This window comes from Lucilia sericata, unplaced genomic scaffold (assembly GCF_015586225.1).
Source record: "Lucilia sericata isolate MDLA Ls3-8-SP2 unplaced genomic scaffold, ASM1558622v1 Contig001363F_arrow, whole genome shotgun sequence".
NCBI classification, from domain to species: Eukaryota; Metazoa; Arthropoda; class Insecta; order Diptera; family Calliphoridae; genus Lucilia; species Lucilia sericata.
In genome coordinates this window covers 5933-62944 of record NW_023995307.1, presented here as the reverse complement: position 1 = coordinate 62944, position 57012 = coordinate 5933, and the positions used below count along the sequence as shown (strand labels likewise).

Genomic DNA, 57012 nt, shown 5'->3' with positions numbered 1-57012 from the left:
AAACGGATGGACGGACGTTTGTTGTAATATAAAAACTTAAATATTATTAATAATTTTAAAGAATTAAATAAAATAAATTTATTACAAAAAACACTAAATAAATTTTAGATAAAATACTAACTCAATGATCGATGACATGCCTTTCAAAGCCATCAATAGATAGAGACAGATTGATAAAACTGACCATAAATAAAGAATGAGGGAAAATTCTAAACAAAAAATGATTTATAGAATTTAAAAAAACACATACAGAAACTTTAAATGCACTGAACTGAAATATAACAGATCTAGAAAAGAACTATAACAGAACTAGAACGGAACTACAACAGAACTAGAAAAAAACTAGAATAAAACTAGAAAAAAATAGAACAAAACTGGAACAAAACTAGAACAGAACTAGAACAGAACTAGAACAGAATTAGAACAGAACTAGAACAGAACTAGAACAGAACTAGAACAGAACTAGAACAGAACTAGAACAGAACTAGAACAGAACTAGAACAGAACTGGAACAGAACTAGAACAGAACTAGAACAGAACTAGAACAGAACTAGAACAGAACTAGAACAGAACTAGAACAGAACTAGAACAGAACTAGACAGAACTAGAACAGAACTAGAACAGAACTAGAACAGAACTAGAACAGAACTAGAACAGAACTAGAACAGAACTAGAACAGAACTAGAACAGAACTAGAACAGAACTAGAACAGAACTAGAACAGAACTAGAACAGAACTAGAACAGAACTAGAACAGAACTAGAACAGAACTAGAACAGAACTAGAACAGAACTAGAACAGAACTAGAACAGAACTAGAACAGAACTAGAACAGAACTAGAACAGAACTAGAACAGAACTAGAACAGAACTAGAACAGAACTAGAACAGAACTAGAACAGAACTAGAACATAACTAGAACAGAACTAGAACAGAACTAGAACAGAACTAGAACAGAACTAGAACAGAACTAGAACAGAACTAGAACAGAACTAGAACAGAACTAGAACAGAACTAGAACCGAACTAGAACAGAACTAGAACAGAACTAGAACAGAACTAGAACAGAACTAGAACAGAACTAGAACAGAACTAGAACAGAACTAGAACAGAACTAGAACAGAACTAGAACAGAACTAGAACAGAACTAGAACAGAACTAGAACAGAACTAGAACAGAACTAGAACCGGACTATAACAGAACTGGAACAGAACTAGAACCGGACTATAACAGAACTAGAACTGATCTACAAGAGATCTAAAACAGAACTGGAATTGTATCCAGAAGGTATCTAAAACTTATCAATAACTGAACAAGGTCTGACTTAAGAACAAAATGAACTCAATTTGGAGTAACTCTTAAGTTTATTACTTTAATAAATTTGACCTACTTACATGTCTCCTTCTGTCAATAATCTCGTGTTTACTTTTCAGCTTGACCATGCTCTGCAACCGTTCATCCAACCATCGAACGATCCCTCCTTTATTTTTAATCAGTCATCAAGCAATCATACATAACATGTTGTTGTTGTCCCCTTATCGGCTGACAACATGTACAGGTAACACAACATGCTGCACACAACACGATTATTAATAATAAAAATTAAAGACTGGTAGCTGCCATACAACAACTGCAATATAAAAAAATTTAAAAATATAAATAAAAAATCATATTTTATTATTTTTTTTAATAAAAAATACCCGTAGCAAGTGACGTATTTACCAAAAAGTTTATTCATAATCTGTGATGTACGATTACGATTGACAAAATACTAAAATTCCAACAACAATAACAAGGTATTATAGTATTTATATTAAGTAGAAATATAATGTTAATATGATCAGGCTAATACCAGTATTAAAAAAGGTGTTGACAAATGCAAAGGCATGAAAAAATGCTAAAATAACAAAATATGTAGCTCAGAAAATGGAAAGAAACTGGATCGGAAGTTCTAGTTCAGTAAAACTAAACTAATACTGAACTAGAACTGAACTAGAACTGTGGTAGAACTGAACTAGAACTGAACTAGAACTGAACTAGAACTGAACTAGAACTGAACTAGAACTGAACTAGAACTGAACTAGAACTGAACTAGAACTGAACTAGAACTGAACTAGAACTGAACTAGAACTGAACTAGAACTGAACTAGAACTGAACTAATACTGAACTAGAACTGAACTAGAACTGTAGTAGAACTGAACTAGAACTGAACTAGAACTGAACTAGAACTGAACTAAAACTGAACTAGAACAGAACTAGAACAGAACTAGAACAGAACTAGAACAGAACTAGAACAGAACTAGAACAGAACTAGAACAGAACTAGAACAGAACTAGAACAGAACTAGAACAGAACTAGAACAGAACTAGAACAGAACTAGAACAGAACTAGAACAGAACTAGAACAGACAACTAGAACAGAACTAGAACAGAACTAGAACAGAACTAGAACAGAACTAGAACAGAACTAGAACAGAACTAGAACAGAACTAGAACAGAACTAGAACGAACTAGAACAGAACTAGAACAGAACTAGAACAACTAGAACAGAACTAGAACAGAACTAGAACAGAACTAGAACAGAACTAGAACAGAACTAGAACAGAACTACAAACTAGAACAGAACTAGAAATAGAACAGAACTAGAACAGAACAGAACTAGAACAGAACTAGAACAGAACTAGAACAGAACTAGAACAGAACTAGAACAGAACTAGAACAGAACTAGAACAGAACTAGAACAGAACTAGAACAGAACTAGAACAGAACTAGAACAGAACTAGAACAGAACTAGAACAGAACTAGAACAGAACTAGAACAGAACTAGAACAGAACTAGAACAGAAACTAGAACAGAACTAGAACCAGAACTAGAATAGAACTAGAACAGAACTAGAACAGAACTAGAACAGAACTAGAACAGAACTAGAACAGAACTAGAATAGAACTAGAATAGAACTAGAACAGAACTAGAACAGAACTAGAACAGAACTAGAACAGAACTAGAACAGACCTAGAAACAGAACTAGAACTAGCACAGGCATTTAAAACCGCTACAATGTCTTTACTTCTTTTAATATTTAGTTGACGTTTAACATTATTATTATTAATATAGTTGTTGTTGCTGTTATACAAACATATGATGTTATCAGGTTTATATATATATATTTTTTTTTGTGCTAAAATGTATAATATTCCTACTAAAACAAAACGCTTATCTGAAAATAAATTCTGAATCAAAGATTAAATTGGTTGGTTATTGTTCTACTAAGAATTTCTTTATATATTTATTTAACGTTTTTTTACCAGAGTGAGATAGCGTTAGGGTCGAGGTGTACTGCTGTTTAGAGTATTTATGATTTATTTGAATACGATTCGAAGAGGGAGGCCCTCTCGAATACTTTCATTTGAGGTTTTTTTATGATTGTTTTTGTTTAATATTTATTTTTTTGTATTTGTTTACCTGTCAAATTGTTTGAACTACTACTGTATTTATGTTGGGGTCTGTTTTATGATATTTAAGGGCAAGAGATATCAATTGGTTTGTTTGGAATTATGATATGTTTTGATAATGTTGTTTGTTTGGTGTAACTGCTACTGGGTAATTTTCTAATATTGTAGACCAAATGGCTCTACTTTCTATTGGGAAACTAAATTCTTAATAATATCTACTTTGACGCTTAAATATATGGAATATGATGCAAATTCTGAATGATTTTTTTTTTACAAAATTCAATATTTTCCTTAAATAGGTCATCGAAAATAACTTTTATTTACAAAACTTGCATGTTTTCCCCATTACTAACTTCTTAATAACTTTAATAAACATTGAGCTCTTAAAAAAGGATTAATGGATTCGATTTCAACTACACGTACTTTAAATTTACAACCCATGATCATAAATTCTTCAAATACACTCGCTGACAATCAATCCATTCGTCGTTAGTCCCTTTCTCTGCTCCAAATGATAATTTCAATATAATAATAAAAATAACAGAAGAATAAAATATAAAAAAAAAACAAAATGCTACCAATACTAACTGAAACTTTTGGTTTAAGTAATACAACTACAATATACTTATTAATATTACAACAATTGCAACACCAACACTCTGCTGTAAAGGAAACAAACAACGACAATAACACACATAAACAAATGTAAATATTAGTAAAAAAAAAAAAAGTTTGCTATCTCTGAAAATGACAGAGATATCGATAAATATTGAAAATATACACTCGACACAAACCTACACTGAACAGAAATACAACAACACTAACATGCAGATATGTGAGACATATATAGAGAAATATTGGGGAAAGGCAAGAGTTAAAGTGGTTTTCAAATCCACTCTATTTCATAAGATTTTTATCATATCTGCTCTAAATTACTATTCTGTCTCAACCTTCTCTACTCCTAACTAGCGCAACCTTCTTTATTATCCACAGCAACATCCTTTGCTCCACTGCAATCTACTCAACTTGGATGAAGTCTATTCCAACTTCAACCTTTCCTGCTTCGTTCTTCTTCACATCACTCAACTTTTATTTACTTCAACCACCAACCTCCTCTACTATGATCTTCCCTAGATACAACTTCTTTACTACGATCAAATCTACCTTTAGCACCTTTAATCAGATCTACTTTAATATATGTAATTTACTCTTCTCATACCGAATCCGCTCGAATATACTCTACTGCAATCCAACATCAACTTGTTCTACTACGATCTTATGCAAACAATCTTCTGTGCTCAGATCTTCCGATAAAATCCACTTCAATCTAATCTTAACCGATTTACTCAACTCACCGATTTACTCAACTCTCCATCTTTACTCAACATCAGCCTTTTCTACTTCGATCTACTCCAACCGAATCTAATTCGAAATAATCGAATATTCTCCAACCAGGGCAACTCGGCTCCAAATACTGTCACCTTCTTTACTCAATTTTAAACTTCTCTCCTTCGACCTAATCTAATCCCATCAGCAACATCCTCTATTTAACTTTAACCCTCGCCACTCTGATCTGTTCTAGTTGTGTCATAGCTGTTTTCTAGTTCTGCTGTTCTAGTTCTGCTGTTCTAGTTGTGCTGTTCTAGTTCTGTTGTTCTAGATTTGCTATTCTAGTTTTGCTGTTCTAGTTCTGCTGCTCTAGTTCTGCTGTTCTAGTTCTGCTGTTCTAGTTCTGCTGTTCTAGTTCAGCTGTTCTAGTTCTGCTGTTCTAGTTCAGCTGTTCTAGTTCTGCTGTTCTAGTTCTGCTGTTCTAGTTCTGCTGTTCTAGTTCTGCTGTTCTAGTCCTTCTGTTCTAGTCCTGCTGTTCTAGTTCTGCTGTTCTAGTTCTGCTGTTCTAGTTCTGCTGTTCTAGTTCTGCTGTTCTAGTTCTGCTGTTCTAGTCCTGCTGTTCTAGTTCTGCTGTTCTAGTTCTGCTGTTCTAGTTCTGCTGTTCTAGTTCTGCTGTTCTAGTTCTGCTGTTCTAGTTCTGCTGTTCTAGTTCTGCTGTTCTAGTTCTGCTGTTCCAGTTCTGCTGTTCTAGTTCTGCTGTTCTAGTTCTGCTGTTCTGGTTCTGCTGTTCTAGTTCTGCTGTTCTAGTTCTGCTGATCTAGTTCTGCTGTTCTAGTTCTGCTGTTCTAGTTCTGTTCTAGTTCTGTTCTAGTTCTGTTCTAGTTCTGTTCTAGTTCTGTTCTAGTTCTGTTCTAGTTCTGTTCTAGTTCTGTTCTAGTTCCGTTCTAGTTCTGTTCTAGTTCTGTTCTAGTTCTGTTCTAGTTCTGTTCTAGTTCTGTTCTAGTTCTGTTCTAGTTCAGTTCTAGTTCTGTTCTAGTTCTGTCCTAGTTCTGTTCTAGTTCTGTTCTAGTTCTATTCTAGTTCTGTTCTAGTTCTGTTCTAGTTCTGTTCTAGTTCTGTTCTAGTTCTGTTCTAGTTCTGTTCTAGTTCTGTTCTAGTTCAGTTCTAGTTCAGTTCTAGTTCTGTTCTAGTTCTGTTCTAGTTCTGTTCTAGTTCTGTTCTAGTTCTGTTCTAGTTCTGTTCTAGTGCTGTTCTAGTTCTGTTCTAGTTCTGTTCTAGTTCTGTTCTAGTTCTGTTCTAGTTCTGTTCTAGTTCTGTTCTAGTTCTGTTCTAGTTCTGTTCTAGTTCTGTTCTAGTTCTGTTCTAGTTCTGTTCTAGTTCTTTTCTAGTTCTGTTCTAGTTCTGTTCTAGTTCTGTTCTAGTTCTTTTCTAGTTCTTTTCTAGTTTTCTTTCTAGTTCTATTCTAGTTATGTTCAAGTTCTGTTCTAGTTCTGTTCTAGTTCTGTTCTAGTTCTGTTCTAGTTATGTTCTAGTTCTGTTCTAGTTCTGTTCTAGTTCTGTTCTAGTTCTGTTCTAGTTCTGTTCTAGTTCTGTTCTAGTTCTGTTCTAGTTCTGTTCTAGTTCTGTTCTAGTTCTGTTCTAGTTCCGTTCTAGTTCTGTTCTAGTTCTGTTCTAGTTCTGTTTTAGTTCTGTTCTAGTTCTGTTCTAGTTCTGTTCTAGTTTTTTCTAGTTCTGTTCTAGTTCTGTTTTTGTTATGTTCTAGTTATGTTCAAGTTCTGTTTGTTTGATCTTAACAGCTTCATGCAATCAGAAAATACTTTTCCCCTTATCTAACAATTTTGATATAACCACTGTTTTGGGGAGGGAGCACTCTAGCAATAAATACACCAACTATATCAGTAGTTGTTCAATATATTTTTTTTTATAAAAAACAGTACTCGTAGCTCAAATAAAAAAATAAAAACAAATAAAATAAAATATATGATTTCTGTTCACACTTTTAATACCTTTTTGACTTTAATAAGTGATTGCAGGCTTTTAAAGTAAAAATTCGTAGCGCCCACTTTAGACGTGTCAACGGTTAAACCACAAAAAAAATCGCACCAATTTTGGTTTACGCGATCTAAATCAAAATCAAACGGGATTTACGCATCTACTTGAAAAGAAAAAAAAAATATTAATCAAATGTTTAGTGTTTCTAACACTAACTGAAGAGCAATTGGAAATTGTATATAGTACGAAGTGATTAACAGTAATTTAGATTCAAGTGTCTTAATTTTGAAAAAATATAAAAGAAATCAAAGAAAAAAAAAATCATTCAATTTTTTTATGGAATTTATTGGAGTTATTGAAAATTTTTATGACCACCACTCAGCAGAGTCTTCAGCAACATTGCAAAAGTGTTTTACGAAAAAAAAAAATAATAATAATAACATACATACTTCAATTCATTTAATAAAATAATAAACAAATAATTAAGTTTCGAAAAAAAAATCGAAATCATTAATGTGTTTATAATTTAAAAATAAAGGATTAAAAATCAATTTTCTTTCGATTGCAAAGAAAAGTAAAGATCAAAAAGCTATTAAATATTAAATTTTTTTATAAAGAAAAAAAAAAGTAAATAATTTGGAAATTATTATTTAATAAAAATAATTTCTTTTAAATTTATTTCAATTTAAAAAAAAAAATTAAAAGCAAAAGTGTGTTATTAGTTAATAGTAAGAAAATAGAAAATATGACCAATTATAATCCAAATTGTGGTTATTATGAGGATTATGGTTCCGGCTATTATGCCACCACAAACCCCTCAGCCATGACTGCCTCAACCAATAATATTTATCAACAGGATTATTATATGCAACAGGATTATGAATATAAACATGGTTATGAGTAAGTAGACCAAAACAAAAATCCCTTTCATTAATGTCCTTTTTTTACAACAAAAATTTCGAAACAATAATAACGCGGTTTTGTAACTTTCTTTATTCGAAAAGTAATATTTTTGTTATGACATTTTTAAATCAGAAGAAAAAATAATAATAATTTCTTGTTTTGTTATTGTGAACAATAGAAATTATGTAGTTAAATTTTTTTTATAAACAGCTGTAATATTTTAACCCTTTTTCTATTGAGTGTCATAATTTGAACACAAATAAATAAAGGATTACAAATGTTTTTTGGTTTAATAAATATGAAACAATAAATTTGTAACAGCCCGACGGAAAAAACTTTTTTATTTCGCTTATCAAATTGAAAATGTTTCCACAAATCCATTTAAATTCAGTTCTATTTCAATAATAAATCAGTTGTGGATGAGTTATAGATCAGTTGTATATTAGTTGATGTTTAGTTCTGGTTCTGATATAGTTAAGCTCTGCTACAGTGCTAGTCCAGATGTAGATCAGCTGCAAAACAGTTACAGTTCTAGTTCAAGTCTAGTTTAGTACTACGTACTTCTGTTGTAGATCAGTTTAAGATCAATTGCAAATCAGCTTTAGACCAGTAGAAGCATATACATCAGTTCTAGTTCTGTTCTAGTCCTGTTCTAGTTCTGTTCTGTTCTAGTTCTGTTCTAGTTCTGTTCTAGTTCTGTTCTAGTCTGTTCTAGTTTGTTCTAGTTCTGTTCTAGTTCTGTTCTAGTTCTGTTCTAGTTCTGTTCTAGTTCTGTTCTAGTTCTGTTCTAGTTCTGTTCTAGTTCTGTTCTAGTTCTGTTCTAGTTCTGTTCTAGTTCTGTTCTAGTTCTGTTCTAGTTCTGTTCTAGTTCTGTTCTAGTTCTGTTCTAGTTCTGTTCTAGTTCTGTTCTAGTTCTGTTCTAGTTCTGTTCTAGTTCTGTTCTAGTACTGTTCTAGTTTGGTTCTGTTCTAGTTCTGTTTAGTTTGATCTAGTTCTGTTCTATTCTGTTCTAGTTCTGTTCTAGTCTGTTCTAGTTCTGTGTAGTCTGTTCTAGTTCTGTTCTAGTTCTGTTCTAGTTCTGTTCTAGTTCTGTTCTAGTTCTGTTCTAGTTCTGTTCTAGTTGTGTTCTAGTTGTTCTAGTTGTGTTCTAGTTGTGTTCTAGTTCTGTTCTAGTTCTGTTCTAGTTCTGTTCTAGTTCTGTTCTAGTTCTGTTCTAGTTCTGTTCTAGTTCTGTTCTAGTTCTGTTCTAGTTCTGTTCTAGTTCTGTTTAGTTCTGTTCTAGTTCTGCTAGTTCTGTTCTAGTTTGTTCTAGTTCTGTTCTAGTTCTGTTCTAGTTCTGTTCTAGTTCTGTTCTAGTTCTGTTCTAGTTCTGTTCTAGTTCTGTTCTAGTTCGTTTGTCTAGTTCTGTTCTAGTTCTGTTCTAGTTCTGTTCTAGTTCTGTTCTAGTTCTGTTCTAGTTCTGTTCTAGTTCTGTTCTAGTTCTGTTCTAGTTCTGTTCTAGTTCTGTTCTAGTTTGTTCTAGTTCTGTTCTAGTTCTGTTCTAGTTCTGTTCTAGTTCTGTTCTAGTTCTGTTCTAGTTCTGTTCTAGTTCTGTTCTAGTTCTGTTCTAGTTCGTTCTGTTCTGTTCTAGTTCTGTTCTAGTTCTGTTCTAGTTCTGTTCTAGTTCTGTTCTAGTTCTGTTCTAGTTCTGTTCTAGTTCTGTTCTAGTTCTGTTCTAGTTCTGTTCTAGTTCTGTTCTAGTTCTGTTCTAGTTCTGTTCTAGTTCTGTTCTAGTTCTGTTCTAGTTCTGTTCTAGTTCTGTTCTAGTTCTGTTCTAGTTCTGTTCTAGTTCTGTTCTAGTTCTGTTCTAGTTCTGTTCTAGACTGTTCTAGTTCTGGTTCTGTTCTAGTTCTGTTTAGTTTGATCTAGTTCTGTTCTAATGTTCTAGTTCTGTTCTAGTCCTGTTCTAGTTCTGTTGTAGTCCTGTTCTAGTTCTAGTTCTGTTCTAGTTCTAGTTCTAGTTCTAGTGTTCTAGTTCAGTTCTAGTTCTGTTCTAGTTCTGTTCTAGTTCTGTTCTAGTTCTGTTCTAGTTCTGTTCTAGTTCTGTTCTAGTTCTGTTCTAGTTCTGTTCTAGTTCTGTTCTAGTTCTGTTTAGTTCTGTTCTGTTCTAGTCTGTTCTAGTTCTGTTCTAGTTCTGTTCTAGTTCTGTTCTAGTTCTGTTCTAGTTCTGTTCTAGTTCTGTTCTAGTTCTGTTCTAGTTCTGTTCTAGTAGTTCTGTTCTAGTTCTGTTCTAGTTCTGTTCTAGTTCTGTTCTAGTTCTGTTCTAGTTCTGTTCTAGTTCTGTTCTAGTTCTGTTCTAGTTCTGTTCTAGTTCTGTTCTAGTTTTGTTCTAGTTCTGTTCTAGTCTAGTTCTGTTCTAGTTCTGTTCTAGTTCTGTTCTATTTCTGTTCTAGTTCTGTTCTAGTTCTGTTCTAGTTCTGTTCTAGTTCTGTTCTAGTTCTGTTCTAGTTCTAGTTCTGTTCTAGTTCTGTTCTAGTTCTGTTCTAGTTCTGTTCTAGTTCTGTTCTAGTTCTGTTCTAGTTCTGTTCTAGTTCTGTTCTAGTTCTGTTCTAGTTCTGTTCTAGTTCTGTTCTAGTTCTGTTCTAGTTCTGTTCTAGTTCTGTTCTAGTTCTGTTCTAGTTCTGTTCTAGTTCTGTTCTAGTTCTGTTCTAGTTCTGTTCTAGTTCTGTTCTAGTTCTGTTCTAGTTCTGTTCTAGTTCTGTTCTAGTTCTGTTCTAGTTCTGTTCTAGTTCTGTTCTAGTTCTGTTCTAGTTTTGTTCTAGTTCTGTTCTAGTTCTGTTCTGTTCTAGTTCTGTTCTAGTTCTGTTCTATTTCTGTTCTAGTTCTGTTCTAGTTCTGTTCTAGTTCTGTTCTAGTTCTGTTCTAGTTCTGTTCTAGTTCTGTTCTGTTCTAGTTCTGTTCTAGTTCTGTTCTAGTTCTGTTCTGTTCTCTTGTTCTAGTTCTGTTCTAGTTCTGTTCTAGTTCTGTTCTAGTTCTAGTTCTGTTCTAGTTCTGTTCTATTTCTGTTCTAGTTCTGTTCTAGATCTGTTCTAGTTCTGTTCTAGTTCTTTTCTAGTTTTGTTCTAGTTCAGATGAATGCAAGATAAAATTTGGCTGCTGTGAAAAGTTCAAATTAAATGCCGTCGGGTATTTTAAAAATTTTATTTTTTTACAATTTCAATAAATTTTTTGAATATTTCAAAATTCTCTATTTATTTTAAAAATTCTTTATAACAAGTGTTTCATTTAAGCAATATTAAATAATCTTTTGCTAAATTGATTTTCAATTATTTAAATCCCATAAAAGGAAACTCTCTCTCGCACACACACATCCTGACAAACACATGTAAATACTAAATACAATATTATTTTAAATACATTTAAATTGTATTATTGGCAACAAACAGTATTAGCTGAGATTATCCGAAGGTAAAAACGATGATTAGAAACAAAACCCAATTACATGGACAAACCATACAAACAGTACGGCACAGCCGACAAGACCAGACATAGTGTGAAAAGCAGAAAGAAGACTTTGTGTTTAAACCTATTGGGAAAATTGTGAAAAATTTTGGAAATCTCAACATAAATATCATGTTGTTGCGGTATTTTCCAAACGATTTCACTCACATGTGTTATTTGGTTTGGCAAACACGAACAAATAAATAAACAAAAACTCCTTTTTGCAAAAAAAAAAAGCAAAGAAAAAAGTGTGAGTGTGTAAAAACCCAAAAATAACAAACGTATTTGCCCAGACATTTAAACATGCACTAGCAGTTAAGGTGCGAGCAAACGAGTCCTTTGCTAGAGTAAAATTGTATGTGTTATGATTTCCTTTTTGCAAAAAGGTGACAAAGTGGAAATAATTTCCATTGTTTAAGTTTGACATGTTTAACTTAACGATCATGCTGCAACATTGTACGAATTGCAAAAAAAATATGTATATTGTATATTGTATTTAAATTTCATTACATTTTTCAGCTCATCCTTTGCGAATCCTGTGATTTATTTAATTGTATTTTAAATACAATATTTACAATTACAATAATTCCATTTCTTTTTATTATTTTAATACCATTTGTCTTAGATTTTTAAGTTGTTTTTACAGCAGAGAATGATAGAAGATTTTTAACACAATTTCTTAAATAAACAAAAAAATGTATCAAAAGAAATTAGATTTAATTATGTGTATAGAGGTGTAACGTAATACTGTTAGTTTATTATTTGAAAGAGATTAGACAAGGTGTTTAGTTTGGGTTATTTCCAAGAAGTGTTTAAACCACAAAATTCAATTAAATATTAATAATTCTTAAAAGAAAACATAAAAATTTTGTAATAATGAACTATTTATGATAATGGAACCTTAAGAAAAACGCTATTCAGCTAGCTGAATTGCACCATTTATAATTTTTTAAAAAATTAGAAAAATATTTTCTAACTTTATGAAAAATTTTAGCTATTCAGCTAGCTGAATGGTGATATTTTGCTACTATAATAAAGTTTCTCATATTTTTATTAAAAATTTCAACTTTAATTGGAAATCATCTTAATTCAGCTAGCTGAATTGTCAATTTTAATCATGTAAAACAGATTTTTTCACAAAAACTTTGTTTTATATATAAAAATGTGTTATTCAGCTAGCTGACTTCTAACATTTTAGGCTTAAAAGCAGTATTCTGTAGTCACTTTTGTATTATCTTAAATGATTTAGTTATTCAGCTAGCTGAATTATAAAATTTAAATATATTTTTAGGATTTTTGTAATAAAAAGTAATTTTGCATATAAAACTGTGGAATTCAACTAGCTGAATTGTAATTTAAAGGATTTTTCTATAACCAAATACAATTATTTACGTAAAGCCTCAATTAATTGTGTTATTCAGCTAGCTGAATTGCAATTGTTTGTAATTTCATTAAAGAAAAATGTGTATTTTTTATAAAATTCTTATTTTTATGCATAATTCTATTTATTCAGAAAGCTGAATTGTAAAAGGTTAAACTTTTAACACATTTTCTATAGCTAAAGACAATTATTTATGTAATGCTTAAATTAATTGTGTTATTCAGCTAGCTGAATTGCATTTGTTTGTAATTTCATTAAATAAAAATGTGTATTTTTTATAAAATTCTAATTTTCATGCATAATTTTCTTAATTCAGTTAGCTGAATGGTAATATTTTAAACTTTTAACGCTTTTTCTATAACTAAAGCCAAGTATTTTTGTAATGCTTCAAAAAATTTTGTAATTCAGCCAGCTGTATAACAGTTTTTTGTAATTTTAGTAAAGAAAATTTTGTTTTGTTTATAAAATTCTTATTTTTTGCATAATTCTCTTTATTCAGCTAGCTGAATTGTTATATATTTAACATGTAACGGTTTTTCTTTAGCTAAAGTTAAATATTTTTGCAATGCCTCAAATAATTTTGCTATTCAGCTAGCTGAATTGCTAAATTTTGTAATTTTAATAATGCTGAATGTAATTATTTTAGAAAATTTTGATTTTTTTGCATAATTCTCTTTATTTAGCTAGCTGAATTGTGAAATTCAATAATAATTTTAAGATTTTTGTAGCAATAAATAGTTTTATACTTCAAATTGCTATATTCAGCTAGCTGAATTGCTATATAAAAGAAACTTTAAGTAATTTTTTAAAAAATTTGTTAAAATATGATTTTGTTGGCTTTAAACAGCATATTCAGCTAGCTGAATTAGTAAAATTTTATATTATTTCCTCGGTAAATGACCTTTTAAGTTTTTGTTTTTAAATGAAAATGTAATGAATCCTATATGATTTATGATTTCTAAAAAGGAAATCCCCCCATAATAAATACCATAAAAACCGGATGTTAAATGTTAAAATTTATAATAAAAAAAACTGAACATAAAAATGTATAAATTGTTAACAACAGTCATCAATAAAAAAGGTGTAAAAATAAAAAAAAAAGTCAATACCATTTCGAATCTAAAGTAAAAGAAAATTTAAACAAAAAGAGTTTAACAATAAAACTTCATTGATAATAAACAAGTGAGAATTTCTTTAAAAAACACAAATCAAAAAAGAGACAAAAAGAAGTTATTTAAACGGAAGTAGCAAGTAAAGGTATTCCCCCTTTATAATAAAAAGTGATACTTTAAAAAATGTTTGAAAGGAAAACAACAAAAACAAAAGTAATTTGACAAATGATATTTGTCCAGTTTCTATTAACTATTGAACTCTCTTTAATACTCTTTAGTAACTAATTTATTATAGGAATTATTTCAAACGTCCAAATTGTTTAGGGAAAAGTAGTCTGTGTATGTGTGAAGGGCTGTAACATTTAACTTCCTTCCTTTTCCTTCCGTTTAGTAAACACAGCTTGAAATTATTTAAATGCAAACACTCATACAATCTTTACTTATACACACACAAATCTTAATCAGTTATCTATTTATTTTCAAATCGTTTACTAAAATTCTATTTCAAAGCTGTACTAGCATATCTCTAACAGCCAGCATCTATCTTCTATCTTCTTTACTTCTGCTCATTCATTTTATGAATGAACTAAATTTTATGAATGAATTTTTGCTGTTGTTGTTTTTCTCTCTAAAACTAGTCATATATTAAAGGTCTCCCATAGAGTTATTGTTTCAGATAGACACCTTTTGTTTATAGTAATTCCTGGCTAAAATTGGTTTGAGGGCGATTTTTAAATGTTTTTTTCTCTTATATACCAGTCAAGGCTTATGACACTTTTAAAAGCCGCTTTTAACTAAAATTAGTTTTTTTTTTGTTGTTGTTTCCTTTAGAGCCTTAAAATTAATTATGATTTTGTTTTTGTTCTAGGCAACCTGGTAGAAGGAAATACTTTAACAGACATGCAATTTTTTTAATATTTATTTATAAAAACATTTGTTGAAATTCCCACTATTAAAGGCAAGAAATATTAGACTCTTGAATATACATTTTTTTTGGTAATAGAGGATACTCTTGTGACAAGAGCTTGATTATGTGAAAAAATGTATGCTACTTAAGGTCAAAAGAGGCTATAAACAAGACTAACGTTCAGACCCTAGTCAAGATTACTGTTGTATCCAAACTTAAGAATAATTTTAAATAGAATAGAATATGAAATGGATTATGGTCCTGACTATAGCCTAGACTATAGGTCAGATTATAGACTATAATCCAGACTATAGACTAGAATATAGTCCAACTAGACTATAGACTAGACTGTAGACTGGACTATAGACTAGACTATAGACTAGACTATAGACTAGACTATAGACTAGACTATAGACTAGACTATAGACTAGACTATAGACTAGACTATAGACAAGACTATAACTAGACTAGACTATAGACTAGACTATAGACTAGACTAGACTATAGACTAGACTATAGACTAGACTATAGACTAGACTATAGACTAGACTATAGACTAGACTATAGACTAGACTATAGACTAGACTATAGACTAGACTATAGACTAGACTATAGACTAGACTATAGACTAGACTATAGACTAGACTATAGACTAGACTATAGACTAGACTATAGACTAGACTATAGACTAGACTATAGACTAGACTATAGACTAGACTATAGACTAGACTATAGACTAGACTATAGACTAGACTATAGACTAGACTATAGACTAGACTATAGACTAGACTATAGACTAGACTATAGACTAGACTAGACTATAGACTAGACTATAGACTAGACTATAGACTAGACTATAGACTAGACTATAGACTAGACTATAGACTAGACTATAGACTAGACTATAGACTAGACTATAGACTAGACTATAGACTAGACTATAGACTAGACTATAGACTAGACTATAGACTAGACTATAGACTAGACTATAGACTAGACTATAGACTAGACTATAGATTAGGCTATAGACTAGACTTTAGACGAGACTCCAGACTAGACTATAGCATAGACTATGGACTATACAGTAGACTATTTTGTAGACTATGACTATACTAAACTTTAGTCTATAATCTAGTCTATTGTCTGGACTATAATCTAGTCTATAGTCTAGTTTATATCTTGGACTAAAGTGTTGTCTATAGTCTGGACTGTAGTCTAGTCTATAATTAGGACCATAGTCTGGAATATAGTCTATAGTATAATTTGAATTACACTATAATATAGTCTTGACTATAGTCTAGTCTATAGGCTGGACTACAGTCTAGTCTATAGTCCGGACTTTACTTTCATCTATAATCTATTGTCTGGACTATAATCTAGTCTATAGTCTAGTTTATAGCTTGGACTATAGTGTATTCTATAGTCTGGACTATAGTCAATTCTATTATCAGGACAATAGTCTAGCCTATAGTCTGGAATATAGTCTATAGTATAGTCTGAATTATAGAGTTGTCTATAGTCTGGGCTATAGTCTTAGTCTATAATCAGGACTATAGTCTATAGTATAGTCTCAATTATAGAGTAATCTATAGTCTGGACTATAGTCTAGTCTATAGTCTGGAATATAGGCTATAGTATAGTCTGAATTATAGTGTAGTCTATAGTCAGGACTATAGTCTAGTCTATAGTCTGGAATATAGTCTATAGTATAGTGTGAATTACAGCGTAGTCTACAGTATGGACTATATTCTAGTCTATAGTCGGAACTACAGTCAAGTCTACAGACTGGACTGTAGTCGGGGCTAAAATCTAGTCTATAGTTCGCACTATAGACCAGACTTTAGTTTTCAGTATAGTAACTTGTAGGGCTATAGTCTAGTCTAATATCTGTACTATTCGTAGAATTTGTAGCTTATTCCAAAGTCTTTGCTTACTAGTCCAAATATAAAACAAACTTTTCCAATCACATTAAGCTATAGCATTTTATTTATTTTCATTCTTTCTTTTTGTTTTTAACAATTTGAAGATGTCATGCGACTTTGACATTTATGACAGTTAATATATAAAATTAATATGCCCTTTAGTTACATATTATAATAATAAATAGTATAGCAGCACATGTGTAGTAGCTATGTACGTGACACTTTCATATTAACTAAAACTATCAAACAGTTTTTGTTAGGGAAACTTTTTTATGTCTTATTTTTTCTGCTAGATAGACAAATAGACAAAGGTAACTGGTACAAACACTTGCGTCTTGAGGAAATATTAAGAGTAGGTACTTGACGTCGATTGAATGGAAAAATAAATTGAAAAATTAGTTTAATATTTCTTAATAATAAAGGGTTATTGGGTAGAAAAGGGTAAATGCGGTAATTTAATATAATTAAATTTTATTATATTAAAAAGCAATGCAGCTAGCTGAATGAGTAATTCAGCTGCTGAATTTTGTTTAATTTGATAAGGGGAGTATCTTTTGCTAAAATTTGATATAAAATGGTAGCTGAATAAAGAACTAAGCTGGTTTAAAGTCTTATTTTATTCTTCATTGACAGTTTTTGAGCAAATTATTTAAATTCAGCTAGCTGAGTTAGTAATTCAGCTGCTTAAAAGTTTTATATATCCATAATAATGATTTTTAAAGCAAAATATTTTTCAGCTAGCTGTGTATATTATTCAGCTGCTTAAAAGTTTTATAAGTCAATTACGATGACTTTTGCAGCAAAGTTTTGAAATTCAGCCAGCTGAATATGTAATTCAGCTAGCTGAATATGCTATTGAGCCGCTTAAAGGTTTTTTAAATCAATTATGATGATGTTTTTTAGCAACACATTGTAATTCAGCTAGCTGAATACGTTTTTAAAAGCGTTTAGTTTCAATTAAAACGTTTTTGTTTACTGTCATTAAGAAAATTCTATAATTCAGCTAGCTGAATTAGTCATTTTTATAGTTTAAACCCCTTAAAAGATTCCTGTATAATGATTATTGTTATTTTATGTTATTAATAATAAAAATTATTTTAATAACCACATTTCCTTTTCTAACGCTAATAAAAGAAAACACACCTCTACTTACCAGCAGTACAGGCATTCACTCACTCATTCTTTCATACATTCATTCATACTTTATTAGTTGTCATTTATGCTAAACAGACATGCCATTTAATGTAGTTAATTATCCTTGAAATTTCGTTTCGCAGCCAAAAACAACAAAACCCCTAGTAGCATCAAGCCAAAATTCATTATAAAATCTTTTTTTTTTCAATACAATTGTATTTAGCAAACAACCCCCTTTTAATTATAATAAGGGAATAAATTTCTGTACACATACACATAGTATAATGGCTTGACAAATGCCGCTTTTAACCATTTAGAGGCGTAAAAAATCAAATAGTTATAACACTCTCTAACATAACCAAACTACAAGCACAGATTTCGCCATAAAAAGATTCATGCAGCTAAGGGTATCAAAAAAGAAGGGAATGTTCTAACAAGCCTTCAGACAAACACTTTAGACGATGCATTCATTCATGTAAAAATTGTTTTTGTAACGTATTTATTTATTTATGTAGAGGTAAAGGTGTGTATGTGTTACGAAAAAAAAATAACCGCCATTATAGATTTTAAATCGAAAAAAATTGTTTTAATGCATCTGCAGTTTGATTCATTTAAACAAAATTGATGATGACAATGATGAGGAGTTCTTTATCTGTGTCTTTTTTTATAATGTAGTGTTATACTTCAATATGCGTGCCATGAAAAGGAACTTGAATTTAACCCTAAAAAGGCCTAAATTTAAGGAGAATCCATTACCTATAACCCCAAATCCTTCTCCTTAGTTGTAAATTGTTCAAATTTGGTTAAAATTTTACAAAATTTAATAAAATCTCTATTATAAGGTATAATTTGAGCAATTCAGCTAGCTGAATTAACATATTTATAAGCTGAATAGACCTTTCAACTAAAAATCTTTTAATTTTGCATTAAATTAATAAAAACAAATACGATTCAGCTAGTTGAATGCATTTTTAGGTAAATTTTAACAAAATCTCTATTATAAGGCATAATTTAAGTAATGCCGCTAGCTGAATTAGCATATTTATTAGCTGAAAAGACGAAATCTATTCACTTTGCTTTAAATTTGTTTAAAATTTTCACAATTCAGCTAGCTGAATAAAACTTTTTTTGGAACATTTAAGCAAATTTTAACAAAATTTATATTCTAAAGCAGTAAATACATAATTTTGTTAGCTGAATTAACATATTTATTAGCTGAATATATGTTTCCATAAAAAATGTTTTCATTTTGCTAAAAATTTGTTGTAATTATTCAAAATTTATACAATTCAGCTAGCTGAATATAACTATTTATGCATTTTTAACAAAATATTTAAAAAAATCTATATACTAAGGCATTAATTGAGTAATTCAGCTAGCTGTACTGTGTTAAAAACAACAATTTAAGCATTTGGTATAAATATTATTATTTAATTCAAATATTTTACTTATTCAGCTAGCTGAATATTCTATCTAGCTGAATATAAAAAATATAAAATCTAATAACAATTGTATATTTAGGCAAATTATTTTCCTTATTCAGCTAGCTGAATAGCATTTTAAACCTTAATAAAATTAATTATAACGATTTTCTGTCAATTTTTTTATAGTTTTATAATTCAGCCAGCTGAATACTATCCTACATAAAATTTTAAGCATTCAAGATAGATTTTTTAATAGAATTCTATGCCGTTTTCATATTCAGCCAGTTGAATAGTATTCAAAATGCAAATGTGTTATATTCAGCTAGCTGAATAGTTCATTTTATTAAAATTTAAAACATTTCATGTTATTTCTCAATAAAAATTCAAATAATTTTGCAATTCAGCTAGCTGAATAGAGTTTAAAAGTAACTTTTAATAATCTAACACAGATATTTTAGTGAAAAACAACATATTTTTCATATTCAGCTAGCTGAATAGCAATTAAAATCAGAATTTGATATTTTCACAACCATATTTATCTCCAACTTAAGTAATTTTTTATATTCAGCTAGCTGAATAGTGTTTAAAATCCAAATTTTATTTGACTCTCTACTCCTTTAAGGGTTAATTCCTTCTCTCTTTATCATTTTTTTCTCTATTTAACCTTTGTCATCCATTTTAATGCTTCAACTTTCCGGTTTTTTGTCAAAAAATTTATTAATTGCTTTAAAACATTTGTTACGCGGAAGTGATTTTAACACAAAATAACAAGCAATCAAAAGAAAATTTCTATAGATTTTTTTTTAAAAACTCGAAAAGAAAAATAGAAAACAAATAGTAAATTTTTAAAGAAATTCTAAACAAATTTCCTTTTTTGTAGTAAGAAACCAAGATAGCAAAAGAAACAATTTTCAGCCCATTTATTAATGATCTTCTTTTAATACAAATCAAATATGTTTTCGGAATGAATCCTCAATGGCTTTTGTTTTAAAATTTTGTTTGTCAAGATTGACTTTTGAATTAAATAACAGCTTGCAAATGTTTAATGAGTTTCGAGTTATTCCTTGAAAGGCAATTTCTTTACAAGAGTCCTTTTAGAATTTTCAAAAAAACTCTTGTTAAAACATCTTGTGGCCCTTTTATATGAAGTCTCCAGTGGCGTGATTGTTGTTTTCTTCAGTCTTTTTTGCTCATCAATTTGAAAATTTGTCAATTTGTGTCTAAGGTAAGGGGTCAATGTGTATGTGTGCCAATACGGAAGTTGGTTTTGTAAGAGGCAAATTTTTGCCAATTTGCAAATTCTGCCGTTTGCTAAAGAATTTGTGTATTATTGTGCTAACCGGAAGTTAATTGTTTTGTAATTATTTTTCAATCAATCATTGCATGTTAAAGTAGCTAGTTTTTAAGAAAATTGTTAAAGAAATTATTTATTATACCTTATTATATCTTGTTCAATTTTAAATTTCTAGTTCTGTTCTGTTCTAGTTCTGTTCTAGTTCTGTTCTAGTCGTTCTAGTTTCTAGTTCTGTTCTAGTTCTGTTCTAGTTCTGTTCTAGTTCTGTTCTAGTTCTGTTCTAGTTCTGTTCTAGTTCTGTTCTAGTTCTGTTCTAGTTCTGTTCTAGTTCTGTTCTAGTTCTGTTCTAGTTTCTAGTTCTGTTCTAGTTCTGTTTCTAGTTCTGTTCTAGTTCTGTCTAGTTCTGTTCTAGTTCTGTTCTAGTTCTGTTCTAGTTCTGTTCTAGTTCTGTTCTAGTTCTGTTCTAGTTCTGTTCTAGTTCTGTTCTAGTTCTGTTCTAGTTCTGTTCTAGTTCTGTTCTAGTTCTGTTCTAGTTCTGTTCGAGTTCTGTCTAGTTCTTTTCTAGTTCTGTTCTAGTTCTGTTCTAGTTCTGTTCTAGTTCTGTTCTAGTTCTGTTCTAGTTCTGTTTCTAGTTCTGTTCTAGTTCTGTTCTAGTTCTGTTCTAGTTCTGTTCTAGTTCTGTTCTAGTTCTGTTCTAGTTCTGTTCTAGTTCTGTTCTAGTTCTGTTCTAGTTCTGTTCTAGTTCTGTTCTAGTTCTGTTCTAGTTCTGTTCTAGTTCTGTTCTAGTTCTGTTCTAGTTCTGTTCTAGTTCGTTCTAGTTCTGTTCTAGTTCTGTTCTAGTTCTGTTCTAGTTCTGTTCTAGTCTGTTCTAGTTTTAGTTCTAGTTCTTTTCTAGTTATTTTCTAGTTCTTTTCTAGTTCTGTTCTAGTTCTGTTCTAGTTCTGTTCTAGTTCTGTTCTAGTTCTTTTCTAGTTTTGTCTAGTTCTGTTCTGTTCTGTTCTAGTTCTGTTCTAGTTCTTTCTAGTTCTGTTCTAGTTCTGTTCTAGTTCTGTTCTAGTTCTGTTCTAGTTCTGTTCTAGTTCTGTTCTAGTTCTGTTCTAGTTCTGTTCTAGTTCTGTTCTAGTTCTGTTCTAGTTCTGTTCTAGTTCTGTTCTAGTTCTGTTCTAGTTCTGTTCTAGTTCTGTTCTAGTTCTGTTCTAAGTTCTGTTCTAGTTCTGTTCTAGTTCTGTTCTAGTTCTGTTCTAGTTCTGTTCTAGTTCTGTTCTAGTTCTGTTCTAGTTCTGTTCTAGTTCTGTTCTAGTTCTGTTCTAGTTCTGTTCTAGTTCTGTTCTAGTTTCTGTTCTAGTTCTGTTCTAGATCTGTCTAGTTCTTTCTAGTTCTGTTCTAGTTCTGTTCTTAGTTCTGTTCTAGTTCTGTTCTAGTTCTGTTCTAGTTCTGTTCTAGTTCTGTTCTAGTTTCTAGTTCTAGTTCTGTTCTAGTTCTGTTCTAGTATGTTCTAGTTCTGTTCTAGTTCTGTTCTAGTTCTGTTCTAGTCTGTTCTAGTTGTTCTAGTTCTAGTTCTGTTCTAGTTGTTCTAGTTCTGTTCTAGTTCTGTTCTAGTTCTGTTCTAGTTCGTTCTAGTTCTGTTCTAGTTCTGTTCTAGTTCTGTTCTAGTTCTGTTTTATGTTCTAGTTCTGTTCTAGTTCTGTTCTAGTTCTGTTCTAGTTCTGTTCTAGTTCTGTTCTAGTTCTGTTCTAGTTCTGTTCTAGTTCTGTTCTAGTTCTTCTAGTTCTGTTCTAGTTCTGTTCTAGTTCTGTTCTAGTTCTGTTCTAGTTCTGTTCTAGTTCTGTTCTAGTTCTGTTCTAGTTCTGTTCTAGTTCTGTTCTAGTTCTGTTCTAGTTCTGTTCTAGTTCTGTTCTAGTTCTGTTCTAGTTCTGTTCTAGTTCTGTTCTAGTTCTGTTCTAGTTCTGTTCTAGTTCTGTTCTAGTTCTGTTCTAGTTCTGTTCTAGTTCTGTTCTAGTTCTGTTCTAGTTCTGTTCTAGTTCTGTTCTAGTTCTGTTCTAGTTCTGTTCTTAGTTCTGTTCTAGTTCTGTTCTAGTGTCTGTTTCTAGTTCTGTTCTAGTTCTGTTCTAGTTCTGTTCTAGTTCTGTTCTAGTTCTGTTCTAGTTCTGTTCTAGTTCTGTTCTAGTTCTGTTCTAGTTCTGTTCTAGTTCTGTTCTAGTCTGTTCTAGTTCTGTTCTAGTTCTGTTCTAGTTCTGTTTCTAGTTCTGTTCTAGTTTGTTCTAGTTCTGTCTAGTTCTGTTCTAGTTCTAGTGTTCTTAGTTCTGTTTCTAGTTCTGTTCTAGTTCTGGTTCTAGTCTGTTCTAGTTCTGTTCTAGTTCTGTTCTAGTTCTGTTCTAGTTCTGTTCTAGTTCTGTTCTAGTTCTGTTCTAGTCGTTCTAGTCTGTTCTAGTTCTTTTCTAGTTCTGTTCTAGTTCTGGTTTCTAGTTCTGTTAGTCTGTTCTAGTTCTGTTCTAGTTCTGTTCTAGTTCTGTTCTAGTTCTTTTCTAGTTTTGTTCTAGTTCTGTTCTAGTTCTTTTCTAGTTCTTTTCTAGTTCTGTTCTAGTCTGTTCTAGTTTCTGTTTCTACTTCTTTCTAGTTCTGTTCTAGTTCTGTTTCTAGTTCGGTTCTAGTTCTGTTTCTAGTTTCTGTTCTAGTTCTGTTCTAGTTCTGTTCTAGTTCTGTTCTAGTTCTGTTCTAGTTCTGTTCTAGTTCTGTTCTAGTTCTGTTCTAGTTCTGTTCTAGTTCTGTGTCTAGTTCTGTTCTAGTTCTGTTCTAGTTCTGTTCTAGTTCTGTTTCTAGTTCTGTTTCTAGTTCTGTTCTAGTTTCGTTCTAGTTCTGTTCTAGTTCTGTTCTAGTTCTGTTCTAGTTTCTGTTCTAGTTCTGTTCTAGATCTGTTCTAGTTCTGTTCTAGTTCTGTTCTAGTGCTGTTCTTAGTTCTGTTCTAGTTCTGTTCTAGTTTTCTGTTCTAGTTCGGTTCTAGTTCTGTTCTAGTTCTGTTCTAGTTCTGTTCTAGTTCTGTTCTAGTTTCTAGTTCTGTTCTAGTTCTGTTCTAGTTATGTTCTAGTTCTGTTCTAGGTCTGTTCTAGTTCTGTTCTAGTTCTGTTCTAGTTCTGTTCTAGTTCTGTTCTAGTTCTGTTCTAGTTCTGTTCTAGTTCTGTTCTAGTTCTGTTCTAGTTCTGTTCTAGTTCTGTTCTAGTTCTGTTCTAGTTCTGTTCTAGTTCTGTTCTAGTTCTATCTAGTCTGTTCTAGTTCTGTTCTAGTCCTGTTCTAGTTCTGTTCTAGTTCTGTTCTAGTTCTGTTCTAGTTCTGTTCTAGTTTCTGTTTTAGTTCTGTTCTAGTTCTGTCTAGTTCTATTCTAGTTTCTGTTTTAGTTCCCTTTTAGTTCTCTTCTAGTTAATTTTCGTTTAAAAATCCTTTTCTCTTAAAGTTTTTTCTTAACAAACTTAACCTTCATGTGAAGTTTAAATAAACAAATACTTAAGATTTCTTGTTAAAAAAAGGAAATAATTTATAGTTCTGCTTTAAAAACATGTAGTTTTACCCTTAAAAACCACTTTCAATAAAAGTGATTTTTTATTGAAAAAATATACATTTGAAAAAACAATCTAATAATCACCCTACAACAATAATAACAAAAAACAACGACGTCTATAATAATAAAGTTGTCCAAATACCTTTAAAAAATATCCTTTTAAGGACAACAATAACAACTACAACAACAGAACAACTCATGATATTCAAACAATAAACTTCAAACTACTCGTTTAAACAGAAACTACTAATCATGAGACATTTGATAACAATAACAACAAGCATGTTTAGATTTTTTAATATAAAAAACACAATATACATTTAATAATAATCCTTGTTAACAAAAAAATTAGAAAAAACACAATCTCTCTTTTATAACCAGAAAACGCCTTGTTTGTTTCAAACACTCGCTCTAGTACAATTTCAAATTGGTTTGTTTTTCCCCAAAAAAATGTAACCGGAAAAAATGGGCGTTAACAAATGATTACCTAAATAATTTAAACACAAGCCCTTTTTAACCATTTATTTTCTCTCTCATTCTTTCTTGAAAAATGGAAAACACTTTGTTTAGAAAATTTCCCATAATTGATCCTGAAAATTTCCCTTTAACAGGATTTACCACTACCTGTTCTATGCTAAACGCTGATTGGTTTGTTTGACTTTTTCTCTCTCTGTTTAGAAATTCTCCTTTATTTTTATACGAGTGTGTGTGTGTATTTTCCTACTTGTTTACTTAAATAATAAATGGGGTTTTTCACTCTTCTTATTTGTTGTTTTGTCGAGTATCCTTTTTATCATTATGTACAATAAACTTGTATTCTTGTTGCTGTTGCCGCTTATTGTAATCCTACTCAAGTTGTTATACATTCTCTAGCTGAATACGTGGCAACTTGTAGAGAAGAGTTTTTTGGAATTCACAAAAAAACACTAGGAAAAGAAGACACGCAAATATGGAGTTCATATTGGAGTACCCTCTTATGTGTCACAAGAGTCCGTGCAAATATTGATAGTAAATATGTTTAGCATGGTCAGGAAAGATGGCAAAAAAAACTAAAGTTGTTGCCAGGAAAACTAATTTCTCGAAACGAAAAGGATTTTTCAGGAAATCTGATTTACTTAACTAAAAAATTATACAGAAACAAAACTGAGTAGTTCTAGTTATGCTCTACACAGAGGGAAAGAGAAGATTGAAGAAAAGAAGATTGCAACAATTGGTTGTCGAAATCTAAATTTTATACACATCCGTTGTCTAAATGTTAACAAATGTGGTAAGCTCACTATTGACAACAATCCGTTGCCTATAGTGAGCTTACCACGTTTGTTAACATTTAGACAACGATGTGTAAAGATTTAGATTTCGACAACGAATTGTTGACAACGTTGTTATTGTTCTAGTTCTGTTCTAGTTCTAGTTCTGTTCTAGTTCTATTTCTGTTCTAGTTCTGTTCTAGTTCTGTTCTAGTTCTGTTCTAGTTCTGTTCTAGTTCTGTTCTAGTTCTGTTCTAGTTCTGTTCTAGTTCTGTTCTAGTTCTGTTCTAGTTCTGTTCTAGTTCGTTCTAGTTCTGTTCTAGTTCTGTTCTAGTTCTGTTCGAGTTTGATTCTAGTTCTAGTTCTAGTTCTGTTCTAGTTCTGTTCTAGTTCTAGTTCTGTTCTAGTTCTGTCTAGTTTCTGTTTTAGTTCTGTTCTAGTTCTGTTCTAGTTCTGTTCGATTCTGTTCTAGTTCTATTCTAGTTTTCTGTTCTAGTTCTGTTCTAGTTCTGTTCTAGTTCTGTTCTAGTCTGTTCTAGTTCTGTTCTAGTTCTGTTCTAGTTCTGTTCTAGTTCTGTTCTAGTTCTGTTCTAGTTCTGTTCTAGTTCTGTTCTAGTTCTGTTCTAGTTCTGTTCTAGTTCTGTTCTAGTTCTGTTCTAGTTCTGTTCTAGTTTCGTTCTAGTTTCTTTCTAGTTCTAGTTCTAGTTCTATTCTAGTTCTGTTCTAGTTCTGTTCTAGTTCTGTTCTAGTTCTGTTCTAGTTCTGTTCTAGTTCTGTTCTAGTTCTGTTCTAGTTCTGTTCTAGTCTGTTCTAGTTCTGTCTAGTTCTGTTCTAGTTCTGTTCTAGTTCTGTTCTAGTTCTGTTCTAGTTCTGTTCTAGTTCTGTTCTAGTTCTGTTCTAGTTCTGTTCTAGTTCTGTTCTAGTTCTGTTCTAGTTCTGTTCTAGTTCTGTTCTAGTTCTGTTCTAGTTCTGTTCTAGTTCTGTTCTAGTTCTGTTCTAGTTCTGTTCTAGTTCTGTTCTAGTTTCTAGTTCTGTTCTAGTTCTGTTCTAGTTCTGTTCTAGTTCTGTTCTAGTTCTGTTCTAGTTCTGTTCTAGTTCTGTTCTAGTTCTGTTCTAGTTCTGTTCTAGTTCTGTTCTAGTTCTGTTCTAGTTCTGTTCTAGTTCTGTTCTAGTTCTGTTCTAGTTCTGTTCTAGTTCTGTTCTAGTTCTGTTCTAGTTCTGTTCTAGTTCTGTTCTAGTTCTGTTCTAGTTCTGTTCTAGTTCTGTTCTAGTTCTGTTCTAGTTCTGTTCTAGTTCTGTTCTAGTTCTGTTCTAGTTCTGTTCTAGTTCTGTTCTAGTTCTGTTCTAGTTCTGTTCTAGTTCTGTTCTAGTGTTCTTTTGTTCTAGTTCTGTTCTAGTTCTGTTCTAGTTCTGTTCTAGTTCTGTTCTTGTTCTGTTCTAGTTCTGTTCTAGTTCTGTTCTAGTTCTGTTCTAGTTCTGTTCTAGTTCTGTTCTAGTTCTGTTCTAGTTCTGTTCTAGTTCTGTTCTAGTTCTCTGTTCTGTAGTTCTGTTCTAGTTCTGTTCTAGCTCTGTTCTAGTTCTGTTCTAGTTCTGTTCTAGTTCAATTCTAGTTCTGTTCTAGTTCTTTTCTAGTTCTGTTCTAGTTCTGTTCTAGTTCTGTTCTAGTTCTGTTCTAGTTCTGTTCTAGTTCAGTTCTAGTTCTGTTCTAGTTCTGTTCTAGTTCTGTTCTAGTCTTTCTAGTTCTGTTTCTAGTCTGTTCTAGTTCTGTTCAGTTCTGTTCTAGTTCTGTTCTAGTTCTGTTCTAGTTCTTTTCTAGTTCTGTTTTAATTCTAGTTCTGTTGTTGGCAACTCTGTCAAACTATTTTCTAATATTTTTGTAACTTTGTTTTTCTTTTTTCTTGTTACTGCCAAAAAGAAAAGGATACTACTTCATTTGCTCAAGCATGAGCCATGCAACTATTTATACTGCTTGCGTGTTCATTTTCTCTCTATACCACTCTATTCTAAACTCCACTCTCCTTGACTCTTTAAATAGTTTTCTATTTATTTTGAATAGTTTTTTTTTTTGACAACTTTCTTTCATTTTCAAAAGTACTTTTTATGGGGACTTTATTATTAACAATTTTTTTCCTAGTTTTCTAATATTTTTATTTGAAATGTTAAATTTGCATGTGTGCTAAATATTTTGCTGTGATAGCTTTAAAAGAAAAAATCAATACTTAGAAAATTAGTTTTTTCTGTTGTTTGTGCAGGGTAGAGTTGAAAAGTAGAAAAAAGTTTTTTATAACAAATAAAACTATTGAGTACTAAGTACATTTATGACTTTTCCACTTCTCTAGTAGACTAGAAGAACTAAATTGAAGTAGTTATTTTAGTTTTGAATATTTTTGGCAAAGAGAAATAAATAAAAGTAAATGGTTTTGTTTTGCAAGGAAAAGTTTGTTAAATATACATATTTATTGAACAAAATTTTAAAAATGACATTATTTTTAAACTTTAAGTAAAAGTTAAAAAAAAATCATTTTAATTAAATTGTTATTTTTTTAAAACTTCATCTTCTCTCGCTACTGTTTTGCGATTTTAAGCTTCAGGTTATTTCCCATACTCAAAAAAGGCCAGGTCATTTTTAAACACACTTTCCTTTTGCTTACCTCTAAGATTATGACACTAACTTAAGGAAATTCCTCCAATAAGTCAAGAGAATTTCCCAATTTTTAGACTACAACATGAAAAACCCCAGTTTAACCAACAGATTTTAAAAACTAATCAAAGATCAACAAGAACTAAAATATATTTCCCCTTTTTCACCCCATAAGTCAACAAAAATTCCCAATAGAACAAATAGATTACAAGAAAAACCAAGTTTAATTTAAGTCGAAACACAAAACTGGTTTAAAGTGAAAAAACCAAGTTTAACTTAAAGATTTTAACAGGTTTTATAAAAACTTCCCGCAAGTCAACAAAAAAATCCCCACAAAAAAATCTTGTAGTTAAATTTTGGCTTTATAGTAGAAAACCTTAGTTTAACTAAAAGATTTTGTTGGGTTTAAAATGTCTCAATTCGATCTTACTATAAACCCCTAGTTTAACTGCAAGATTTTCTTGGCTTTTAAATGTCTCTTTCTTTAATTCCTCAAAAATTTCATAAGTTATTAATTTAGATTTTTTCTTTTTTTCATTTTTATTAAATGTAATCACATTAAACTGTAACATTATTATACATAAATTTTATTTTTCATCTTATTATTTTTATGTTTTAATATTAAACGGAAGTATCATATTTAACTGTGTAAAGTTCCTCTGTCAGCGGCTTGTGGACAAGAAAAAGTAGCTAGAGGAAGAAGTTATAAACAGAAACACATTTAATACACCATAAATCCCAGATTTAATAATGGAAAAAATGTAAGAAAATAATAAAGCAGCAGTTAGTATAAAGGCAATAGACCCCAAGGGTTACTGCATGGCTAACAATGGCAGTAATATTTAGTAAAGTAAGATAGGACTTAATGGTTAGGAGAAAATATTAATTCTTGAAAAGTAATTTCTGAACAGAACATAACTAGAATAAAACTAGAACAGAACTATAACAGAACTAGAACAGAACTAGAACAGAACTAGAACAGAACTAGAACAGAACTAGAACAGAACTAGAACAGAACTAGAACAGAACTAGAACAGAACTAGAACAGAACTAGAACAGAACTAGAACTAGAACAGAACTAGAACAGAACTAGAACAGAACTAGAACAGAACTAGAACAGAACTAGAACAGAACTAGAACAGAACTAGAACAGAACTAGAACAGAACTAGAACAGAACTAGAACAGAACTAGAACAGAACTAGAACAGAACTAGAACAGAACTAGAACAGAACTAGAACAGAACTAGAACAGAACTAGAACAGAACTAGAACTAGAACAGAACTAGAACAGAACTAGAACAGAACTAGAACAGAACTAGAACAGAACTAGAACAGAACTAGAACACTAGAACAGAACTAGAACAGAACTAGAACAGAACTAGAACAGAACTAGAACAGAACTAGAACAGAACTAGAACAGAACTAGAACAGAACTAGAACAGAACTAGAACAAACAGAACTAGAAACTAGAACAGAACTAGAACAGAACTAGAATAGAACTAGAACTGAACTAGAACAGAACTAAAACAGAACTAGAACAGAACTAGAACAGAACTAGAACAGACTAGAACAGAACTAGAACAGAACTAGAACAGAACTAGAACAGAACTAGAACAGAACTAGAACAGAACTTGAACAGAACTAGAACAGAACTAGAACAGAACTAGAACAGAACAAACTAGAACAGAACTAGAACAGAACTAGAACAGAACTAGAACAGAACTAGAACAGAACTAGAACAGAACTAGAACAGAACTAGAACAGAACTAGAACAGAACTAGAACAGAACTAGAACAGAACTAGAACAGAACTAGAACAGAACTAGAACAGAACTAGAACAGAACTAGAACAGAACTAGAACAGAACTAGAACAGAACTAGAACAGAACTAGAACAGAACTTGAACAGAACTAGAACAGAACTAGAACAGAACTAGAACAGAACTAGAACAGAACTAGAACAGAACTAGAACAGAACTAGAACAGAACTAGAACAGAACTAGAACAGAACTAGAACAGAACTAGAACAGAACTAGAACAGAACTAGAACAGAACTAGAACAGAACTAGAACAGAACTAGAACAGAACTAGAACAGAACTAGAACGAACTAGAACAGAACTAAAACTAGAACTAAGAACTGAACTAGAACAGAACTAAAAGAACTAGAACAGAACTAGAACAGAACTAGAACAGAACTTGAACAGAACTAGAACAGAACTAGAACAGAACTAGAACACTAGAACAGAACTTGAACAGAACTAGAACAGAACTAGAACAGAACTAGAACAGAACTAGAACAGAACTAGAACAGAACTAGAACAGAACTAGAACAGAACTAGAACAGAACTAGAACAGAACTAGAACAGACTAGAACAGAACTAGAACAGAACTACAGAACTAGAACAGAACTAGAACAGAACTAGAACAAAACTAGAACAAAACTAGAATAAAACTAGAATAACTAGAATAAAACTAGAATAGAACTACAGAACTAGAACAGAACTAGAACAAACTAGAACAAACTAGAACAGAACTAGAACAGAACTAGAACAGAACTAGAACAGAACTAGAACAGAACTAGAACAGAACTAGAACAGAACTAGAACAGAACTAGAACAGAACTAGAACCGAACTAGAACAGAACTAGAACAGAACTAGAACAGAACTAGAACAGAACTAGAACCAGAACTTAGAACAGAACTAGACAGAACTAGAACAGAACTAGAACAACGAACTAGAACAGAACTAGAACAGAACTAGAACAGAACTAGAACAGAACTAGAACAGAACTAGAACCGGAACTAGAACAGAACTAGAACAGAACTAGAACACAGAACTAGAACAGAACTAGCAACAGAACTAGACCGAACTAACAGAACTAGAACAGAACTAGAACAGAACTAGAACAGAACTAGAACAAAACTAGAACAGAACTAGAACAGAACTAGAACAGAACTAGAATAGAAACTAGAACAGAACTAGAACCAGAACTAGAACAGAACTTGAACAGAACTGAACAGAACTAGAACAGAACAGAACAGAACTAGAACAGACCTAGAACAGAACTAGAACAGATCTAGAACAGAACTAGAACTAGAACAGAACAAAATTAAAACAGAACTAGAACAGAACAGATATAAAACAGAACTAGAACAGAACTTGAACCAGAACCAGAATTGATCTTGAATTGATTCAGAAGTGAACTAGAATTAATCCAGAACGAAACTAGAAGTGATCCAGAATTGAAATTTAATTGATCTGGAACTGAACAAGAATGTAACTAGAACCAAACTAGAACTAAACTTGAATTAATCCAGAACTGAACTAGAATAAAGTAAAAATTGCAATAGAACTGAACTAGAATTGATATAGAACTTAACTTTAATTTATCCAGAACTGACCTATAACTAAACTAGAAATAAACTAGAACCGAACTAGAATTATCCAGAGCTGAACCAGAACTGAACTAAAACTAAACTAAAAATCAACTAGAAATGAACTGGAATTGGTGCTGAACCGAACTAGAATTGATCCGGAACTGAAATAAAAATCAATTAGAATTAGAGCTGATGTCAAGGAAGAATTGATCTTGAGCTGAACGAGAAGGTAAATCGAGCTGATTTCTGCTTTAGATCTAATATGTACATCTGTATCAAGAAAGAATTCCTTACTTTTTCCCAACATTAACTTTAACAAAACAATATAAAAATTGTAATGATGAAAATGATGATGACAGCACAAAGTATATAGATATTTAAATGGATGACTGGCTACAAAAATAAATACGCCAGTGAGAACAGCAAAATGGGTAGGGGGGCCTACGAAAACAAGGAGTTCCTAGCAAACAACAAAAGGAAACCTTAGTTAAGCAAATGCTTTTAAAAACAACCATTAGGGGAGCAAGAAACCCTTGCCACCAAACGAAAGAAAAACAAACATTGTAACACAAGATCCAAGAAGGATGGAGAGCCCGAGTACTTAAACGGCAAGTGAAAAATGCTTGAAAACAGAAGAGCCCAGAAATGTGAAACCCAATCATGTAAAGTATGTACAAGACTTAAGCCTCAATCATGGTTGGCTGAGACACAAAAACAACAAAACAAAAACGAAAAGTATAAAAACATGAATGAGTATGAATGAAAATCAAAGAAAAGAAGAAAAAAACAACAAACACATAAATTGAAAATAGTCATAGAAGTAGTAATGGTGGTAGAGCAGTGAGTGGTGGTGGTATGTGTGATAAAACAAAAACAATTTCAGGATAAACGAAGAGTTTTACTACTCCAAACTGGTAGTAGTTGTAGTACTCGTCTATACAGTTACCTTGTTGTACATACATTAAATGATGAGAATAATGAGCACAACTCTACTACAGCAACAAATTCAAGTACCCTCTCACCCATATTGAAGAGTATGCGCTCTTCTAGAGTGTTAGACAGAGAGGGCTAAATATTATATTTGCTTTACTCTCTCTGGTTAATTGTTACGAAAGGATATTTGTGCTTAAAGGCAATTGGTGTTGATGAGGTTTATAAGAGCTCTTCGTGAGGTTCTTGTTGTTGTTGTTGCTGCTGTTATTGTTGAGGTGCTTGTGAGTAGGCAAAGAGAGAGTATGTGTGTTTGTGTGCTTGTGTTGTTGTTGAAAAGGACATGAGAGCCCACTTAGCACATAAAATCGATCTGTTTTTATTACATGATGGGTGAATGGGTTTTTCTTTTGTTGTTGTTGTGTATTTTACGTGTACAATGGCCGGAGGTGAAAGTGGATTTGTTTGGGTTTTTTTCTTTACTTCGTGTTGTTGCTTGCTACAATTTGTGGCACTGGTAGTATGGTGGTTGTTGGGAAAATTCTATATTTTGTACATGATTTAGCCAACCACTTTTGAACTGCTGAAATTTGGTTGGAATTATGTTGAGTTCTTGTTTACAAGTTAGTTGTTGATGACACTTCAAATAGTTTGCATCAGCGTCGCGTTTAGCAAAAACCCAAATTAAAACAAAATATTTCCCAAAAAGAAAAAAAAACCCTCTTTAAAACAAAATTTCCTAATATTAAGAAAAAAATTTAAAAATATTGGAAAATTTACAAAAAAAAAAAAAGAAAAACCGTGTTTAATAAAAAGGATCTTAACTAAACAAAAAAAAAAAAACAAGTGTGAAAGAAATTTACCTAAAAAAATTAACAGGATAATTGGAAAACCCTATAAACAAAATAAATTAAAAGTGTTTAATATTTATAAATAAAAATATTAGGAGTTGAACTCCTTTATTTCCCCCAAGAAAACAGTTAAAAATTTCCGTGTTAAAAAACAGCTTCAAAGTGGCTGAAAAAAGGAAACGTTCTCCCTCACCGGCCCGCTCGCCGTCCCGACGCAAGTCCACCGAGTCCTCTACAGGCTCGGCTAGACACACACCCAACAAATCGCCCTCACAATCACCGCACAAGGATTCTGATATTTCCGTTTGCTCACCGCCTACCCCGCCCCCTAGATCCCGATCACCTAGATCAAGATCTAGATCACCTTCGCCACCACCACGTACCTCTACCCCTACACCCGCCGCTAAGGATTTAAGAAGAGAAGACTTAACGGCCAAAACCGCCACTACTACAGTTCCCTCAAATACTCCTTCCGTGGGAGCTCAAGATCATTTGAGAATACCTACGGGAGCCACCGGATTTAGTGGTTTTCCCTCGTTACACAGCATGAGCAGTTTAATGGTGCCTTCGGCTGCTGCTGCTGCAGTAGCGGCGGCTCCTTTTCTGCCCTGGTCTCCTATGTTGTTGCCTCATTGGGGTCATGCTTTGTTGCCAGCGGCATTTTATCCGGCGGCTTTGCGTAATGCGTTACCAGGGTAAGACATTATAAAATTGCGAACAAGTTTTAGGGAGAAATTAATAAAGCTCAATTGTTCAACATTTAGTTTCAAAAAGCTTTAGCTACATCTAAGTAAGGTTATAAGCTTCAAGGAAATTTTATTAATCAAAAGCTCAACTAGGAAATACAGAAAAACTTAACCTTATTAAAAAATGTTGTAGTAGACTAAAACACCAGTCAACAACAAAACTAATAATGTTTACTTAAATCAAAATTTTACCAAATTCCTCTAAAAAGCTTTAAAGCTCTTAACAAAATTGAAAGCATTTTCTATATTTTATATAGTAAACAAAATAGCTTTAAGCATTGTAAAAACTGACATTTTTACAAAAAAAAAAAAAACTTAATTTTACTAAAAATTGCTACTAAAGCTTTAAAGCTCTAAAACAATTTTATTGAACTTTTAGCATTAAAAGTCCAAAATTGCTTCTGGCTGCTATATACATATAAAATTCTATCAAAAAATCAAATTTCTCTAAAAATTTATATTAAAGCTTTAAAGCTCTTAAGCAAATTGTAGAAATTGGTTGTCAAAAATTACAAAAATACTAAACAAACATGATAAAAATTCAAATTTTGAATAAAAAATTTACTTTCATTGAACTTTAAGAAAAAAGCTTTAAAGCTTTGAAACAAATTTTACATATTTTCTATTATAAAGCCCTCAAATACTTTTTAATCGTCATAGTATTTAAAATTTCGAAGAAAAACCTGAAAATTATAAAAAATGTCTGCTAAAGCTTTCAAGCTTTTGAAGCATTTTTTCGGATTTTGATGTAATAAATTACTAAAATATGAAGTAATCGTTATGGACTTGAAATTTTCAATCAAAATTTAACAAAAAAATTAATTTTATTCAAATTTTCTACAAAAGCTCTAAAGCTCACAAGCATTTCGCAAAGCTTTTTATACATTTTTTTAAAATTTCGACACTAAATTGTTTAAATTGTGAATTTTTTTTATTCAATTGTTATCAAATTTAAATAAATGTTAAAAAAATGGTTAAAAATTTGAATTTGAAGTTGCACAATGGGTTGCATAAAAAAAACTAAATTCTGTAAAACTTCATCAAAACTTTATTTTTTTGGAATTTTGTTTTAGTAATTAAATAAATGTTAAAATGTGTTTTAATTTAAAGATTTTATAATTGCACAATGGGATGTTTAAAATACAAAATTCAATAAAATAGCATTTTTTGTGAATTTCTTGAGAATTTTTTGTTTAATTTGAAAGAAATTTTAGAAATTTTAAATATTTTTTCCTTGCACTATGGGCTTGTTAGAGAAAAAATCTGGAGTAATATTTTTTTTATATTTTTCAAGTGAGAAGTTATGTTAAAATGTCTATAAATATAAAATGCAGTAAAATTTCAAAGATTTTAATGTTGCACTATGGGTAGGTTAAAACAAAATGGATAAAAATAACACTTTTATGGCTTTTTTGAGCGAAATTTTGTTTTATAATTTAAAGAAATGTTAAAACATTGTTGCACAATGTAAAATTTTAAGATTTTGTAATTGCACAGTGGGTTGTTTAAAAACAAAAAATTGGAACTTGTTAAATTTTTAGGTTGTTTTATTGGGGTTGTTGGGGTTTTTTAATTATGTTAAAGTTAAAATTTATACATTTTAGAAAATCTATTTATAACACTATGGGTCGTTTAAGCTTTAAATCAAGAATTTGGAAAAACATTAAACAAATTTGATATAATTTTTTAGTAAAACAAAAGGAATTAAAGGACATTAATGATATTTTGAAAATTTACTTATGACACTATGGGTCGTTTAAGGAAGACTTTAAGAATTTTTAAACAAATTTAACAAATTTTGATTTTTTTTGTAATTTCTTAATAGAATGTATTAAGTTTGAAGGAAAATTAATTAAAGCACTATGGGATGTTTTGAAAAAAATAAAATCTCTTTAAAATTGTTGAAAATTTTGTTAAAATTTTCTGTTTGTTAAGCAATTATCCTAATTAATTCCTTAATTTAAATCCCAATTTTAAAAATTAAATAAAAACACGTAATTTCCACGCACATGTAAAGTTTTAGCAAATTTTTGGTGCTGTTATTAAGGATTTACCCAAATTTTTGCTCGACAAAACCAAAGGCGCGTACAAGGATCTTTCTCGCTGTTTTTTCCTGTACACTTTGCTAATAAAAAACTAATCTCCCCTGATGAGCCATCATATAAAATCAAGGAAATTTTGTTTAAAATTCCCATAGGTGTTAAAGGAAAAACCATAAGAAAATTTCAAAATTTTTGCTCAATTTCCAAACATGTGTTGAACAGACATTGCCAACAGACATACGAGAGAACACACGTAACAGGCGAAACACGGGGGAATCCTGTTAAGGAAATTCCCTTAAATACACAGTGATCTAAGTGTAAACGTTTTAGAGGTGTTAAACTTGTGCCTAAAAGGCGTGGGAATTTTGCTTAAATTGCGAAAAATCTTTTGGGAAACTCACAGGGAAAAACCATTTTTACTCAAAGAAAACCTAGTTTTTTTTTTTGCTTAACACACATGTGTTTTGTATTAACAACAGTTTTGTGGTTTTTGCTAGGGACAGACGGACGGACGGATGGATGGACGGATACACAAATTAACCTCTGAAATTCAGGTAGTTAAAATTTAATCTTTAATTTTAGTTGCTGTCTAAAGCTGTAGTATCAAAAGAAGTGTGCCTTGGTTTTGTAAGGAATTTAGTTAATTGTTGATGTGATTAAATTAACAAAAATCAAATTTCCTTACAAAGATTAATTTACAAAATGTTTAACTTCAGGGCTTTAACTTTAACACATTTACGAACATTTTTAGCTCAGTTTGAAAACAAAAATGTGTGAATAATCTTGGGCTTAATTTTTAAAATATTATAATATTTTCGTAACAAAAAATCCCATACATCCTGTTTTTACCCAAAATCATAAAACAATTATTTAAAAATTACCCAAAGCACTAGCAGAAACAGGTAGATTTTTTAAACTAAATATAACTTTTATAGTTTTATGTAATAAATAAATTTGTTCTTTATACACAAAATTCATCATTTCCTTTCTTTTGTTTTTTCTTTTTAGCCTCTTTGATGCCAAAGTACCCTCCTCGCAAAGATCTTCCGGTTTTCATATATCGGATATTTTAAATTTAGAAAACTCTGAACTTAAACACAACACCGGCGGCCATCATCCGCAAGATATTAATCAACAGCAACAAACCTCCGATGCCAATCATTTAACCCCCTTAAATGGCGATTCCACTCACCTAACTACAGCCGCCAATCCTGCTGCCGTTTTGGATCCTAACAGTGCTTCTAATGTGGCTTCAGCGGCGGCGGTTAGTGCTTCAGCTCAGGCTCAGGCAGCCGCTCAATTTATTGCCAATCATAATGCTGCCGCTGCTGTGGCGGCTGCTGGTCAATATTTACCTAAAAATTTCCCCAATGGTTTCAACGATGACATGTCTTCGTATCATATAGCCCATACAATGCTAACGCATTCGGGTCGTTCGCCTTGGATTAAGGAAAATGATTTATACGGTAAGTTTAAGGAGAGAAAAAATAAGCTTTAAAAGCTTAATTAGAAATAAACATTTAAAAGCTTTTTTAAACAAGCTTTCAAAAGTTTAGTTAAGAACAAGCTTTAATTAAGGAACTTTTTAGGATTTCAATTAAACTCTAATTATAAGAGTTTTTAAGTTGAAATAAGCTTTAAATGAAGCTCATTTTCTAGTCCCACTTTTAAAAACTTAGTTTGAAACAAGCCTTCAAAAGCTTAGTTAAGAAGAAGCTTTCAAAACAAGCTTTGAGTGACTTTTAGTGATTTAAATTAAACTTCAATTGTAAGACGTTTTCTGCCTTATGCAAAAACGATTACTAAAGTTAACAATGGTTTACTACACACTTTTTCCATATAAAAACAGGTTTTAACAATCATTGTTAACTTAATAATCGTTTTTGCATAAGGCAGTTTATGTTTAACTTAAGCTTTCAATAAAGCTCATTTTCTAGTCTCCGTTTTCAAAGCTTCGTTTAAAACAAGCTTGCAAAAGCTTAGTTTAAAACAAGCTTTAATTCTGGGGACTTTTTATGATTTCAATTAAACTCCAATTTTAAAACTTTTTATGTTAATCATAAGCTTTCAATTAAGCTTTTAATGAAGTTTTACTAATGCTTAAAACAAAGTTCTAGTCTTACTTATGCTTAAAATAAAGGCCCAATTAAGCTTTAATTGTAGAAGATGTTGAAGTTTCAATTAAGCTTCTTTGATAGCATTAATTAAGCTTTATTCGAAGGCCTTATTCTAATCCCAATAAAGCTTAAATCTTTGCTCATTTTGTAGGCCAAATTAAGCTTGTACCTTTGAACTTTTTGTAGCTTCAATTTTAGAGCAATTCGAAATCAATACCAATTAAGCTTCTACCTTAAAGCATTTTGTAATTCACTTTAAGCTTGAAACTCAGAACTTTTTGTAGTTAATTAATAACATTTATTCTTACAACTTTTGTAGTTTAAATCTTAAAGCTTTTCGTTGTTCAAATAGAGCTTTAATCTTGAAAATTTCTGTAGTCCTAATTAAGCTTCTAACTAAGAACTATATGAAGTGCAAATTAAACATCAATCGTTAGTCACAAGCAGTGCCAATTAAGCTCTAATTTTAGAGCTTTTTGTTGTGCAAATTAGTCTTCAACTGTTGAACTTTTTGCAGTTACAACTAGGGTCAAATCTTAGAACAGTTTGTGTTCCCAACTAAGTCCCAATTAAACTTCATTCATAGAGCTTTTTGTAAACCTATTAAAACTTGAAATCAAAATCATTTTTGCTGTCTTATTAAAACATTCATTCATAATTGTATTTGATTTTTTTTTTTCAAATGTTGACTTAAGTTTCCTCTGCCTTTCTGATTCCTTGCCTTATATAATTTTAAGTTTTAAACCAATTTCTTGTTTTTTTCAAAAGGTGATTAATGATTATACCATAGCAACCTATTGCCTAACAAAATTATTTGCTTTATTATCCTTTTAATAACTTAATAAAACTACAGGGAGCTTTCACTTTAAACAGCTGTAAAAATTCCCATATACTTCAGTAGCTAAAACTCTAAAAGGAAGTGCGTGCCAATATTTTTAATATTTCCCTAAAAAAATACACACACACTAAACACTAACTAAAAAATAACAAAATAATCCTCAAGTGTGAAGCAGCCAAAAAAAAAAACTATTAGTCAAGATTAAAAAACAACAAATTAAGGGTGGTTATTAATAGAATTATGTTAAAAAAAAAAAGGTTATTAAAAAATATATTCCCAAAAAAAACATCTGCCTTTTGTTAGAAACATTATTAAGAGAAGAGTTTAATAAATCGATAGACAACAAATAAATAAAGGAACAAACGAGCGAACAACAAACAAAACCCCAAATAACTTTTTAACTTACAATTAATGACAAGCAAGATTTTGAAATATAACAATTATAAAATAAACACGGAAAATTTGTCTACAATTTGCCAGATAATTTTCCTTTAAAAAGGATCTTCACACATACATACACACCCCATGAAACAGCATTGTTTTAACAGGATATAGGATATATAACCTATTGTAACATAGAATTGGTAAATTATTTAGCCCAAAAAAAAAAAAGAAATCACATTAAAAATTCAGGGTGGTTTTTCTTTTATACTAATAAAAATCCTTGCTAAATCACACTATCAATCTTGAAAAGCTTTACGTTTGTCATATATTTTATGTTCTCTGTGTGTTTTTGTGTTTTTATATAAAAATCAAATGTCAATTAATCCTTAGTTTATGTTTTTTCCATTGTTTGTAATAGCAACAAAAACAAAATTTTCTTAACTACCTGAAACTCTCCCTGTCTCTTTCATACTTATTGTTTTCTAAAAATTCATTCATAGTTTTCTATAACTCCACAGGAGTTTTAACTGATATTATAACAAACTTCCTCTTCTATTGTGTTAAAGATCGTTTTTTGGCAGTTCCAGTGACCTTCCTGTAGTGTCTAAAACTGGGGTGGTTTTTTGGCTTGTAAAAGCAAAAAGCAATATGTTAAATCATGTTAAACGAAAAACCTCAAATAGAGGTGTGATCTAATATGCCATCCTTCCCGTTTGTTATAATGTTTTACAATAAAAATTATAGACAATTTATTAACGCCCCTAAAAATAGTCTATAATAAGAAAAAATTCAGAGTGTTTTACATTGTTTGCACATATTAAAGCTGAACTTTAAGTATGTTTTCTTGAAAGATTTCTTAAAACAGATTTTCTTACTAACTGAACTAGAACTGAACTGGAACTGAACTAGAACTGAACTAGAACTGAACTAGAACTGAACTAGAACTGAACTAGAACTGAACTAGAACTGAACTAGAACTGAACTAGAACTGAACTAGAACTGAACTAGAACTGAACTAGAACTGAACTAGAACTGAACTAGAACTGAACTAGAACTGAACTAGAACTGAACTAGAACTGAACTAGAACTGAACTAGAACTGAACTAGAACTGAACTAGAACTGAACTAGAACTGAACTAGAACTGAACTAGAACTGAACTAGAACTGAACTAGAACTGAACTAGAACTGAACTAGAACTGAACTAGAACTGAACTAGAACTGAACTAGAACTGAACTAGAACTGAACTAGAACTGAACTAGAACTGAACTAGAACTGAACTAGAACTGAACTAGAACTGAACTAGAACTGAACTAGAACTGAACTAGAACTAGAACTGAACTAGACTGAACTAGAACTGAACTAGAACTGAACTAGAACTGAACTAGAACTGAACTAGAACTGAACTAGAACTGAACTAGAACTGAACTAGAACTGAACTAGAACTGAACTAGAACTGAACTAGAACTGAACTAGAACTGAACTAGAACTGAACTAGAACTGAACTAGAACTGAACTAGAACTGAACTAGAACTGACTAGAACTGAACTAGAACTGAACTAGAGCTGAACTAGAACTGAACTAGAACTGAACTAGAACTGAACTAGAACTGAACTAGAACTGAACTAGAACTGAACTAGAACTGAACTAGAACTGAACTAGAACTGAACTAGAACTGAACTAGAACTGAACTAGAACTGAACTAGAACTAACTGAAACTAGAACTGAACTAGAACTGAACTAGAACTGAACTAGAACTGAACTAGAACTGAACTAGAACTGAACTAGAACTGAACTAGAACTGAACTAGAACTGAACTAGAACTGAACTAAAACTGAACTAGAACTGAACTAGAACTGAACTAGAGCTGAACTAGAACTGAACTAGAACTGAACTAGAACTGAACTAGAACTGAACTAGAACTGAACTAGAACTGAACTAGAACTGAACTAGAACTGAACTAGAACTGAACTAGAACTGAACTAGAACTGAACTAGAACTGAACTAGAACTGAACTAGAACTGAACTAGAACTGAACTAGAACTGAACTAGAACTGAACTAGAACTGAACTAGAACTGAACTAGAACTGAACTAGAACTGAACTAGAACTGAACTAGAACTGAACTAGAACTGAACTAGAACTGAACTAGAACTGAACTAGAACTGAACTAGAACTGAACTGAACTAGTACTGAACTAGAACTGAACTAGAACTGAACTAGTACTGAACTGGAACTGAAGAAGAACTTAAGCTTTAGCTTGTTTACAGTTCCTTTTAAGCCCTAGGCGTAAATCTCTTCTGTTTTCAATTAAGGTCCAGGAAGCTTTGAATTAAGTTAATTATTGAGTCCCAATTAAGCTTCCAATAAAACTCTTTCATAATCCCTATAAAACTCTTTATTTTTACTTAAAAAAACTTTTACTCTAAAAACTAAATTTACTAATTCCTTTTTTCTTTTTTCTTTTCTCTCCACAACAGGTGTCCAACAACCTGCCAGTCCCGACAGTACCTCACCCGTTAACTCAGAAGTTTCCTACACCTATATCGGTTCAAATTGCCAAACATCGCCTGCTCTATCGGGGGATTACAAAACCTATAGTCGTTCAGCCGATAGTGATGCTCTCTCGGTGGGCGGTGGAGACAACAATAATCTACATCATCTGCATAATCAACAAAACAATGGTCATTTAATGAAACCCAATACCGATAGCAATAACAGTGCTGGTGGTAATTCCTCTAATCCCCATGATGATAGTTTAATAGAGGATGGTATAGAAGAAGAAATCGATGATGAAAATGATCAAGATGGTAGTAATACCGGCTCGGGGGCTGATGGTATGCCTAATAAGAAAAGAAAACGACGTGTTTTATTTACCAAGGCCCAAACTTATGAATTGGAGAGACGTTTTAGACAACAACGTTATTTATCGGCTCCCGAAAGAGAACATTTAGCCAGTTTAATAAGACTAACACCAACCCAAGTGAAAATCTGGTTCCAGAATCATCGTTACAAGACAAAACGGGCCCAAAATGAAAAAGGGGTCTACGAACAACATCCCGCCTTACATGGTCATCATCATCATCCCTCTGCCTTGCCCTCACCACGACGAGTAGCTGTGCCTGTGTTAGTGCGTAATGGTAAACCCTGTCTCAGTGATGGCACCAAATTGCCGCAAGATTGTGTCTCCGCTTCTATGCAAAATGCTGCCGCCCATCATTTAGTGTTGGCCAATGGGGCAGCTTATCAACATGCCGCAGCGGCGGCTGCTGCGGGTATGCATGCTGCCCATGCCCATCAACGTGCCTGGTGGCATTAGAAATTAAAGGAATTTTCACAAATCTAGACAAATTTAGGTTTATTTTTTAGTTAGAGAAAAATAAAAGCTGCTGGGTGGCCTTAAAAGTTAACAATAACAGGTGTTTAGAACAAAATCAGGGCCCCTAATTAATACTAAAAAGAAAAATTCCTTTTTAAAAAAAATTCTTAAAAAATTTTAAGAGAAAAAACTAAAAATGAATTTCAAAAATTCACAAGTTTTGCTACCAAAAATTTTTAATCCTTAAAGCAATAATTTAAAAACAGCATTTTAGAAGCGACTCGAATAATCAACAATTTGGACAATAACAAACAAACAAAAAAACCTTGGGAGTAACATAATTAAAAACAAAAATAAATTTGTTGCAATTTTATTTTTGTAAAAAAGTTTTCTATTTTTAAATTTCATTTTATCAACAAAAAAATTGTATATAATTTAGCCACAATTTCCTTTAGAAACAAAAAACTTGTTTAAGTTTTAAAAAATGTATAAAGTTTTGCTTACATAAAGAATTTTCCTTTTTAACAATTTTGTAAATAATAAAATTTTTTAAAATTTTAACATCCTGTAAATTGTTTAGTTTGTAAGTTTAAAAAAGTCTAACAAAAAATAACAAAAAAATATAGAATTTATTATAATTAATTAAACAAATTTTTTAAATATTAGTTGTGTTTTATAAGACATTTTATTGGAATTTATAGTTTTTAAAATTTTAAAAAAATCTATTGTGTAATATTTACTTGTAATATAAAAAAAAATTATATAAAACCAAAACAAATGTTAATTTAGTCAATAAAAAAATTATTAAAAAAAATTCAAAAATCTTTTAATTACAAAATAAATTAGAACTGAATCAAAAATAAACTAGAATAAAACTAGAACAGAACTAGAACAGAAACAGAACTAGAACAAAACTAGAAAAGAACTAGAACAGAACTAGAACAGAACTAGAACAGAACTAGAACAGAACTAGAACAACTAGAACAGAACTAGAACAGAACCTAGAACAGAACTAGAATCAGAAATAGAACAGAACCTAGAACAGAAGAACTAGAACAGAAACTAGAACAGAACAGAACTAGAACAGAACTAGAACAGAACTAGAACTAGAACAGAACAGAACTAGAACAGAACTAGAACAGAACTAGAACAGAACTAGAACAGAACTAGAAACACAACTAGAACACAACTAAAACAGAACTAGAACAGAACTAGAACAGAACTAGAACAGAACTAGAACAGAACTAGAACAGAACCTAGAACAGAACTAGAACAGAACTAGAACAGAACTAGAACAGAACTAGAACAGAACTAGAACAGAACTCGAACAGAACTAGAACAGAAACTAGAACAGAACTAGAACAGAACTAGAACAGAACTAGAACAGAACTAGAACAGAACTAGAACAGAACTAGAACAGAACTAGAACGAACTAGAACAGAACTAGAACAGAACTAGAACAGAACTAACAGAAAGAACTAGAACAGAACTAGAAACAGAACTAGAACAGAACTAGAACAGAACTATGAAAACGAACTAGAACAGAACTAGAACAGAACTAGAACAGAACTAGAACAGAACTAGAACCAGAACTGAACAGCACTAGAACAAAACTAGAACAAAACTAGGCAACATAAACTAGGACATAAACATACTAGAACATAACTAGAATAGAACAGAACGTAAACCGAACTAGAAACTAGACAACTTAGAACAGAACTAGAACAGAACTAGAACAGCACTAGAACAGAAACTAGAACAGAACTAGAACGAACTAGGAACAGAACTAGAACAAGAACTAGAACAGAACTAGACAGAAACTAGAACAGAACTAGAACAGAACTAGAACAGAACTAGAACAGAACTAGAACAGAACTAGAACAGAACTAGAACAGAACTAGGAACCGAACTAGACACAGAACTAGAACAGAACTAGAACAGAACCTATAACAGAACTAGAAACTAGAACAGAACTAGAAACAGAACTAGAACAGAACTAGAACAGAACTAGAACAGAACTAGGAACAGAACTAGAACAGGAACTAGAACAGAACTAGAACAGAACTAGAACAGAACTAGAACAGAACTAGAACAGAACTAGAACAGAACTAGAACAGAACTAGAACAGAACTAGAACAGAACTAGAACAGAACTAGAACAGAACTAGAACAGAACTAGAACAGAACTAGAACAGAACTAGAACAGAACTAGAACAGAACTAGAACAGAACTAGAACAGAACTAGAACAGAACTAGAACAGAACTAGAACAGAACTAGAACAGAACTAGAACAGAACTAGAACAGAACAGAACTAGAACAGAACTAGAACAGAACTAGAACAGAACTAGAACAGAACTAGAAAGACAGAACTAGAACAGAACTAGAACAGAACTAGAACAGAACTAGAACAGAACTAGAATAGATAGAACTAGAATAGAACTAGAACAGAACTAGAACAGAACTAGAACAGAACTAGAACAGAACTAGAACAGAACTAGAACAGAACTAGAACAGAACTAGAACAGAACTAGAACAGAACTAGAACAGAACTAGAACAGAACTAGAAACAGAACTAGAACAGAACTAGACAGAACTGAACAGAACTAGAACAGAACTAGAACAGAACTAGAACAGAACTAGAACAGACTAGAAAGAACTAGAACGAGAACTAGAACAGAACTAGAACAGAACTAGAACAGAACTAGAACAGAACTAGAACAGAACTAGAACAGAACTAGAACAGAACTAGAACAGAACTAGAACAGAAACTAGAACAGAACTAGAACAGAACTAGAACAGAACTAGAACTAGTAACTAGAACAGAACTAGAACAGAACTAGAACAGAACTAGAACAGAACTAGAACTAGAACTAGAACAGAACTAGAACAGAACTAGAACAGAACTAGAACAGAACTAGAATAGAACTAGAACAGAACTAGAACAGAACTAGAACAGACTAGAACAGAACTAGAACAGAACATAGAACAGACTAGAACAGAACTAGAACAGAACTAGAACAGAACTAGAACAGAACTAGAACAGAACTAGAACAGAACTAGAACAGAACTAGAACAGAACTAGAACAGAACTAGAACAGAACTAGAACGACTAGAACTAGAACAGAACTAGAACAGAACTAGAACTAGAACAGACTAGAACAGAACTAGAACAGAACTAGAACAGAACTAGAACAGAACTAGAACAGAACTTGAACTAGAACAGAACTAGAACAGAACTAGAACTGAACTAGAATTGAACTAGATCTAAACTAGTAGTGAAGCAGAACAATTAAATCCTAATTAAACCTCAATGATAGAACTTTTTGTTTTCAAAAGATCGTTGGTCTGTTCATTAGTCCTAATTCAGCTTCGACTTTAAGTCGTTTTGTAGTCCCAAAATAGACCACTAATGTTTTAAAAGTACTAATTAAATTCCAATCTTGAAACTTTTCTCAGCCACAGATGATTTTCTGAAAAAGGTCTGTTTGTATCCGCTACGATTTACCGTCGGCTAACAATAATTTCCAGAACAATTCTCCCACATTATAAATTACAACACTTACCGACGGCGATTCAAATTTAATATTATTATTCAATCATAATTTCTTTCTATATAAAACAGACAATAACACTTCATTTTTAATTATACAGCTAATTTGCACCAATAAAAAAACTTGAAATAAACGACAACAAATCAAATAAAAAAATCATCTTCAGAAGTGTGAGTCCATAAGTACCCTTGGTGAAATAACAAATACAACAACAAGAAACAAAAATCGTTACGATCATCAACAAATCAAAAAAATCAAATACTATATACTATAGTATGTACTCGAAAATTATGTGGTAAAACAAATCAAAACTCTTGTGATTTCTGAAGTGTCTCCCATAAAACAGCAAATTTGAGGTGGTGTTATGGAAAGAGTAAGTGTTGTTCTAATAAGACAACTGACAAAACAGGTAAAAAACCATAAACGTTAATTAAATAAAAAAAATATATAAACAACAACTATAGCAACAAAAATTACTCATCATCATACTTGAGATACTTTTAGGAGACAACAAGTACAAATGTACAACCAGAATTTTATTTGTTTAATTATATTGAGTTCAAAATAGGTACTTGAGTGCAAAAAATTATATTTTATTTATTACTAAAAAATTGCAATTTGAATTTTGCACCTAAAAGGGGGGCCTTAGAATAGTACGTAAAAAAATTAAAATTCATTTCTTGCTTATAAATTCATTAAACAATTGTTATAAATTTTTTAATTAAATGTTTTATTTTTAGAGGTTTTGTATTTGTTGTTGCTCATAAATTTTATGGACGTAAGAAAGCTGGTTTCTTATATCAGAAATATATATATATAATTTGTTATAAAATACTACTCACATTTTCGAGGGCCATAAATTTTCTATGATTTATCAAAAATAAACAATCTCTAGGAATAGGATGGTTAAGATTACAAATGAAGGCAGATAATTAAAGGTGTTAAAACATGCATTTGATACACGTGAATAAAATTGACTAGAACAGAAATAGAATATAACTAGAACAGAACTAGAACAGAACAGAACTAGAACAGAACAGAACTAGAACAGAACTAGAACAGAACTAGAACAGAACTAGAACAGAACTAGAACAGAACTAGAACAGAACTAGAACAGAACTAGAACAGAACTAGAACAGAACTAGAACAGAACTAGAACAGAACTAGAACAGAACTAGAACAGAACTAGAACAGAACTAGAACAGAACTAGAACAGAACTAGAACAGAACTAGAACAGAACTAGAACAGAACTAGAACAGAACTAGAACATAACTAGAACATAACTAGAACAGAACTAGAACAGAACTAGAACAGAACTAGAACTAGAACAGAACTAGAACATAACTAGAACATAACTAGGACAAAACTAGAACAGAACTAGAACAGAACTAGAACAGAACTAGAACAGAACTAAAACAGAACTAGAACAGAACTAGAACAGAACTAGAACAGAACTAGAACAGAACTAGAACAGAACTAGAACAGAACTAGAACAGAACTAGAACAGAACTAGAACAGAACTAGAACAGAACTAGAACAGAACTAGAACAGAACTAGAACAGAACTAGAACAGAACTAGAACAGAACTAGAACAGAACTAGAACAGAACTAGAATAAACTAGAACAGAAGTAGAATAGAACTAGAACAGAACTAGAACAGAACTAGAACAGAACTAGAACAGAACTAGAACAGAACTAGAACAGAACTAGAACAGAACTAGAACAGAACTAGAACAGAACTAGAACAGAACTAGAACAGAACTAGAACAGAACTAGAACAGAACTAGAACAGAACTATAACTAAACTAGAACAGAACAGAACTAGAACTGAACTAGAACTGAACTAGAACTGAACTAGAACTGAACTAGAACTGAACTAGAACTGAACTAGAACTGAACTAGAACTGAACTAGAATTGAACTAGAACTGAACTAGAACTGAACTAGAACTGAACTAGAACTGAACTAGAACTGAACTAGAACTGAACTAGAACTGAACTAGAACTGAACTAGAACTGAACTAGAACTGAACTAGAACTGAACTAGAACTGAACTAGAACTGAACTAGAACTGAACTAGAACTGAACTAGAACTGAACTATAACTGAACTAGAACTGAACTAGAACTAGAACTGAACTAGAACTGAACTAGAACTGAACTAGAACTGAACTAGAACTGAACTAGAACTAGAACTGAACTAGAACTGAACTAGAACTGAACTAGAACTGAACTAGAACTGAACTAGAACTGAACTAGAACTGAACTAGAACTGAACTAGAACTGAACTAGAACTGAACAAGAACTGAACTAGAACTGAACTAGAACTGAACTAGAACTAAGACTAGAACTGAACTAGAACAAGAACAAGAACAGAACTAGAACTGAACTAGAACAAAACTAGAACTTAACTAGAACATAACTAGAATAAAACTAGAACAGAGTTAGAACAGAACTAAAACAGAAATAGAAAAGAAATATTCCTCCTACCCCCAGTTTAGATTTCATTCTTTAAACATTTCGATTCTCCCTCTGTGTGCGATGTATCAGTTTACGTATCAATTTCAACATTAGTAAATATTTTTTATTGGAAGAGTCAAGTTGTTAGTGGGTTGGTTGATAAGCGCCGTTTATTAAACAATTTTGACCAGTCAGCCTTAATGTCTTATCAGATCGTAGCAAAAATCAAACAAGCTGCCAAATGAAACATTTTTTTAACATACACATATCAGGCAAATGAGTTTTATTATCAAGAATTTGTTTATACCCTCCTAACAATGAAATAAACGCACAACTTGATTAAAAATAAGAGATATGTATAAATATAATAGATGGATTATTATTTTATTATTATAATTATAATTTGTGTTCTTTTAAAAACCCCTAAAATTAGGCAATTTGAAAATTTTAATTAAAAAAACTCTTGAAATAACTAGGTCTTTAGGGTCTAGACATTTATGCTTTTTTATGGAATTTCTTATCTGTTGGCAGCATAAATACAAAATAAATATTGCAAAAAAAAAAACTACAGCTAAAAAGTAAATAAAATATTTGTATTTCTTGTTTGCAACAATTGAAAACTTATGTTTTTGTAGAAACTGCAACATTAAAACTCTTAAGGAATGTAGTTCAGTAAATGATAAAATCGCTGTAAATTTTATTTTCTTCCTCCCCGTTGACCTGAAATGCCAAAGCAGATAAAGCTTTTTGTTTATCAATAAAGAATGTAATGTTTAACAAATTGATAATATTGTATGAATAAGATAATAATTTTTCACATTAAATCACATTACAACCAAGTGTAGGCCAAAATGTAATACGAACGTTCCATAGAACGTGCCCCCCAAACATCCATGGAGAAGCGAAAGGGGTGTTAGTAGAAAAAGTATACAACTGTCAGTTTGACATGTTTTAACAATCGTTATTGAATATTACAGGATTTTTATTTTTGATTTGAAATATGATTAATGGGCAAAATGTTTTTGTATGAAAAACCACAAACCATTTTATGGGTAAATAGAAAAATTATGATTGAATATGAAAGAATCAAAGAATTGTATAATAATTGGTCAATAGATAAGATAGAGGATTAATAATATGGAAGCTAAAACAATAAAAATGATAGTAGAACATAATTAATTTAATATTTGAGGTAATGGAATGAGAAACAAACTCTCCACAACTTTAAATCAATCTTTAATCGGTGAACGAGGAGTTTTGTTCTTGATCCGTTCTAGTTCTGTTCTAGTTCTGTTCTAGTTCTGTTCTAGTTCTGTTCTAGTTCTGTTCTAGTTCTGTTCTAGTTCTGTTCTAGTTCTGTTCTAGTTCTGTTCTAGTTCTGTTCTAGTTCTGTTCTAGTTCTGTTCTAGTTCTGTTCTAGTTCTGTTCTAGTTCTGTTCTAGTTCTGTTCTAGTTCTGTTCTAATTCTGTTCTAGTTCTGTTCTAGTTCTGTTCTAGTTCTATTCTAGTTCTGTTCTAGTTCTGTTCTAGTTCTGTTCTAGTTCTGTTCTAGTTCTGTTCTAGTTCTGTTCTAGTTCTGTTCTAGTTCTGTTCTAGTTCTGTTCTAGTTCTGTTCTAGTTCTGTTCTAGTTCTGTTCTAGTTCTGCTCTAGTTATGTTCTAGTTCTGTTCTAGTTATGTTCTAGTTCTGTTCTAGTTCTGTTCTAGTTCTGTTCTAGTTCTGCTTTAGTTCTGTTCTAGTTCTGTTCTAGTTCTGTTCTAGTTCTGTTCTAGTTCCGTTCTAGTTCTGTTCTAGTTCTGTTCTAGTTCTGTTCTAGTTCTGTTCTAGTTCTGTTCTAGTTCTGTTCTAGTACTCTTCTAGTTCTGTTCTAGTTCTGTTCTAGTTCTGTTCTAGTTCTGTTCTAGTTCTGTTCTAGTTCTGTTCTAGTTCTGTTCTAGTTCTGTTCTAGTTCTGTTCTAGTTCTGTTCTAGTTCTGTTCTAGTTCTGTTCTAGTTCTGTTCTAGTTCTGTTCTAGTTCTGATCTAATTCTGTTCTAGTACTGTTCTAGTTCTGTTCTAGTTCTGTTCTAGTTGTGTTCTAGTTGTGTTCTAGTTCTAGTTCTGTTCTAGTTCTGTTCTAGTTCTGTTCTAGTTCTGTTCTAGTTCAGTTCTAGTTCTGTTCTAGTTCTGTTCTAGTTCTGTTCTAGTTCTGTTCTAGTTCTGTTCTAGTTCTGTTTTAGTTCTGTTCTAGTACTGTTCTAGTTATGTTTTAGTTCTGTTCTAGTACTGTTCTAATTGTGTTCTAGTTGTGTTCTAGTTGTGTTCTAGTTGTGTTCCAGTTGTGTTCTAGTTGTGTTCTAGTTCTGTTCTAGTTCTGTTCTAGTTCTGTTCTAGTTCTGTTCAAGTTCTGTTCTAGTTCTGTTCTAGTTCTGTTCTAGTTCTGTTCTAGTTCTGTTCTAGTTCTGTTCTAGTTCTGTTCTAGTTCTGTTCTAGTTCTGTTCTAGTTCTGTTCTAGTTCTGTTCTAGTTCTGTTCTAGTTCTGTTCTATTTCTGTTCTGTTCTAGTTCTGTTCTAGTTCTGTTCTAGTTCTGTTCTAGTTCTGTTCTAGTTCTGTTCTAGTTCTGTTCTAGTTCTGTTCTAGTTCTGTTCTAGTTCTGTTCTAGTTCTGTTCTAGTTCTGTCTAGTTCTGTTCTAGTTCTGTTCTAGTTCTGTTCTAGTTCTGTTCTAGTTCTGTTCTAGTTCTGTTCTAGTTCTGTTCTAGTTCTGTTCTAGTCCTGATCTAGTTCTATTCTAGTTCTGTTCTAGTTCTTTCTAGTTCTGTTTTAGTTCTGTTCTAGTTCTGTTCTAGTTCTGTTCTAGTTCTGTTCTAGTTCTGTTCTAGATCTGTTCTAGTTCTGTTCTAGTTCTGTTCTAGTTCTGTTCAAGTTCTGTTCTAGTTCTGTTCTAGTTCTGTTCTAGTTCTGTTCTAGTTCTGTTCTAGTTCTGTTCTAGTTCTGTTCTAGTTCTGTTCTAGTTCTGTTCTAATTCTGTTCTAGTTCTGTTCTAGTTCTGTTCTAGTTCTGTTTTAGTTCTGTTCTAGTTCTGTTCTAGTTCTGTTCTAGTTCTGTTCTAGTTCGGTTCTAGTTCTGTTCTAGTTCTGTTCTAGTTCTGTTCTAGTTCTGTTCTAGTTATGTTCTAGTTCTAGTTCTGTTCTAGTTCTGTTCTAGTTCTGTTCTAGTTCTGTTCTAGTTCAGTTCTAGTTCTGTTCTAGTTCTGTTCTAGTTCTGTTCCAGTTCTGTTCTAGTTCTGTTCTAGTTCTGTTCTGTTCCAGTTCTCTTCTAGTTCAGCCCTACATATTTTGAACTAAATTAAAAACCTTCTATCAAGGTAATTAAAGTTAATTTTTTAAGCATTTTATAAAATCTCTAGTAAAACAGATTTAATTCGTTTAATTTATGAAAATAAATTAAGCTTAAATAGTTAAACAACTAATTACAAAGAATTTTAAAAATCATAAATTTAAAAATAATACCAATTTTCTCACACTGTCTCCTTTCCTTCATTTTCTCTATGACAATATTTCTCTTCTCTCCCTTAAGACTGAAGGACCATAAACTAAACCACAGGCTACAAATTGTGAAAACCCACTATGGGTCTTGTACTCAAATCAAATTAAAAGTGAGCAACAAACATTAAATTAATGTCTTATAAGCATACACAGCCAGCCAACCTGGAGGGTGTTGATGTTATTTTTATTTTATTTTTTTGCTAAATGCCTTTAAAATTTTGTAATATTTTACATTTTCATTAACGCGTCCGTAAAACAGCACAATCATGTAGCTCCGGCACACTCCTGGATAAGACGCAAAGGAACATGTATTTTATGTTTTTACCAATATTGTTGCAACACACTCCCCCCCTCTTTTCACGCTGTGGATTTTTAGGAAAGCGAGGTGTTTATTATGTTGTTGTCTTGGTATTTTGGTATTTACCATTTAGCAGTTTGTTGTTGTTCATTATTTTTTTGGTAATTTCTCATTTTTAACGTCAATTAAGTCAATCACACGCCCTTTTAAAAGCCAACGCATTACCAACGCTAACCACCCGATAAAACAGTCACTGTTTGTATATGAACAATGCAATGTGAAGGATCTTACACTCACGGTGAAAAGTTGGTGAAACTAATTTGGATATTTAGAAAATCAACTTTTTGAAGGAATTTTTAAAAAGAAAAGATAGAAAAAGAAAATTAGGTCATCTGAATCTTACAGAAAGAGAGAAGATCAAATTAAAGTTGAAATAGATTAAAGAGAATGAAGAGGGTTGTAGTCTGTGCTAAGAGATCCTCTCCTAGAATGAATCGTATACGACTTGGGAAAGAGTAAAAGCGGGTTTTACATAATTTACCAACATTTTCTGCGAGTGTAACAGGATAATGCGTATCATGGTTAGCTGCTATATATTCGTTTCCGTTAAAGTAAAAACCAAGTGGTTTTTTTCAATGATGAACTTAAAAACAATAGATACAACAAAAGTCAGTGAAATTAAGTTAATTTTCAAACAATTTACCCTCTTTTTTCGGACATCATACATACACAACAAAAATTGCATAATAATGTTCAATAACTACAATCAAAAATTTGTATTCATTGTTTGTTCTCAACAATATTTATTTAAAGATTTTTAATAAACCCACCGAAAACAAAAAAAAAACATTACACAATACAAGTAACAATAACTTTGAAAAACATCAAACCAAATAAAAGGCGTCAAAAGTATTAATGGTTTAGGGCAACGAAAAGGGAGAAATAAAAAGGACATGTGTGGGAGGTGACCACAATACGATGAGAACAGATAGACAACCACACGGTATTGCTTTTGCTTAAGCGGCGTTAACAATTTCAAGCACTATAACGACACGTGGCAGCTGCTTTTAAAATTCAATTTCCGTCATGTAATCCTTGGTTAACATCAATTGTTTTATTAGCCAAACCAAACTACCAGCAGCAGCAGCAGACAACATATTGTACCAGTCAGCAGTTATTTAATATTATTTTTGTTTAGTTTATGAATGAATTTATACGCTTTGTCAAGTTAACGGGGGAGGGGAAGTTAAAGAGGGTGTTTTTCAAAACAGGTTTTTCAAAATTGAGTTGTAACTTATTTCTTGGATACTGTTATTGAACTCTAGAACGTTTGATTGAAAATACTTTATTAAAAATTGATTTATAACGAAAAATTATGAATGAATATATAAAAGTTTTAGAACAGAACTAGAACAGAACTAGAACAGAACTAGAACAGAACTAGAACAGAACTAGAACAGAACTAGAACAGAACTAGAACAGAACCAGAACAGAACTAGAACAGAACTAGAACAGAACTAGAACAGAACTAGAACAGAACTAGAACAGAACTAGACAGAACTAGAACAGAACTAGAACAGAATTAGAACAGAACTAGAACAGAACTAGAACAGAACTAGAACAGAACTAGAACAGAACTAGAACAGAACTGGAACAGAACTAGAACAGAACTAGAACAGAACTAGAACAGAACTAGAACAGAACTAGAACAGAACTAGAACAGAACTAGAAAGAACTAGAACAGAACTAGAACAGAACTAGAACAGAAACTAGAACAGAACTAGAACAGAACTAAACAAACTAGAACTAACTAGAACAGAACTAGAACAGAACTAGAACAGAACTAGAACATAACTAGAACAGAACTAGAACAGACCTAGAACTAGAACTAGAACAGAACTAAACAGAACTAGAACAGAACTAGAACAGAATAGAACAGAACTAGAACAGAACTAGAATAGAACTAGAACAGAACTAGAACAGAACTGAAACTAGAACAGAACTAGAACAGAACCTAGAACAGAACTAGAACAGAACTAGAACAGAACTAGAAACAGAACTAGAACAGAACTAGAACAGAACTAGAACAGAACTAGAACAGACTATAACAGAACTAGAACAGAACTAGAACAGAACTAGAAACAGAACTAGAACAGAACTAGAACAGAACTAGAACAGAACTAGAACAGAACTAGAACAGAACTAGAACAGAACTAGAACAGAACTAGAACAGAACTAGAACAGAACTAGACACAGAACTAACGAACTAGAACTATAACAGAACTAGAACAGAATTAAAACAGAACTAGAACAGAACTAGAACAGAACTAGAACAGAACTAGAACAGAACTAGAACAGAACTAGAACAGAACTAGAACAGAACTAGAACAGAACTAGAACAGAACTAGAACAGAACTAGAACAGAACTAGAACAGAACTAGAACAGAACTAGAACAGAACTAGAACAGAACTAGAACAGAACTAGAACAGAACTAGAACAGAACTAGAACAGAACTAGAACAGAACTAAAATAGAACTAGAACAGAACTAGAACATAACTAGAACAGAACTAGAACAGAACTAGAACAGAACTAGAACAGAACTAGAACAGAACTAGAACAGAACTAGAACAGAACTAGAACAGAACTAGAACAGAACTAGAACAGAACTAGAACAGAACTAGAACAGAACTAGAACAGAACTAGAACTGAACTAGAACAGAACTAGAACAGAACTAGAACAGAACTAGAACAGAACTAGAACAGAACTAGACTAGAACAGAACTAGACCAGAACATAGAACAGAACACTAGAACAGAACTAGTAGAACATACAGAACTCGCACAGAAACTAGAATAGGACAAGAACTAAACTAGTACCAATTTAGAACTGAACTAATCAAATCTAGAGGTAAATTAGAACTGAATTAGAATGTCGGGACTCTCTCTGTTCTGTATTAACCCGACTGCGATTTATTTCTCACCCCTTTTACTAATCCCTTTACCAAGAAATTCTACATCCCTTATTTTTTTATTTTTAATATAACCAACTAATTAACATAATAAGAACTCCCATTTCTTACTGTTCACACTCTGTAATATCCCGCTTTCCACACATCAATCATGTTGGAAATTTTTTTTAAATTTTAATTTAAAAATTATAAAACACGAGTTAAAATTGCTAAGTTGTTTATTAAATGTATGCCACCGCATACTAACTAAACCATAAAAATTTCAACCACAAATTTATGGAAATCTTCTTCATTCCCCTTCCCTTATGAAATAGAGACATTTGATTTAAAAAGGTAGTACGAAAACAATAATAAAAGAAAGAAAGAATGAAACACTTGTTTATTGTAAGTCATGAAATTTATTTAGGAAACTTAAGAAAAAAAGTATTAGTGTCAGTTTAAAATGATGGAGTAGAAAGGTAATGAAAATATGTAGGATAATGAAGAAAAAAAGGGTAATGAATTCTAGTTGAGAGTAATTTTTTAACTAATTAAATTAACTGAGCAATAGGCAATGCTTTATTTTTATTATAAATTCTAAAAGTATACTTTGGTTTTATTTAATTTTTGCTTAATCATGTGGTCATACTTTTATAACAAAATAAATCTATTAATAATGCTTAAAACCAACAATGCTGATTAAAGCAAAAAATAAAAAAAATAAAGTAGTGGTCAAGAAATAAACATAAATCATTAATATAACAAGATTTCGGAAAGAGATCTAAAAGTGTCTTCATTGCTCAGGCATGACTTGTTTGTTAAGAAAATATTTTAATTCCCAGATTTTAATATGAAAAGCTATTTGAGAAAACTATCAAAAATTATTAGTTATCATAGTTTCCACTTAAATGCACAATAGCTATTTATCTCTCCATATATAGGAAAATACTTATAAAATCAATACATTTATGAAATGGTCATATAAATTCATAACTTCTGTATGGAGATGGGCAACAGCACACTTTTGGTATAAAATAAATTTGTAACTAAAGCAGGTTAGGGTGAATATTAAGGAATCTTAACTAAAGAAAACACTTACCCAGTCTTTGTTCTTCTCTAGCAAGACAGAAAGCCGCGTGTCCTTTAACTATCAGACTATTGACAAGAGAACATGGATAAATCATAAATAAATAATAATTGTATAGAAATAATCTAGAACAAACGACCTTACTAAATATGATAAACTAGCAAAGAGATAATAACAAAAGGCCCAGAAGTCATAAGTGTTGAAAAGGTTTATTATCTCTTAGTTAAAAGGGTCATCTACATGTCGATATATAAATAATATACATATGTATAAAAAATGTAACATTTACATCTACAAATTAATGGTTTTTTCTTAAAGCAGCTTAAAAGTATGCTTTAGATTTTATTAACAAGAAAAGGCCTAATTAGAGTATAGTCTCGTCTAGTCTATAGTCTAGTCTATAGTCTAGTCTTTAGTCTAGTCTATAGTCTAGTCTATAGTCTAGTCTAAAGTCTAGTCTAAAGTCTAGTCTATAGTCTAGTCTATAGTCTAGTCTATAGTCTAGTCTATAGTCTAGTCTATCGTCTAGTCTATAGTCTAGTCTATCGTCTAGTCTATAGTCTAGTCTATCGTCTCTATAGTCTAGTCTATCGTCTAGTCTATAGTCTAGTCTATAGTCTAGTCTATAGTCTAGTCTATAGTCTAGTCTATAGTCTAGTCTATAGTCTAGTCTATAGTCTAGTCTATAGTCTAGTCTATAGTCTAGTCTATAGTCTAGTCTATAGTCTAGTCTATAGTCTAGTCTATAGTCTAGTCTATAGTCTAGTCTATAGTCTA

The 57012-nt window shown here is 31.5% G+C and overlaps 1 protein-coding gene across 1 annotated transcript; it reads left to right on the top strand.

Moving 5' to 3' along the window:
* Positions 1 to 6797: 6797 nt before the first annotated feature.
* On the top strand, positions 6798 to 42787 carry LOC119611109 (homeobox protein vnd). The gene is made up of 3 exons (XM_037966577.1): positions 6798 to 7669; positions 36721 to 37178; positions 41530 to 42787. The coding sequence occupies exons 1-3, from the start codon at positions 7515 to 7517 to the stop codon at positions 42366 to 42368; spliced, it is 1452 nt and encodes a 483-aa protein (XP_037822505.1). The 5' UTR covers positions 6798 to 7514; the 3' UTR covers positions 42369 to 42787.
* The last annotated feature ends 14225 nt before the right edge of the window (positions 42788 to 57012 follow it).

Coding starts and splice junctions, on each gene's coding strand:
- LOC119611109 (XM_037966577.1), top strand. CDS start 7,515: ATGACCAATTATAATCCAAATTGTGGTTATTATGAGGATTATGGTTCC. Junction 7,670..36,720: donor GAATATAAACATGGTTATGA/GTAAGTAGACCA, acceptor TTTTCTTTTTAG/CCTCTTTGATGCCAAAGTAC. Junction 37,179..41,529: donor TAAGGAAAATGATTTATACG/GTAAGTTTAAGG, acceptor TCTCCACAACAG/GTGTCCAACAACCTGCCAGT.